The sequence below is a fragment of the Equus asinus genome, chromosome 12, assembly GCF_041296235.1.
Source record: "Equus asinus isolate D_3611 breed Donkey chromosome 12, EquAss-T2T_v2, whole genome shotgun sequence".
Lineage (NCBI taxonomy): Eukaryota > Metazoa > Chordata > Mammalia > Perissodactyla > Equidae > Equus > Equus asinus.
Window position 1 is genome coordinate 50,480,159 of NC_091801.1, and position 71,828 is coordinate 50,551,986.

The window sequence follows — 71,828 nt, forward strand, 5'->3', positions numbered from 1 at the left end:
AGCTCAGCAAACCTGGCAGATGTAGCACCACCTTGAAGGCTCATAAACCTGGCCTTTGACAGATAATGAAGCCCATGATTCCTGGGTGTGCTTCAGAGAATGTATCGGCACCAAGAAGAGATCTGGAGCTGGGATGCCAGAAAGAGTGTTTGAAATCCAGCATTCACTGTTCCTGAGGCAACTGGCCCATCACTTAGAATGTCTTCAGAAGGTCATCTTTCTCTTTGCGCCACAGAGAGCTCCCCACCGGCATGGGCCTAACCCTGTGTGGTTGAATAACTTCTGCTCTTAGTGGAATGGGGACCGCCAAGCATTAGAAAAACAAGAATTTCCAATCTAGAAGGTTCTGGGGGAAGATAACCCTTCTCTTCAAATAAAACTTCAGTGATAACAGTACTTTCAGACATCAAGGAAAATGATCTGAGATGAGTTTTACTCTGGTTTGTGATTTTTTTTTTTGTTGGTATAAAACAATCATTTTTTTTTACACTCATGAATCTGGAGGTCAGAAGTTCAGACAGGGAATGGTGGGGATGCTTTGTCTTTGCTCCACTTGGGAAGATCCAAATGGCTGGAATTTTCTGGAGGCTTCTTTCCTCACTACCTGGCACCTGGGCTGGGATGACTCCAGGGCTGGGCTTAGCTGACACAGGCATTGGGCCTGTGATTGTAGATGAAAAGTCTTACAGTAGTGTAGAAAATGTCACACTGCATTATAAACACAAAGAACTGCTCTTATTGACAACAATACAACAAGATGTTCACAATATTAAGCATTAGAAATGTTTCCACTAACGGAACATTTGAAATTAATACTGCGTTAGAAAATTACAGGAATATGGTCACCATGCTTGTGAAAACAACTACAGTCAGACACACTTAAGCTTTGCTCATTGTTTTTGTTTCCCATACGTTTGTGGTTATTAAGACCACTTAAACTGAAAATGGATCAAGGCTGAGTGTTGGCTCTTATAAACATAATGAGTATATATCCCAGATTTTCTGGGACAGCCCAGATTTCAAATGACTGTATCCTGGTCTGAGGATGGGAGAATGTGGTCCACAGATGTTGCCCGTGGTCAGGGTCTCCTGGTCAAGGTGTTCAGGGACTGGTACAGCTCATTCAGATACCACCTGAGACAGCAACAGAACGAAAGTACACAAGAACAAAAATAATGTTTGAGACAAACTGGCAAACCTTGAAGAAGTGTGCAAAGGTGGCAGGACAGCGTGAGGCCAGGATTTGTCTGGGCAAAACAACTTAATAGATTTGGAACCATCTTGGAAGAGGAAGTTGGTTTTCTTGAGTCAGCAGCTTAGTCACCTTCTGGTATCAGTGGCAAATATTTTTAGCCCTCAGGGCCTGGCCAGGGGCTTCTGAGGTGGTTCTACTTCCTAGGAAGGGGGTAGATTCTAGAAGAGTGGGCCTATGGGGTTTATTTGTGGAAAAGTCTTCATTCCTTCTTCACATGAACCCACAAGAAGACCTACTCTGTGCCCAGCAGGCTCCAAGAAGTGGGGCAGGATGTAGAAATGGCCAAAACCAAAATCTTTGCCTTTGAAGAATTTTCAATCCAGTGTGGGAGATAGACATATAAAGTAGTAAGTTAGAACTCCATCTTATAAAGGATTCCTATTGAGAGAGAACCAAGTATGGAGGGGCACACAGAGGAGAGAGCCACCATCCAGGGGAGCTGGAGGTGACTCAGGCAGGACCTTGTGTGGTGGGTCTCACACGAATCTTTTCTAGGTCCTCTGCTCCCTCAGTGGATGAATAAGACTGTCTCCTTCTGGGTTTGTGTAAGCTCTTCTGAGAAGCCTCCTTCTACTTCTTTCCCTATTTTCTGCCCTTTAGGACCTGTCAGAGGCTAGGTGAGAAACAGAGAGTACATTCAGCTGGGATTTTTGAAAGACTTTTTAACGAAGTGGCTATTTACAGAGGTGTGGGTAGCTTCCCATAAGTAATAAGGGATGTTGGTGCCCACAGCAACTACCAGCAAGGGAAGCTGCTCTCACACTTGACCTGCAGAGGCAGAGGAAGAAATGCTATGACTGGTGCCCAGGTGAAAGCTGGAGCCCTGGACGAGGGGCTGCTTGAGGGGAACTGTGGCTGTAGAAGGATGGGACAGCTGCCAGAAGGACTGCCCAGCAGGTGGGGAGTGGGAGTGATAAATACTTCCACCTCTCTTTCCTCCCAACCTCCAATTCCCTGACAGTGCATCCCACTGGCCAACCCAAGTGGAGACCAGAAGACAAGGGAGCTCCAGTAATGTGGTTCAATGAGGTTAGCTACCTAGGGCCTACAGCAGAACAGAAAAGAACTTAATATGGAACCTCAGAGTTAATGGAAAATAATCACTCACTCCTTTCCTTCCCTCCTTCCATCATTCCTACCTTCCTTCCTTCCTTCTTTCCTTCCTCTCTCCCTCCTTCCCTGATTTCCTGCTTGCCTACAGGGCGTCACACCAGCCATTGAGGAATCAGGAATCAACAAGCCAGACCTGGTCCTCAACTTTATGGAGCTTACAGTCTAGGATGGAAACAAATATGGAGCATGCGAATAAAGGGAGACATTCTTGGGATGAGTGAGCTCAGGGAGCCAACCCTGGGGTTTGGTTTTTCTTCTCCAAAGTCAGGCCACACAGCTCCTTACTCCTAGAACTACAGTGTCTAAAGATACCCCATGAAAACTCTTACTCAGAGCCGACCCTAGAAACCCCAGGTGATGGACTCAGAGTTCAAAGGGAAAATGTTTCACAGCCCCAAGTCACTATCCCCCCATGCCCTGTTATTCTCCAGAATTTCTATCCCTTTTGCTTAAACCTGTGCACTCTTCCTTAATATATGACAGAAGAGAAAGTCAGAAGAATAACTTTTAACCTTGGGATGGAGGAAAACAATCTGAGAAAGACAGGGTACCCAGAAGTCATACAGAAAATACAGATATATTCAATCATATATTTAAATATTGTGAGGCAAAAATCACAAGGTCAATGGAGAAATAATAGACTAGGAAAAAAGTAGTTGAAACATGACAAAGTTTATATCCTTAACAGACAATTCGAAAAGCAAAGGACAATTTAGAAATGGGCAGGAAGAATGTTTATAGCAGCTTTTTCATAATCTCTGAAAATTGGAAGCATTCAGGATGTCTCTCAATAAGGCATTGAATGGATAAACAAATTGTGGTACATCCATACAATGGGATATTATTCTGTAACTTAAATAAAAACTATCAATTCACAAAAAGACATGGATGAACCTTAATTACATATTGCCAAATGAAAGAAGGCAATCTAAAAAGGCTGCATACTATACGATTCCAATGATAAGAGATTCTGGAAAAGGAAAAACTATAGAGACAGTAGAAAGATCAGTGATTGGCGGAGGTTTGGTAGGAGTGGGTTGGAGGATTGAATAGATGAAGCATGGGACTGTTTTTAGGGTAGTGAAGCTATTCTGTATGACACTGTGGAGATACAGGACACTATGCTTGTCAAAACTCATAAAACTTTACAGCACAAAGAGTGAGCCAACGTATACACATTAAAAAAAGATCATTTAGGAGGTCGAGGGATCCCAGGATAGAATGCAGACTGTGACAAAACAATCTGTATTACAAATGTATTAAAACATCTCTTTAAAGGGAATGAGGGGGAAAGGTGCTGACCTAAGTAACTCCGGAAATAATTGAAGGCATAAGACTAAAGGCAAGAATAACTGCACATAAAACTGTTCTCTGGCTGATGAAGTTGTTTCCCATGAGGGTACAGGTTAACAGTTCTGATACTGCCAGACATGTGCCCTGGAAATAAACAGTTAAGTAAATGTTGGCTGTTGGTGGGAGCCAAGCTTCTCCCCACTGGAATGGGCATTTACAAATAAGCCAGGGGAAGAGGCTGGAATGATCCCTGTGGTAATGGACTACAGTTGCAGACGTGGGAATGAACTCATGTTCAGATACATTACCATTCTCTAATAAAAGAATCCAGAACTCTTGGAGAAATAGCTGATTCTAGAATAGGGTTGGAAACATACAAGAGGAACTTGGAGCATCTTGTAGTGCCAGAAAGTAAGGAAGTGCTCAAAAAAACAAGAACTACACTGATGGGGGTATGTCAAAGGGACATGGGAACCCATCGAAAGAAATCCCAAAGGCCAAAGCTGGAATAGTTTGAGAAACAAAATAAATAAAGTAGTATTGGATTATAAGCCAAAGTATAAAGTAAATATTCATGCATCTAATGGGTATAAATGAACGATTGAATGAACAATTAAATGAGGGAGAAGAGACAAACCTTTTATGTGGAAGAATTCCAAATAATTTACGAAGACACTGTGCCCTCAAGGAGGTGGAGGAAAGCTCCCCACACCTTAGTGTGGGCTGCCCACAGGGACTTCCTTCCAAAGAGGACAGGAGGGAAAAGGGAGGAAGGGAGTAACTTCACAGTGGAGAACTCCGACACACGTGACCTCGGCCGGTGATGGAGGTCAACATCAACAGTGTCAAGTCAGGTTGATGGTCTGTACTCTAGCGATCAAGAGAATAAGATCAGACAAGTGCCACTACAGGGACATTCTACAAAATGCCTCACCAGAAATCTTCAAAACAGTCAAGGTCATCACAAACAAGGAAAGTCTGAGAAGCTGTCAAAGCCAAGAGGGCCCTAAGGAGACGTAACAACTAGATGCAACGTGGAATTCTGGATGGGATCCTGGAACAGCAAAAGTACATTAGGGAAAAACTAAAGAAATCTGAATAAAACGTGGATTCTAGTTAATAATAATAATAATGTATCAATATTAGTTCATTAACTGTAACAGATGTACTATATTAATGTAAGATGTTACTAATAGGGGAAACTGGGTGTGGGCTATATGAGAATTCTCTCTACTATCTTCACAATTTTTCTGTAAATTTAAAATTGTTCTTAAAAATAGAGTTTATTTTAAAATAATAAAATGAAATAAAAGAAAATGAAAAAAATGATAGGCAAGAATACAAGAAGGCAATTTGTAGAAGAAGAAATGCAAGTGGTCAATAAACATGAAAAAAACCCCTCAACTCCTGTGGTCTTCATGGAAATGTGAACTAAAATATTAACTGCAGGCTCTTTTTCACACATCAAATTAGCATGAACCATAAAGAGCAACACGATTACACTTTGGCTGGGAAGTGGTTTTGCAGTGAAGAGGGCATGCTCATTTAGTGCTAGTAAAAGTGTAAACAACTAAAACTTTTGGACAATAATCTGGCGTCACTACTAAAAATGCACCTCTCTTTGGAGGCCGTAATCCATGTCAAGGAACCTTTCAGAAATAAGAGCACTGGTGCATACAAACAAAAGAACACATTTTGAAGCTGGGTTTGAAGAGCTGGAAATTGGAAAACTGTCTGAATCTCTCTCAGTAAAGGAAGAGTTGAATCAATTACATTTGCCCATCCTGTGGAATGTTTGGCTAGTTAATAAACATGAGGTGAGGTCCCTGTGGATTGATCTGCAGGGAATCTATGATAGAAGAAGAGGAAAAAGTTGCAGATTAACATGTATGATCCCGGTTCTGTGAAACAACAATCAAACAACACAATGACACTGATTAGTATGTGCTAGGATGGGCATGGACTGCAAGGTCTGAGTCAAATTTGTAATACTCTTTATGGACGGGAGTTATCAGGGGAGGGTGGGCTGAGCCATCACCTGTTCCTTATACATCCCCGTATTGTTTGTAACACAAAACAAGTGTGTGTTACTTTTTAAGAAACTAAATAAAGTTTAAATGAAAAAATTCAATGGTCACGTGATAAGCAGGATAACTTCTCCACCCACTCAAGATGCCCACGTCCTAATCCTGGAACCTGTGGATATGTCACTCTGCATGGCAGCAGGCACTCAGTCACAGCTGCAAGTGTAGCTAAGGGATTTTTAAATGGGGAGATTATCCAGGTGAGCCCAATATAATCACAATGGTCCTTAGAAGAGAGAGGTAGGACAGTTCCCTCCAGAGGAGGACATTTGATGCCAGATGCAGAGGTTGGAGTGATGCAAGCCAAGGGGCCACAAGCCAAGGAATGCAGTGTCCTCTAGGAGCTGGAAAAGGCAAGGAAATGGATTCTCCCCTAGAGTCTGCAAAGGAACCAAGTCCTGCTGACACCTTAATTTCAGGGCTTCTGAGCCCCAGCATTGTAAGGAAATAAATCTGTGTTGTTTTAAGTCACTGAGGTTGTGGTACTTTGTTACAGTGACAATAGGAAACGAATCAGGAGTCACGTTTAAGAGGTGGTCCATCATTTCTCCTTTAGTATTTCTGAGTTCCTGAAGGGAGATTTTTATGGGGTAAAAGAAATAGCCTGAATATTTCAGATTTCAGCTGGAGAGAGTCAGTACCATGGAAGAGAACTGTGAAGAAAATCCTGAAAGTTCATAAAATTTTTGAGGGCTGGCAGTGGTCCTCAGCCCCGGCTGTGCATCAGAATCAGCCAAGGATGCTAGTACACGCCTCCCCAAGGGAGTCTCACACAGGCCCACGGGACAAGCACGAGAGTGCTCACTGAGAACTGCTGGGGCTGGAGGACAGCTGAAGGCAACGTGGGTGTCCATCACTAGGAGAATGGAAAGTCAGGTGTGAAGGATGCTGCGCAGAAATGAGAAGCCGGGAACTAGATATTCATACATCAATAGGACAGAACCTTAAAACATAGCATTGAGGGAGAAAAGGAAACAAAAAATGAAATTTATGAATGTACATGAAAAACACATACACCCAAACAACCCTAATGTTTATAAGGATACATGTACATTTGAGAACATACATAAAACGCACTCAGTACCCTCAGCAGAAGGGGACGAGAGGGGAGATCAGGGATGAAGAGGTCAAGTATGATAAAGAAAATTTAAAAAGAGGTTCTATGAAGGCACTAGCGATGGTAAAGTGGTATACGTGGGGGAGTCTAATCAATTCTGTGCCGGGGCTTCAAAAAGGAAGAAGAAACGATTCAGGTTAAGGAGATCCAGCTGAGGCCTAGGCCTGGGTCATTTTTAAAAGCTCCACAGATTATTCTGGTTTCCTTCAGGGTTGAGCACCTGGGGCCCACGCTGAACACAGGAGGGTCTGTAAATAACCCTCCAGAGAAGAGGTGGCTCTGGAGAGAGGACGAGGCGGTGGTGGAGACAACGGGCCCCTAGAACGTCAGCTACTGTAGTAGGATGATGGCTTTATGGGTAATTCTCTTCCTGTATCTTCTAAATTACTTTGAATGCCATTGTACTGCTTATATATTTTTGCCTTTTTGTTTTTAAGTAGTTCTGAGTTTCCAGGGAGAGCTAAGAGCCACGAGGAACTCAAAAGCCACTTGAGATTTTAAAGCTCAGACTGAATAGTAGCAGGTGCCAAATTCAGCAAAAATAAATGCTAAACTGCAATTGAAACAAGAGTTAACACTGTAAGATAGGAAGAAGTTTCAACAGTTACGCTTAAAACATTTGTCCTCATGTGTTGCATTTCACCATCTAAATACAGGAAGTGCATTTAATCTTTTCTATCTAAATAAATGCTATGCTTATGAAAAGAAAGTGAGCATGAAGAATGGGGAGAACATGTCGGCTGGGTCTTCTGGGAAGCAGGTGCAAGACAAGATGAAAAGTGCAAGAAATTTATTAGAGGAAACATTTGCGAGAGAAAACTAGGAGAGAGCCAGAAGAGGCTGAGAGAGCCTGGCTTCAGAGCACAATGCAGATCTGACGCTGAGTGAAACAGGAAGGGAAGGAAAGGTGGGTGGAACGACCTAAGATTGCCCTGCAGTGGAAAGAAGGATGGGCCTGGCTGTCAGGGAGTTTCCAAGCTTAAGTTACCAGTCAGAGGAGGCCACGCCCTCCATCAATAGGCCCGCCTCCATATCCTTGCCACACTCCCTCATTGGCTGGAAACAGCCTTGGGAGGCGTGGTCTCGGTATGAAGAGGGATGAGTTTCAGGGTTGGGCTGCTGTGGGTGATTAGGCTCCCTGCAGTTGGAGATGAGAGATGCGTTCTCCTGGCCAGCACAGAGATCCTCAGTTTTGTTTAGTAAATGTTTGTGAAGTAAGCCTAATGTCTATGCGTGGACTACGGTAATGACATATCATTCATTGAGTGGTGGCACCTCTTATTTGTGAGGACAGTAACTAACTGGCAAGAATTTAAAAGTTTTTCTAGGACTTGCCTGAAACTTTCACTCAACTTGTTTTTGTGATGACAAGATTAAGGAACGTGGAAGGTGGAGGACAAAGACACGTGATAATGACAGAAAACTTGCTTGGTGCCAGGCCCTGTGCTGACTGCTTTACTTGCCTTCTCTTTCTCACCCTACCAATAGCCCCAAGAGACTGATGCTGGAACCAAAATGTTCTTTTGTGTTTGCTTCTCCCTGAACTTCAGACCCCTCAGACTCTGCCTCCAGGGAGGTTTATGCTGCTAGATTAGAAAGCAGAAGCCGTTCATATCTAACCCGCAGTTCTGGCTTTTGTTTTTGGAACCATGAGTTGCTCAGGGAGAAAGATGTCAGGGGAGGAAGACTGCATGCTGGGCAGCATGTGGGGGAGATTCCTGAGGAGGCTCCTCAGCGGTGAGCAGACCTGGCTGTATAAGAACTGCCCAGAGAACATAGCAGGACTGCAGAGGGCCCCGCGTGCCCCCTTTAAGGATATCAGCACTGTTCGTCCTGAATCGATGATGATAGGCCTTGGTTGGGGGCACCACGTTGGCCTCCTGGATACTATGCCATATTAGGGAGAAGGACAGAGCACCAACTGACCTACCACCAGCTTGGCAGAGTGGAGACTTGGAGACTAAATTTGACTTAAAGAAAGTAAAAAGTGTGATGTTTCTGGCACGCCCATATCTATGGAGTACGAATCACAGCCATTCATACTTGTTTTGTGTACGTATAGCGGGAAGTCCAACTTTAGTCATTTTTCAGGGCACCCTCCTCTTAGGGTTGTACAAGGATCCTGGGGCACACATGAGGAAGACATCTTTGGGCCTGCAGCCACATTATGTCACTCTGCCCCCTTCTCCGCCCATCTCTGGTTGTGGAGTTGCATCTGAGTGGGACACACTTGTCCAGTGTCCTTCCCAGGCCAGTGAGGCTGTTCAGGTGGTGGGCTGCCCACCTGGCAGCCTCTGCTCCCTTTATGCTTCCTCACAAGACACGTATCTCATACTGCTTCTCATTTCTCAAATGTACTACATCCAGATTAGTTAGGATAATGCCACCTGTTGCAACAATCAAACCCCAAAGTTTTAGTGGCTTAAAAAATAAAAGTTTATTTCTTGCTCACATGAAAAGCAGGTATTCTTGGCTGGCAGATGGCCTTCAGGAACCCAGGCACCTTTCATCCCTCCTAGAGCCTTGAAGTTCTCTGTACCCATCCAACAGCTTGTGTGTAAGACAGAGAAAATGGGGAAAGGTCTACCTGCTTCTTAACCTCCTTAGCCAGGAAGTGCCACAAATTGCTTCTACTCACAGTCAATTGGCACTAGTCACACGGTCTCACCTAGACGTAGAGGAGTCTGGGAAATGTAGTTCCTGACTGGGCAGCTCTATGAGGGAAGGGGAATGTGAAGGAGCATGAGTCTTTGCTATACAAGTGGCCGTCCTTGTCACACACTCCATAGTCCCAGTTCTAGCTAATGACTACACTTCATACTTCCCTGGAAAATGGAACCATCCAGACCTTTCCTTATCTTCCTAGTACCGAGTCCACCAGAAGACGTACCCACACTCTCTGCCTTCTCTCTTGTCACTGGTGTAACAGGATGTTACATGGTCCTTTCCTTATTGTCTCCATTTTGAAAAACACTCCATTTGAAAAACAATGCCAGAGGTGCTCAGTACTCCTAAATCCTAAAGTGGAGTGCTAGACCACAGTGGGAGGCAGCCCCTAAGATAGCTCCCAGTGGTCTTCATCTCCTGGTATTCATGCATCTGTGTAATTTTCTCCCCTTGAGTGTGGGCTGGGCATCATGTTTCACTCCTAATAAATAGAACACTGCAGAAGTGATGGATGCCACAATGAGATTAGGTCATAAAAAGATGTGGCTTCTGTTGGGCTCCCTCTCTCACCCTGAAGGAATCCAGCTGCCATGTTTGAACTGCCCTATGGAGAGGCCCACATGGCAAAGAACTGATGTCTCTGGCCAATAGTCAGTGAGGACCCGAGCCCCACCAACAGCCATGAGAGCAAGCTTGGAAGCTGATCCTCCTCAGTCAAGCTCGGGAAGACTGCAGCCCTGGAAGACATCTTGATTGCAGCCTTGGGAGAGAGCCTGAGCTCGAGGCACCCAGCTAAGCTGTGCCTGAATTGCTTTGCAGGCCCACAGTGTATTGTTTGCTAGGTCTGTTATAACAAAGTACCACAGAATGGGTGTCTTAAATGATAGACATTTGTTTTCTCATGGTTCTAGAGGCTGGAAGTCCAAGATCAACGTGTTGGAAGGTTTGGTTTCTCCTGAAACCTCTCTCCTTGGCTTTTAGATGGCCACCTTCTCACTGTGTCCTCACATGGCCTCTCCCCTATCTTATAATGACACCGGTCACATTGGATCAGTGCCCACCCTTATGACCTCATTTAACTTTAATTACCTCTTTAGAGGCACTATTTCCAAGTACTGTCGCATTCTAAAGTACTATTCAACACATGAATTGTGGAGGGACACAGTTCAACCCATAACACACAGAAACTTGAGATAATAGTGTTTGTTAAGTGCTAAGATTTGGGGTAATTTGGTACACAGCTGTAGAGAATGAATTCAAGCACCTAGACGAGACTTTCTAAGAGGCCTTGAAACCACTTCTGCCCATAACGTCCTCCAGGCATCTCTGAGAAGGCTGGGGTTTCCCTGGGCAGGAAGTGGCTGGTAGTGAGGATTGCTTTGGAGAGAAATGTCAGGGTGCTGAGCTGTGCCACCTCCACCCCACCTACCCACACCACTGGGGGAGAAGGAGGTCATCCACCTCACCTTAGTCAGTGAGGGAAATGTTAGGGTTCAGGACACGCTACCCCCAAATGTGGCACCTTGGCATACTGAATATTTTAAGCTGAAGGGGTCTGAGGAACAGCAGAAGCAGAAAGTTCACTCTGACCTTCCTTTCCTGCCCTTCTCCCCGAAACAGGTCATAAAACCCTCATGTGAGAGGTGCCCTCCCTATACCCAGGGGAGAGGAGCACCCTACTTTCTGAAGACAAAGGGATGCCAAGAAGAATCCTAATAAACAGACCTTGCTAAGTTTCCCCCAATTTACCACACTTACCTCATACTCCTTAGCTTATCACATTTTTACACGACTGCCCACTCTTCATCAAACCCAGCATAAAAATACACAGTTCTTCATTTCCTTTCCAATGTTCCTGTGTCACATAAAACTTAAGTAAATTTGTGTGCTTTTCTCCTGTTGATCTGTATCAGTTTAATTTTCAGCCCCAGCCAGGGAGTCTACGAGGGTTGAGGAAAACTTTTTCCTTCCCTACAGAAGCTTCAAGAGAATACTTGGAGAGTCTGAAGTGTGTCCCCTGGAGTTTGGAGGAACAGTGGCTGGGACTTGACTCTGCCTGGGGAACTTAAAAGGGAGAGGCTGTGCTTGAGGGTGACCCCAGCAGGCTGCAGAGCTGAGGGAGTGGGCCAGGGGCAAGCCTGTGAAGAGCAGCAGGACCTGCCACCCCACATAGGCCACTTTCACCTGAGGATTATTTTGAACTGAAGGCAACTGAGAAGAAGCAGATACAAGAAAAGCTCCCTGCCCTCCCCCTATTTGCCTAAAAGCAGGACGTACAGTTATAAACGTGTCTCCTCCCTTCTCTATCAGGAAGGATAGATAATTCTAGAACTTATCAGCACCAGAAGACTCTACACAACAAACCTTGCTAAAACTAGCTCTTCTCTATCATTAATTCCTTCATATATTTGCCTTCTTACAATGTGCCACCTCTAGAAGCTCAAAGTTCTTTCCTTTTGTCTTGTCACCTCTCTAAAAATGTATTCTTCTTTTGTTAAGATGCTATATAAGCCTGAGTTCTAACCACTCCTTTGAGTTCTCAAGGCTGAGTGCTCCCAAGCACATACACCTGCACATGTTAATAAACTTCTGTTTGTTTTCTTTTGTTAATGTGTCTTTTGACAGTCTAATTTGCAGGGTCCAGGGGGAGAATCTATGATGCGCAGAAGAAAAGATTTTTTTTCCTACCCTACACAAATTTCCCAGGGGCCAGATGTAGGTGGCTGGAAGCGGGCTGGATTTGGGGGGCCTATAAAGGGACTTTGGTGAAGGGGTTGACTGGAGGGGCAAGGTGACCTAGCAAAGAGGGTTACTGCTGGAATTCTGGGGATTGGGGGCTTGTAAGCCAGACCTCCTCAAACTCGACCATGTGTCGCATCACCTGGGGTCCCTGTTAACATGCAGATTAGGATTCAACTGGTGTGGGTGAGCCTAAGCTCTCCATTTCTGCCAGGGGATGCCTGAGATGCTGGCCCCTGGCCCACGATGACTAGCAAGATGGTAGGCAGAAAGCTGGAGGAGGCACCCTTAAGTGGGTAAAACACCCTCAGTGATGGTGGGCTCTCACCTAAGGTCCTCCCCTGAGGAAGAATCAGTGATTACGTATTTGGCTTAGTCACGGTCACAGTCACGGTCACGGTTACGGTCACGGTCATGGTCATGGTCCCTTGAGGGCTGCAGCACTCATGAAAGACTTTGCCTGCCTATTACTCATCTCCCTCCTCCCTCACAGCCCCAAAGCAGCAGCTGGGAAAGGGGAAAGAGAGGAGTAACCAGCATGTTTCTCTTTTTACCTTTTCCCCTGTGTACAAAGCAGGCCCAAGCTGAGGAGGGGGCAGCCTTTCAATTGGATGGAGATACAGAGTTTCCATATCAGATGGGACTGATTTGATAAGCTGAAAACATTTTTTTTTTACCCAAAATAAACTGAAGAGCTGTGGGATCTGCCTGAGACCTCACTCAGGGGCTGGAAGGAACCGCCCACAAAGGGGGTGAAAAAGGCAGTTGGGAGAAAGAACAAGTGGCTTCCTGCCTGCACCCTACTGAGCTCAGCTGGTTCCCTAAGCTGGGAGCCCCAAGAAGAAAGGGTCCCTGCTGTGTCAGCCCCCCAGGCACCTCGGCTCTGGGCCCTGCCTCCTGCTCCAGGGGCCACAGCCCAAACCTGCCCACTTCTCCTGAATCATCAGCTCCTCTTCCAGCCACGCACTAACATGAGGCTCTCTCCTCTTTAACAAACCAAATCCTTGCCCCAGCCCTTGCCTCAGTCAGCCACTGTTCCCAGGAAAAATTCTCCACAGAATGGCCACATTTTCTCCACCTCCTTGCCTCTCATTCACTTTTTTTTTTTACACATTTAATTTGGGAAATACGTATACAAAAAAGGGTAAAACAAAATTTTCTTGCTCCTCCGACGAGTAACGAACTTCTCCGAGGCTTCCTTTTCTTACTGTAAGTAAGGACACCGCCTTGCTGTGTTATGAGAACACTAAATAACTCTGCCAACCACCAGAGACACTAAATAGATCCTCAATAAATGTTGGTTCTGGCGGAGATAAGAAACCCCTGTGGGCATCGGCTGGTCTGTGTCCTGGATTTCCTTCGCCTCCCTCCCTGCCCCAACCAGTCCCACCGGCTCATATCCTTCATTCTCTGTGGCCTGAGCCAGAGCTGAGAATTGCAAAATGTAATCGGCAATGCAAAGGGCAGTAATGAGGGTCCAGAAGACCACGCAATCTACCCACCAGCCCCCAGTGCACTCCCTAAGGCACAGTGCATCCCTCAGGTCCCGGGGCTGAGGTGATTTCTGGATCTCTGTCCCTTATTCCACATTGGTCACACTGTCTTCTTATGCCTCGTGCGCTGAGGGCATAAGATGTGCCAACTGTGAAGCCAGGTGCTGTGTGCTTTCAGAGACTTACAACCCAGTTTGCTTCCTGTCCTCCAGGAGGTCATCTGAGGGGACAGCGAAGCAATCAATTTCCAAATCCGGACAGACTTCATTCGGGAACAGCTGTGTGGCCTTGGCCGAGACACTTCCAGGACACCCATTTCTTCATCTACAGAATGGGGAGAGTAAAAATCTCGTTGCGGGGCTGTTTTAAAAATTGCATAGTGCAATCTAGCTCTCAGGATTTACACGACAGGAATTTTTCTGTTTTGTTTCGCCTGTCGAGAAAAAATGGAACAGCCTCCTAAGGAAGGGAACTTCTTTCTAAAGATAAGCAAGCATGTTGGAGATGACAAATAATACATAGGAATGCGCAGTATAATCTGAAAGACAGAAAAGCAGTTTGAGGAATTTTTCAGTTCTGTTGATAAGTACACCCCAGCTTTGCTGGTGAAAGGTTATGTCAATGTCCAGGCTTTGGTGTGGCCACTAGGGGGCGTCGGTTTGTGGAAACTGATCCCATCTTGACTGCCAGTGATTCCACTCGCCCGGTGGGAGGCTGAAGAGACAGAACGCAGCTGGTTGCCCAGAGCTCAGCTCGGGCAGGTACTGAATTTTCATTTCACTTCTCAACTTAGTTCTTAAACCATGTGACTAATATAATAAAAGAGACTGCCAAATGCTAAGGGAGTGAGAGAAACATGCATGTTGGTCTTCCCCTTGTAAAATACCTCCTGGAGAACAAACAGTATTATGTTGCTGTGCTGTTAGATTCTCGGGGCTTGGAGAGCACATTATTACAGGAGTTAATTAATACAGATTCCACAATAAGAAGTGAGCATGGAACATCGTGCTGTGGGAGTTTTCTTACTTGATTTCTTGAGGGATTTCTTTTGATTCACATTTACCTGGAAATTCATGTAAAACATGAAAACATGGTTTGCATTAATTTCTCTCTTAAATGGTTTCTGTTTTATTTTCCCTTCTGTGGGGCTGGGGACCAACAGTGCCCTGGGAGCTGTCCTTCTCACCCACTTTACTCAGGATTAAAAAGAGGATATTCGCTACCCTCTAGTGGCTGGCTCCGGTCTCTCTGCCAGGTAGAGACCGCGGAGGAGCCAGGCCAACAGCAGCGCAGAGCTGGTGTCCACGGGAGGAGAGCCTGAGGAGGTCTCCGGGCGGGGCAGGAGAGGCAGAGAGGAAAATTACTCCCGCAGGGAGGCCAGCCTCTTCTGCTCCCCTCCCCACTCCCGGGCAGGGAAACAGGCCCAGGTACCGGCAGCTGCAGCAGCTCCCCCTCCCTCCGGGCAGTGCCCAGGAGGCCCTGGCCCCTGGAGAGGCCACGAGGGCTGGCACAGGGAGGGGGAGCCAGTGTGGAGGCCACTCCTGCCTCGTGGCTCTGCACTGCGAGTGGAAGGAAGGGGGGCGCTGTGGCCTCAGGGCACCCCCTCACCTTGCTGCGCCCCCGTGGGCATGCTATGAGAGGTGAAAGTCCTCTGTGGTCCCACATCCCAAGTTCACTATGTCACTGGCTGGGTGGCTGGCAAGCCCTCCATTTAGGAGTCTGCATCTGTGCCGGTCGTGGTGGGAGTAGGAAGGATTAGGGAGCCTCCAAGCAGAGGGAGTGGTTTCCTGTTGTGAGCTTCCCTGGGGACCCTGAATCCTGCACAGACCGCCTCCACCCGGCCCCCTCCTCAGGGGAAGGGCCACAGTTATCTGTGACTGTTCAGTATATTGGGATGCAGAGCAGGGCAATGCTGTCTCCCAGCTCTTTCACACTTTCCTGACTCTTTGAGGTTGTAATGAATCTAAACTTTAATAGCCGCATGTGGCTATTGGCTACAGTATCAAACAACGCAGTTCTAGAGAGACTGCGTGAGAGGGAGAACTTTGTAACCCGGGCGCTGTGCATGAAAAGGGCCATCTCAGGAGTGGATTCAGAATGAACTGTGCAAGGTTTGAAGTGAAGGTAGGAATGGGATGGGATCTGGTCAGATGCACACATCCATTCATCCATCCACCCAACGACCCTGTTCCACCCACCTGCTAATAGTGTTCAAATATGTGTAGTGCATCCTACAGTTGGCTCCCCCACTAGACAGGGACTGGAAGCTGAGACTCTGTCCTATTCACCCTGTTCATTTTGGTATCCTCGGTAGCAAATATAGTACCCGCCATGTAGGAGAATCTCAAAAGTTATTTGTATTGAAGGAGTGGAGCTGTGCTGGGCCTTCGGGGAGATGCCAGGATCAAGCAGACATGGACCCTGCCTCCACCAACCTATGGTCCAGTCATAAACGCTCGTGTGAAAGCACTGGCACTGTGCCTGACACAAGTAGGCCCACATAAATATTAGTTTCTTTCCTCCCTTCTCCTCTTTTATTCTCTCTAGAACCTGCCCTCCAAAGATTTCCATGAAGAAGATGAAGTGCTTGAGGGTTTAGAAGAGGCAAAAATTAATTGTGTCTGGGAGAGCCAGTGAAGGCTTCCTGGAGGAGGTAGCATTTGATCTGGCTCCTCCAGAGCTCTAAGCAGTACAAACAGAGACATGGAATCATGCTGGAAAACGGGAATGAGTGCGGAGGGATGCAGACAAGTTCAGTTTTATTCGTGGAAAGGTGCATGAAGGGAAGAGGCAGAAGAGAGGGTAGGGAGGCCCTGTGGTTACTAGGTTAGGGCAGGCTCCAAAGCCAGGTGTTAAGAACCTGGGTTTCATTACCAGAGAGACCAGACAGCCCTGGGCCTGACCCAGAGGGGCCCCTCCCTCCCTCCCTTCCTCCCCTTTCCCACAGCCCTAGTGTTGATGGTTCTTGGAGAACTGAGAAGCTCACCTGGCAAGCAGGCCTCTGGTATCTAACTACTCTGTGATGACTGTGGGCTGCCAACTCTGCTGAGCCTCACTTCTTTCATCCGTAAAATGGGGGTGATTCTACTTACTCTTTAAAAACACAAGTGAGAGCACACTGTAAATATACGCTGTTCTAATCTTTTTCCACTTTGGAAAATTTTCCATCTCAGCACATACAGGGTTGACCCTATATTCACTTATATGCCATTATCTTAATTACATTAACCACTCTTCTCTTTGTGGCTGTTCAGGTTAAATCCATAAAGTGGCATTGCTAAATCAAAGGTTACATGAAATCTAAATATTGACAGAATTACCAAATTGCTCTCCATAAACAGTGCATCAGTTTCCACTCTCATCAGCAATACGTATAAAAGTCTGTTTCCCTATGTCTTCAAAATACAGTGTTACCAAACTTTTTGGGTTTTTGCCAATATGAAAGCTTTTAAATTGTTATCTATTTGTAGTTTTAATTTACATTTATTTTATTATGAGTAAGGTTGGGCATCTTTTCAATGCTTAAAAGCCATTTGTATTTTCTTCTCTGGGAACTGTCTATTTTTTAGCCTGGGGTCACTTCAATTTGGTTGTTAGTCTTTTTCTTATTGATTTATAAGAGTTCTTTATTTATTAAGGAAATTAGCTCTTTGGGATATAGTTGCAAATGTTATTCATGGTTTGTCATTTCTCTTTCACTATGTCTATTTTTTTTTCCCATGCAGATATTTTTTCTTTTTCTTTTTTTTTTGAGGAAGATCAGCCCTGAGCTAACATCTGCTGCCAATCCTCCTCTTTTTGCTGATGAAGACTGGCCCTGAGCTAACATCCATGCCCATCTTCCTCTACTTTATATGTGGGACGCCTACCACAGCATGGCTTGCCAAGCAGTGCCATGTCTGTACCTGGACCCAAACTGGTGAACCCTGGGCCACGAAGCAGAACGTGTGAACTTTGCTGTGTCACCGGCCAGCCCGATATTTTTTCTTTATGTAATCAGATTGCCCATTCTTTTCCTTCATAGTTTCTGAGTTTTGAATCATGTTCATAAAGGCCTTTCCTACTCCAAGATAATAAAAGAAATCTTTGATCTATTTAGGGGTGAGGAAAGAGGCAGGGAATTCTGCTTTTCTTTTTTCCAGATGGCAGTCACCCCAACACCATTTCCCAGGATTCTTTTAAGCAGAAAGAGCCATTCAAGAACCACTCAAGGGCTCTGCTTAGAGGAAGAACATGTATTGATCTAAATGCTTGATGTGTTCTGAATGTCGTTTTATTTGATCCTCACAAGAACAATGTGAGGCATTGATATCCTTGTTTCTCAAATGAGAACCTTCAGAGAGACTGAGTAAATTGCCCAGAGTCACACAGCCAGGAGGTGGCAGAGCTGGGATTTGAATACAGGTCTGTCTGACTACAACGTCTGTGCTCATTCCACTTGCTAGAATTACGATTCAGAAAGGGAAACATCTATACAGGCTTTTACTGAAGTATTGAAGGACAGCTTCTCAGTCTTATCCTCTCCATTCCTTCCCTCCAAAGGCCTCCTACACTGTGTGGCCAGAGCTTCCCATGGCTGGCAGACGGAGGTGCCTGTCCCAGCAAAGCTGCCCACTCGTCAGGAGCACCGGTGAGGAACTGTTACACAAGCAAGGAATAAACTTCTGTTGTGTTCACTGAACTTTTGTGGTTGGTTTGTAACAGCAGCTGGCATGAACCTAAGTATTACAATTGTTCAGTGGGGATGGATTCCCGAGAGACCGCATGAAGGGAGTTCATCTCTGAGAGCATTTCCTTCGGTCTGTCCACCGGTCCTGGAGGCAGTGGGTCCTTCTCACCCATGCGCCCCTCCGTCCCTCCCTCCTCTTCCCCTCTGCCTCCCCTTTCCCACCCCAGTCTTAACCATCCTTGGAGAGCTGAGAAGCTCACTTGGCAAGCAGGCATGTGAATATATTCCATCGCACATTCAGGTCAGAGGTTGTTAACAATCTTTGTTTCCACTTTGGAGTGGGCTAGAGGAGCAGAGAGAGGGCAGAGGGGGGAGGGAAATTCACAGGCAACACACAGCAGCGCTCGGAGGGAAACCCGTCTGCCTGCTGCGCTCTCCTTGCCTGGGCTGCTGCGGGTGCTACGTGACTAATTTCCCACCAGCTGCTCCAAGCAGGACACGGGCCCAGCGGGGAGTCTGCCTGGCCTGGTCATGACATCAGCTTTCGTTCCTGTTCTTTCTGCATCTTATCAGTCGGGGAAAGGGCCCGGGCTTTAGGCATGTGTCCAAAGATATGAGCCAGCCTCAAAGCAGCTCTCTTTGGCCCAATTCATGTAAGTTATGCTCTGAGAGGTCAAAGAGAAAGGTTAGGCTGTCTGTAAATGATGGTGGTGGTGGTGGTGATGGGAGAAGGGTAATGGGAGCGATAGCAGAAAGGCGAAGATTCCAGAGGCGTTAGGGGGCAGTCTCAGCAGGAATTTAAAAATGCCTCCATGGGAAAAGTAAAGACCTACGGTTGAAATCAGTCAGACTGTTTCCTTTCTGTTAATAACAGCGTCTCCTGTCCTTCCAGATGTTAAGGGGCGTCAGAGTGGGTGACATGAGCTACTTGGTGCTAACTACTCCCTGGACTTCTTCTTGAGCAACCACTTGAATGTCTTTTGGCCTCGAATTCCTTAAATTTTAAAACTGATTCCTCTCGCTCCCTAAGCACTGCCAGTATGCTGCAAGGATAGAATTCCATTTGTGCCTTCCCGGTTCTGCTACCTTATTTTTTCTCTACAACTCAGCTGGGGTGTCATCTTTTCCAGGAGAACATCTCAGATTCCCCTCACTCTCCAAGCCAGGACTGGTTGAATCTCCCATCTCTGTGCTTTCAACTCTCTGAACATACTTTTGACATAGCCTCACCCTCCCTTCCCCTCTGGCCCTCTCAGCAGATGGTAAACGCCTTGAGACAGGGATGGTTCTCTACCCAACTCTGCATGTCCAGCTCATCCCAGTGCCTCCCAGAAAGCAAATGTGTCCAGCTGAACTCAACCTTCTTAGCCAAAGTGGAATATTTTTCTACAGATGGTGTTAGAAAAGTAAGCATCAAATTATATGAAATTGGATCTTTGGACTTTAACACTGTATGGACCTAACCCTTCAGAAGAGGAAACTGAGGCCCTGAAGATGAAATGGCTTGTCCAGAGCAGAGCCAGGTGTCAGCAGCCAGACCGAGATATGAGCACCTTTACTGGTGGAGCAAAGCTTGTCAGTGATGGCAGAAACCTTCCCTGGGCTGAGGTTTGTCCTATAAAATGGCCCCAAACATGCTCATCAGCCGGGGTGGTCTTTGGCCCCCAAAATGTAAAAACTCTCTGGCCTCTGAATTTTCTGTCTTTTTTCATTTCTACTACATATTCTTCTTTCTTAAAATTTACCTTTTATTAATTTTGATTATAAAAGTATAAAAATCTTATAGAGATTCTGGAATATGCTGAAAAGTAAAAGAAAGAGAAAATTGAAAACTATTTGAATTTCATCAGCCAGAGACAGCCTGTATTATTATGGTTTATCGCCAACAAATGAATGCATGTGACTGAGATCAACCTGTATGTTGAATTTTATGTTTTTTCCTTTTTGGATTATTGTTGGATTGTGAGCATTTCTCTAAGTTCTTAAAAATGGGGTGTTTTCTCTGCAGCCTTTGTGCCATGAAGCTTTTCAATCAACACACTTTGTTCTGCATTAATTTATAAATAAAAAGGAGCTTGGGGCCGGCCCGGTGACGCAGCGGTTAAGTTTGTACATTCCGATTCTCGGCGGCACAGGGTTCGGTGGTTTGGATCCCGGGTGTGGACATGGCACCAAGTGGCAAAAGCCATACTATGGTAGGCGTCCCACGTATAAAGTGGAGGAAGATGGGCATGGATGTTAGCTCAGGGCCAGTCTTCCTCAGGAAAAAGAGGAGGATTGGCAGTAGTTAGCTCAGAGCTAATCTTCCTCAAATAAATAAATAAATTAATTAATTAATTAAAAGGAGCTAATAATGAAAATAAAAAGGAAAAATGCTACATAATCTATTATTTGTAATTGCTACGATTTAGTCTATATGGATATACCATATTTTATCTAACATCAAGGCGGTTTGCAATTTTTCATTGTAATAAATGAAAAATGTGCTTATTTCATCATCTCACTGTGAGAAAACAATATCTTTGTATGACATCTCTGCCGGTATTTCTGATTACTGCTTTGGGAGTCACGTATTGTTTACGTCCTCAACTTTGAGGAAAAGATTTTTAAAAGATGAAATATTTCAAAATTTAGGATCAGCTCGAGAGATCTGTTTTTCAAGTTGTCTTAAAAGCATTGATTACATTTCAATCAGAAAAAGGAAAAGTTGTTTTTTTAACAAACAGCACAAAATACAATATCGTGAAATGGTGTTAGGTCTAGCCTGCAACCGAAGAGACCTGGCTTTTAATATCTGGAGGAGAAGTTGATTCCCCTTTGTACCCAGAGCTGTAAACTAGATGTTAACTGCCATCATGTAATGCTATAGAAGAGGTGTTGCTTTTTGAACTGTTTTTTCCGTTTGTATAAAAGTTAAATAGTTTGAGTTCAAAGACAAAGAAACAAGAAAGAATACTCTGGTTCTTAGAACATGGAAGCCAGCTCCTGGATTTAAGTTCATAACCATAGAAAATGTCACGGCAAAATAAAGCTATTTTCCTAGTAATCTGCTCACAGCAGAGATTTCCATCTGAAGCCTCAAAATATGAATTTTAAATATCTGTAGCATCGTAAACTATATTTTAAACAAGGTAAAAGCTAAAACAGAATTCAAGTTTGACATTAAAAATGAAAGCAAGTAATCAAATTGCCCCCTCAATGTTCTGTTTTTAGGTTGTGAATGTATTTGTGTTGTGGAAGTTATACAGATAGTAGATTATGGTGATTATACTTTTGTTTCACAAACTTACAAACATATTTCTATTATATTAATATAGTCCAGCTATCAAATCTTTGCTTATGATGGAATGAACACTAAGAATAGTTTTAAAAAGGAAACATTATACCTCAAAACAGCTTTCAGTGTGGCATGTATTTTCCAATTTGCCTTGCATCATTTTTCTTTTTTAATCACTGGAGAAAACTGCTTAAAAACAGGATTAATGATGGGCAAACAAGATTGCTATGGAAAAGAGTTTGAGGCTACAAGCAATTTTGAGCTCACATGGGGACTAAACCGCTGAGGATGTCTTCCAAACAAAGACTCAGGTTTCAGGGAGCATTCCCCAGGAGGGCAATCGGCAAGATCATAACGGAGGGGAGCCCTCCGTGCAAATCTCTCGCAGATTTCCAACAATTGCTCCCATTTATTGACTCATCACTGTGTACAAGGGGCTGTGCTGGGCGCTTTGCAAACATTATGTCATTTAACCCCCTCCCACGCCCTGCAAGGCCCTATGAAATAACTGCCCCATTTTACAGACGGAGAAGCCAACGTCCAGAGAGGTCTGCTGTCTCACCCAGAAGTCACGTGGCTGGAGAGTGGCTGGGATTCAGTCCGGGTCTGTGTGCTGACAAAGCCCCAGCTTTTAACTTCCCACCCCTAATGCTGCCCCATTAGGCAAGTTTTAACACTGAGAGAAAAGAGAAAATAGAGCAGGAATAATAAAATAAAATAAATAAATAAAATAAAATAGATAAAAATAGAGTCCCTCCAAATTGGATTCTAGACTAAAATGCAGGAAAGTGCAGTGCTTTGTCAAAAGAAGAGTCTGGGTTCTCAGTGGACTCTGTGGATGTGCGGCTTCAGGAGATGAGAACCGTGAACGCAGCAGAGTGGGATGCTCAGTCGGCAGACTCAGGCCCTTCTCTCCCTTCCCCTCACCTCCCCCTGGAGAGGAGGCACTGCCCTGACTGCTCCCCAGTCCTGCTGCCACCTTGTTCCAGGTCCAGCCTCGCCTCAGAATCTAGACAGGCTTGCCTGCCTGGGTCCTAGAGCCATACACTCGCCTGTAGCCCTGTGCCTGGGGCTCTCTGCTGGCGGAGGTCAGGATGGCACCCACCCTGAGAGGAGAGGGGGAAGAAGCCCCGTTTCCCCCCAAATGTCCCCTGAGTTCTCTGATCTGACTTCACTAATAATGAAACTCATGCTTCACTTTGCCACTTGTGGGTCCTCCTGTCTATTTGAAAAACCCAGAAGTGGGAGAGGAGGAGGGGGAGAAAGGGGGCAGTAGGGGATTAGGCCCTGGCCCCCCCACCCCCCCAATCTTCCTCCACTCCCCCCACACTCCCAAGTAAACCCTCCCCTCCACCATATGATCTGAGATCAAATGCCTTTACCCTCAAGGCCTGAAGCTGGGCTGGCCTCTTCATCCTCTTTGGGCCCTAAAATCCTATGAAATTGATTCAAAGAAAAAAATAGACTAGAAAAAGAAATAAGGACAGGTCACTTAGAAAAAAGAAAGATGCTTTCGGCTTTGGGCTATTTAAAACCTAACCTAAAATATTTATATTTAGAACCTAGAATATTAAAAACCAACATTCTTTGAAAATATCATTTTTAGAACAAAATTCAGCCCAAGTGAATTGCTATTGGTCTCCTGAGATTGTCACAGAGAAATCTTTGATAACCTGGCCTTATAGTTTGTCTTTACCTCCCAATTCTACTTCGGTAACCCAAAACATACCCACTCTCGGATCCTCTGCAGCATGGAACTGACCATTGCTAAGGCCTCCAATCCTGTGTCCCCTTCTGATCACAAGCTCCTCTCCTCCTCCCCGTCTATCCTTCCACCACATTCGACCATGAGTCCTTCACTCCTGCCTTTCCAGCCCTCCAGAGAACACGGGTCTCTTGCCTACCTGGGATCCGTTTCCCCTTTGTCCTCACCTGCTGTTCCTCCCACACATGGTCACTGTGGTCTAAGGGGATGACAATGGGAGACTTGTGACTCAGGCCTGCCCAATATCTGTTCAATAAATAGTCGGATGGTGCTTACTTTGAGCCAGGCACTGTTGTAAGTATTTCATAAATGTTAATTTATTTAGGCCTTAATAATTAATTAAGCTTTAATTAACAACCCTATCAGGTAAGTACTACTATTATTCTCATTTTATAAATGAGAAAACTGAGACACAGAGAGGTTAAGTGACTTGCCCAAGGCACACAACCAATCAGCTTTGCTTTCTTCTGACTAGTACGATTGGTTCAGGGGTGGACATGCAACCAAATAAGAACCAACAAGATGCAATTGTCAGGACTTCTCAGAAAGAGACTTTTGTTCTTCTCCCCTGCACTTGCAGTCAGGTGGATGTGAGGTGCAGTGCAGCCAGCTGGTGACCACAGGGAGAAAGCTTCTTTGAGAGGGGAGTCATCATAGAACTGAGGGAAAGAAAGAGAGAAATTGAGTTCCCATGACAAAATAGGAGCCTCTGACAAGCAGTGCCTGAAGCCGGATCTATTCCTGGCCTTTTCAGTTTGGTGAGCTAGTGAATTATCTTTCTGCTTAAAAAAGTTTGGAGTGGGTTATCTTTCACTTTGCAACCAAAAGATTCCTAACTGGTACGGTTCAGTTCATCAACCTCATAATTCAGTCTAAATATATCTTTTACTATTATCAAGTCAATTGACGAGAAAAGTGAGCATACTTTAATGACTATGAACACTTAAATACTTCAAAGTTTCATTTTGGTAGCATATTATACCAGAAAAATCATGATTCATACAGATAAGCACCACTGTGCACACTCGTATAACTTTATGAGCACAAGCATGCACGCCCTGTTTTTTTAATCAAAAGGCCAACGCTTCTGTAAATGTCCAAGTCAGTCTCACATTTACAAAAAGTCTGCACAGAAATGGCACCAATGGTATTCCTACCTCCATCCTGGTGTAAGGTCCCGTGCCTAATTTAGGGCCCTATCAATCTGTTGAAATACTGGCGAAATCAGAGTCTCTCGATGATCCTTGTTTTTGTGGACTTTCTGCACATTTAATGCTGTTTGCCCTCTTGTTTCTTTATTCTCTTCCTTGGATTCTATGGGAGTTCACTTCTTTTGTTTTTGTCTCCACTTTTCCCACTTGTATCCCCTAAGTGTTGGCCTCGTCCCAGGTTTGATTCTCACCAGAAGTATTAGTATAGTGGTACTTAGGATCCAGGCTTAGCTGCTGTAACAAAAGACACCCTCCCCTCAAATTCACCAACAGCAGCAGCTCAGACAAGCTCCTTCACTGGCTAGCCTGGAGCTACAAAGGCAGCCCAGGGGAGGCAGGCGTCTGCGGTCCACCCGTCAGCCAGGAGCCCGGGCTCTTTCTGTCCTGCTCTTCCACCATTCCTAGGAGGGGTCTCCTCATTTTCATGTTCGAAGCTGGTTCACCAGCACATCAGTGTCCCAGCCTGTTGAAGAGGGGAAAGAAATGGGAGAAAGGAAGCAGCTTCCTTTTTAAAGGACCTGACATAGGAGTTGCATCACTTCCACTCACGTCCCCTTGGGCAGAACTTCGTGGTATGTCCATACCAAGGTGCAAGGGAAGCTGGGAAGCATCATTTCAAGCTGGGCATCCGTGTGCCCAGCTCAAACTGGGAAGACTGGATCCTGGCAACAACCAGCAGCCTCTGCCCAGCTTCCCTGTCTTCTTCCTCTGTCTTCTCTCCCTGGGCACCTCACCTTCTCTCCTGGCAACAGCTCTGTCCTCGACACGGTGACTGGACTTCCGCACCCGCAGACCAACCTGCACTCTCTTCCCCCAGCTTCCCTCTGCCTTCCCTGTGCTCCAGAGGAACCATCCACACTCCTGGTCATTCAGGCCCCAAATTTTGTATCCTCTTCAACTCCTATTCTGTGCCCTGTGGCTCCCCATTCCCCCATCTCTACTGAGTAACCCCCAATGAGGGCTCCTGTCCCTTACTCTGTTTCTTCCTTCCCCCAGTGGGAGCTGCTGTGCCAGCCCCTTGCCTGTCTCTGCGCATCCAGGCTCTCTCCTGCGGCCCAGCCTTCCCCATGGCTAGCCAAGAAACATTTTAAAAGCATAACTCAGATCACGTTATTCCCTTCTTTGATCACAAAACCCTTCTTTGACTCTGTTTGCCTATGGCTGGAAGTCAGAACTCCTTGACGGGCAGTTTCAATTTACCCTTCCAGCATTTTCTCCCAGACTCTCAGAGTCATAAACTCTGGGTACAGGAATGTGTCACCATGCACTAGTGTGCCCTGATCCCTCCTATTTTTGGCTCAGGCTGTTCCTTCTGCGGTTCTTCCTGTTCACTCCCCATCTGCCTGGCAAATCCTACCCACCCTCCAAGGTCCAGCTGTCATGCCACCTCCTCCCCTCTCCCAGCCACAAGTCCCAGCACCCACCCTGCCCGCCACCACCCCAGACACCTTAATTCTCTGCTTTCAGCTCTTTGCTTATAAACTCTCTTTTGGTCCTTGCCCCAGTCTGCCTCTATGTGCCCAGATGCCTCCTCCTTGAGGGATGGACCTGAGATTTGTCCCTCGGGTGCCCCCCTGCCCTACACTGCAAGGTCTAGTGGTGTCTGCTCCTTCCTGTTGCAGGAATTAACTCTATGAGCCTTTCTTATTAAAGTGCGAAACTTCCTGAGGGGAAAGGGCACCTCTGTGGAGGGAGCTTGCCGCCGGGTTACTGGAGTCCACAGCGCCGGTGTTTGCATATTGGCCGGCCCACTGCGCTGGTGGCTCTCCCTGTGTCAGCATGACGAGAATCAGCTGCCGTGCCCTCTCACGCCAGCTCCTGCCAGCACAGCCTCCTGCCTTCCAGAGCTGTTGAGACTGTGGCAGAAATGCTGTCTGTAACCCGACTCAGGGTTAAAAATAACCAAGGTCTGACCCACTCAGAGCCTCTTCTGATCTTCCAGGTGGGGTAAGCTTTTCCTGGCAGCACACGTGCATGCTTTAAAACGACCCCGCTCCACCGCAAGCTGCCTGGGGCCTTTCCTCTCTGGGCAGAGAACCTCTCTTGGCCCAGCTTTGGGGAAGGCGCTGGCTTCCTCTTTCCTGGTGGGGCTGACAGAGGGCAGTGGGTCCCACCCCTTCATCGGCTTCCCAGGCCTTGGGTGGAACTGCGGAGGTCACAGCCAGATGCTTCTGCTAACAGACACCGGCCAGAGACACGGGCCCTGCTAGCTCGCCTGGCTGAGCGCCCCTTCACCCCCAGCCCCAGCCAGCTTGCCAGAGCCCCTCAGCCAGCAGCCAGCATGAGGCGAGCTGAGGGCAACTGCTTTGCCTTCCTGTCAGCCAGGAGGGACACTATCATCTCTGTTCCCCCAGCATCTTTCCACCCAAAGTCAAGGCCAGATGGAAAGTTCCAGCTGAAGTTTTTCTTTGGGAGATTGCCATTGGGGGTAGCCACAGTGCGGAGACTGGGCTTCTCTTCCTGGCCGGGGCCAGAGCCTCCTCTTCAGCTCCAGGCAAGCTTCAAGTCTCTGCCATTTGGAGCATGCCTCCAGGCAGCAGATGACACCTGCAGGTCTAAGACAGGAGCAGCCAAGTGCCCCAGGCCGTGGGACTCTGGGGTGGAAGAATGCAGGAGGAAAAAGGAGAAACCTGTTTGAATGTTGGTCACTAAAACCCAAGACTCCCTTGGGTGCCTTGATTCCAGAATTGTCCCCTCTGGTGGAATCCTGAAGAATTCTGTGCTTTCTTTAACACAATCCCACCCTTTCCCACACAGCCCTACTCGCACACACATACACATTACCATCACCACCGTGAAATACCAGCAGGAAGTGGCTCAACTGAGGGTGGGATCAGAACTCATCCAAGGAAAGAAGCTAAAACAAGTGGAGCTTGTATTCTGGGCTCCCTCTCGCCCGGGTTCCTTTAGGTTCTCCTTGACCTGAGGTCCCTTGCAGACCCATCTGGGCCAGCTTTTCTCTCAATCACTCAGCAAAGAATTGATCAGAATCTATTAGGTGCCAGGTACTGGTGTCACAAATGTAGGACCAAATCTCAGTCCCTAAAACCAGAGGAATGGGAACTATAACTTTATTTTTCTAAAGCTTAAAACTATTAAATTGACTTAAATTCTATTTTGAGTCCCCATTTAGTTAGGCAAGTTTGCAGCGATTCATGGAAAAGAGGCTCACTTTTTTTTACCTCTCAGAGCTTTGTGCCCTTTCTTGGGCTCAAGTGGAAGAAGTGTGGCTGCAAAGCTGCAGGACAGGTCTCCAGTCTTCAAGTATCCAGGTTCCGGAGATCCACAAAGGACCCGGAGGTGCAGGCGCAGAGGAAGCTCAGACTCTCAGTGACTGATGAGACAGCTGGCTCCCGGTGCAGGAAAATACAGGGCAGCAACTGAGCATTCTAAAAACCTCCTGAAATCACCTTTTCTTCTCCCTCCCAGGGCTCCTTGGTTTGGGCGCTCCTCACATCTTGATGCACTATAACAACAGGTCATGGTAACAAACAGCGGTTCTTCTGACCCCAGAACGGAGCTGCTCCTCTTCTCCATCTCTGGTCATGTGTCTTGAAGGGAAACTGCCGTTGTCTTGAGATCTTGTTATCTTGGCCACTATTGATTGGACCAGGGATGGATACTTGACCCAAGCTTGGCCAATGAGAGCACTTCCCTGGGACATTTGATCTCGGGACAGAGGCGGTGAGTGTCATTCTCTGGTACAAGTGATAGTGTGAGATCTGAGGCCCAGGACCAGAGAGCAACCATGTGTCATGTAGAGTAAGTCAGCCTGAGAGACTGAAGCCAACACACAGAGAGGATCAGAGTTGGCTGCAGAGCCCGAGAGGCCCAGCAGTGATCCAGACCCAGGTTCCAGGTGTTCCTGAAGCCCAGCAATACCTCTGCCCTTCCTGTGGTAAGGGAGCTAGTAATTCTACTTTTTGTTATTTGAGTTTGGGTAATGCTAATTGCAACATAAAGGGCATGATAACTATATCTTGTAATTGTTCTCTCCGCCTCCAGGCTTGCCAACCTCCAATCCTTTCTCCAAATGGCTTCCGTATGGATCCTTCTAAATTGCTGGTCCAGATACACCATTTTCCTGCCCAGAACTCTTCAATGACTCCCAATCATGGAAGAAAAAGTTTCAAATTCTTTATGGCAATCCTGTAGACTCTGTAGGCATCTGAACCAACATTTCCAACTTCACCTCCTGCCTTTTCCATTTCTTCAGCTTATGAAAGCCTGCTCCCTGGTGCCAGGACCATGCCACACTTGTTCACAGCTCTAGGGCTGGCTTAGACCACTCCTTCTGCCTGAAGTGCCATTTCCCATCGAATGGACTCCAACTTGTTCTTCAGGATCCGTCTCTGATGATGATGATGATGATGATGATGATGACTTTGCCAATATGCAAACCCAAATCAGCTGTTTCCTTAGCTTCAGTTTCAAAGCACTTTATTCATTTACCATTCAACACTTGTTTGTTGAGCAACTTCTACGTGCCAGGTACTGTGCCAAGAGCTGATAAATTCAAATGACACAGTTTTTGCTCTCAGGGAATTTAGATACTAGTTGGGGTGGGTGGGAGGCAGGTAGGGAATATAGATATATTAGACAGGGTGCTTTCAGCTCCAAGTAACAGAATAACTCACTCAAAGTGGTTTAAGCAATAAGTCCTATATTATAACACATAAGAAGTTGAGAGGTAGGCAGAACTGAGAGTTGATGAATTCAGTGGCTCAGTGGTGTTGGGTCTGGGGATATAAGGTGGGATAAGGGGTCTACCTTACAGGACATCTGTGGGATTAAATGAGTTCATGCTTTTAAAGCAACAGAAGAATGGCAGGCACATAGTAAGGTTTCAATGCATTAGTTGTTTATGAGCTCAAAGATGCATGAACAACCCATTAACAGATGAATGGATAAACAAATTGTGGTTTATTATACAATGGAATATTACTGAGCTATACAAAGGAATGAAGTACTAATACATGCTACAATGGGGAATAAATCTTGAAAATATCACGCTAAGTCAAAAAAGCCAGACACAGAAGGTCACATATTATATGATTCCATTTATAGGAAATATTCAGAATAGATAAATCCATAGGGACAGATTCGTGGTTGCCAGGGGCTCACAGAAGGGGAGAATGGGGAGTGACTGCTTAATGGGTCCAGGGCTTCCTTTTGGGTGATGAAAACGTTTTGGAACCAGATAGAGTAGGTAGTTATGCAACATCGTGAATGCACTAAATGCAAATGAATTGCTCACTTTAAAAAAATGGTTAGTTTTATATTATGTGAGTCTCACCTCAATAATGGACAAGGTTGTTCTTTGAGATGTGGTCTGAAATAACAAAACATTGGATATAATCTAATATCCATCAAGGTTAAATAAATCAGAATCTATCCATACCATGGTATATCAGTTAGCCGTTAACACAAGTGAGCTAGAGCTATATATAATAATTTGGAAAGAACTCTAATCATATTGTTATGTGTAAAAAACAAGTCATAGAACATTATATCGTGATTCTATCCATCAATTATAAACTGATATGTGTATGTGTGTTAGCTTATACAAGCATTAAAAGGGGCCTAGAAACCCACTTACCTGTTGAGAATGGTTACTTTAAGGGAGACATGAGAAGTGAAAGGGGGTCGTACTTATTACTTTATATACTGAAGTATTTTTGAAACTTTTATAATGAGAATCTAGCCAGGAGGTACAAATTGAAGCAAAAATGAGATATCACTTTATATGCATCAGATTGGCAAAACTGGGAAAAAGTTGGGGGCTGACCCCGTGGCCTAGTGGTTAAATTCAGTACACTCTGCTTCAGCAGCCCAGGTTTGCAGGTTAGCTCAGGGCTAATCTTCCGCAAGCAAAGGAAAAGGAAGATTAAAAAAAAAAACTGGAAAAAAGTTTAAGACCTATTGCTAATGAGGATACGGGGAAATGGGAAGAGCTATGGCCTCTTTGAAAAGTAGTCTAGTGGCATCTATTAAAATAAAAATACGTATACATTTTGACCTAGTAATCTCATTCTTTTTTCTTTTCTTTTTTGAGGAAGATTAACCTGAGCTAACATCTGCTGCAACTCCTCCTCTTTTTGCTGAGGAAGATTGGCCCTGAGCTAACATTTGTGCCAATCTTCCTCTATTTTATATGTGAGACGTCTGCCACAGCATGGCTTGATAAGCAGCGTGTAAGTCCACGCCTGAGATCTGAACCGGTGAACTCCAGGTCACCAAAGCAGAGTGCATGAACCTAACCACTTGTCACCAGGCCGGCCCCATCATTCCTTTTTATAACAGTTCTATTGAGATATAATTCACATGCCATACAATTCACCCATTTAAGGTATATAATCCAATGGCTGTTAGTATGTTCAGAGTTGCGTAACCATCACCACAATCAATTTTAGAACTTTCCTCTCTATCCGTTAGTAATCACTCCCAGTTCCCTACAACTCCTCCCACCAGCCCTAGGCTACCACCAACAACCTATTGTCTGTCTCTTTGGATTTGCCTGTTCTGGACATTTCATACGTCCAGAATCATACAGACTATGGTCCTTTGTGATTCCCCTCTTTTACTTAGCACAATGTTTTCAAGGTTCATCCATGTCTGCACTAATCTTGTTCTTGGGATTCCATTCCATACCCATAAAAGTGCCCATGCCTCAGGGCATATTACAAAAATGTTTATTGCAGAAATTTTTATAACAGTAAAAAAAAAAATAAAAAAGAAAAGGAGAGAAAGAGAAAGAAAAACTGTAGATGCTGTGGACACTCACTAATGGTGGCAGAGCATGCACACCACAGAATATCACACAACAGCTACAGAGGAATGCGTTAGCACTATGCCAGTTGAATTAGAGGGAATTTCTCAAGAAAAAGGAAGATACAGAAGAATGCATATAATTTTATAATTTAACTTCTTTTTCCTGAGGAAGATTTGTCCTGAGCTAACATCCATGCCAATCTTCCTCTATTTTTAGTATGTGGGCTGCCAGCACAGCATGGCTGCTAACAGAGTGGTGTAGGTCCAGGCCAGGGAACTGAACCTGGGCTGCCGAAGCAGAACATGCTGAACTTACCCACTAGGCCCCCAGGGGTGGCTCCTAATTTAACTTTTGATATACAAACTAATTTTAAAATATATTCCTCTATATTTAGACCTTATGCCTGAATCTGAGAAGAACTGAACTGGGTTCAAAGATGAAATCCTGGAATACTGTTCAGCCCTACTCACAAGCTCCATTCAGCCTAAAAAGTATATGAGAACAGCACAGACAAAGGATACATCTGAGAGAGGGCAGTTCTTGGGGCTGCCTTCTCTTCCTCCTATAGAGGGCCCCAGCCAGGTGAGGAGGCCGCCCTAAACAGAGGCCTCCTGGACTTTTGCCTTCCACCCCTGTAAGGGCCCCAGCAGGTGGCGCTCCTCAGTCAGCAGTTCTGCGGCTCTGCAAACTGTCCCAGGGCCCACTGTCTGGAGCCTGAGAGCTGAAACTTGCTTGTCCACAGTGAGTGAGCTCCTCTTTTTTGGTGCCTGAGTCTCAAATTGTGTGACTCCCCGTTATCTGTGCCTGCATTTGCAGGATTCAGGACTTTACCATTTATACCCACTTAGGAGTTTCCATGGGCAGTCCTGGCTATGGCCTCACTTATAGATTAAAATACGGATGCACGTTTGGTTGTAATCATGGGCTACAAGTGAGCGGGTAGGGAGTAGAGATCACATCATAAAGGGAAGACCAGAGAGGGAAGGGGGAACCAATAATAAACAGAAAAGAAAAACAAAGAGGAACCACATACAATTGCATTTACGCATCTGGAGAAAATTTTACATATTTTAAGGCATATATAAAGCAATTAAATTCAAAAATGAAAAAGACAAAGGGAATATATATGCTACTTAAGTAATTTTTTTGTTGTTGAACAAGATTCACCCTGAGCTAATGTCTGTTGCCAATTTCCCCTTTTTGTATGTAAGCCGCTGCCACAGCAAGGCCACTGACAGCCAAGCGTTGTAGATCTGCAGCCAGGAACTGAACCCTGGCCACCGAAGTGGAGCATGCTGAACTCAAGCACTAGGCCACTGGGCTTGCCCCGTTTAGGTAATTTTAAAAGACACAAAACAAAAAACGCCAGCTGCCTGATTCCAAAAAGAACTTGATTCTCCCCTGCCTTCCTCTGTATCTTATCCCAGGGAAGGGTTCTGTGCAGAGGCCTGCGAGCTCTGGAGCTGCAGTTCGGCTTCATGTTTTCCCTTAACACAGCTTCCTAGAGCACATTAGCTGCCTTTCCTACAAAATTCTACCAGGAATCTCTGAAATTAAGCATTTCTGGTCAAAATAAGTCAACATTGAATGGCACATTGCCCTGATTTTTCCTGTTTCTTACATCCTTCCTAATTCACCAAAAGTGATGATTTAAATTACATTTGATTTCCCTGTCTTATTGCTGAATTTGCCAGGTTCCTCTAAACTGATGGTTAGGTGAAAGCAGCTAATTAACTAGGGGGAAATCTTGCATCGGAGGCCTGACTGCTGTATGTGTGTCTGAGGAAGAGCTGTTAGTTCTCATTTCAAAACTTCTTGATTAATTGACATAAGCCTTAGAGGTGAGAAATTCTGGCCTTGAATCAGTGGCTCAAAAACCATCAATGGGTGACTGATGTCATCAAGAGCACTGAATCTTTCTAACATTCTTCTCTGGCATTCTCACGTTGACTTTCCACATGTTTCCATCCTAGACTTGTTACCTCACTGTAGTGGGTGAAATAGTGGCCTCCCAAAAGATATGTTCATCCAGAACCTGTGAATGCAACCTTATTTAGACGAAGAATCTTTGCAGATATAATTAAGTGAAGAATCTAGAGATGAGATTGAAGCCAGGTACCTGAGGGTCACTGCAGATATTCAGTAAGAACATGATTGCCTTTTGACCTTGATCCCAACACAGATCTAGATGAATCTTGTCAATTTGCTGTTTTCTTGTTTTTTTTTTTTTTTTAAGATTTTATTTTTCCTTTTTCTCCCCAAAGCCCCCCAGTACATAGTTGTGTATTTCTAGTTGTAGGTCCTTCTGGTTGTGGCATGTGGGATGCCTCCTCAGCATGGCTTGATGAGTGATGCCATGTCCGCACCCAGGATTCGAACTGATGAAACCCTGGGTTGCCGAAGCAGAGCGAGTGAACTTAACCACTCGGCCATGGGGCCTGCCCCCTCTGTTTTCTTGTTTAACTTGAAGGGTGACTCAGGTCTCAAGGATTTGGGAGTTTGTTTGACAGAAGTAAGAGAATGACTTCCAGGGAAGTTGCAACTACCAGATGGCCAGCCCCAGCTGCTGTTGACGCCCAGAAGTCAGATTGCATAGGGGCTTATCAGGAGTGACCCCTTTGTTTCTCCAAAGCTCCTCCTGCCAAGCCCCTTAGCTCCATAAAACCCTCTGCTTTCTGCTCTTGTTAAGGTGGATTTGAGAGAGCCTATCCTCCCACCTTCTCATTTTGGCCAATTCGAATAAACCTTTCTCCATCTCCAAGGACCAATGTCTCAGTGTTTGTCATATCACACATCAGGCACACGAACTTGAGATTAAGAGGCTCAGTATAAAGATCATCCTGGATTAGGATGGGCCCTATATCCAATGACAAGTTTCCTTATAAGAGAAGAAAAGGGGAGGAGAAACACAGAGTAGAAGGTGATGTGAAGACAGAGGCAGCGATTAGAGTGATGTGTCTCTGAGCCAAGGAATGCAAAGATTGCCAGCAACCACCAGAAGCTAAGAAAGAAGTATTGAGTGGATTCTCCCTCAGAGGCTCTAGAAGGAACCAACCCTGCTGACACCTTGATTTCCGACTTCTGGTCTCCAGAATAGTGAGAAAATAAATTTCTGTTGTTTTAAGTCACCAAGTTTGTAGTAATTTGTTACAGCAGCCTTAGAAAACTAATACACTCATGGTCTAAATATGGCTGCTGTATCATAGACATCACATCCTCACACTATTATATTTAAAGCAGAAAAAAAGAGATAGGGGACAAGAATGAATATTTTTTATTAGTAGAACTTCACTCCTCTTACTTCTTATTAGCCAGGTCATATGGTCACCTCTGGCTGCAAGAGGATTTGGGAAAATGAATATTTAGAAAAATGGAGTAATGGGAGTTTGAAAACATAGGGAAGGGCAAGAGAGAGGGGGAGGACATTTTTAGTTGTCAAAAATGGCTACTGTCATTTAATGAGTAGGGACCAGTGATCCTAGAGGTCCTGTAATATGCAGTCTATTGAGACATTGTGGAGATCAATCATGAGTTATTCCTGTGGGCTCGAACCTGGCTGCCCTGTTAACAAAGAACAGGGAGGGAAGAGGGCAGGAGGGGTGGCAGATGGGTGGGCAACGAACAGGGACTGCAACAACATGGGAATGACTCACTGTGATTCAATAGCAGAACATTCTAGAAGGCCATGGCCTAGACACTGGGATTGTAGTAAGTGTTCTTGGTTTTTGTTGGTATATGATCAGATTCGTTCACTCATTCATCCATTTATTTATTCAATAAACACAACTCAAACTGACTTAAGTAAAAAAAGGTTTGATTTTTAGTATACACAACCAGAAGTCCAAATGAAAATTTTTGGGTCTCCAGAAATTCTAGTGCTGTCATCAGGACTTGGTCTCTTTCCGTTTCTGTCCTTTGGCTCTGCTTTCTCTGAGTTAATTTCATTTAAACAGGCTCCTCCCACTCGGAGGTAAAACGGCCGCCAGCCATTCCAGGTTCACATTCCAGTCTCTTGGGAACCCCCAGGGAAAGGGAACACTTCTCAAGTGTTCCATAAACATCCCTACTCGAAGTCTAATTGGGCCACTGGCGCACTCATTGCTGCACCATCTCCGTGACTGGGGGGTAGATTATACAGCTACATGGATTACATGGTGGCCCTGGATCTGAGAGGAGGTGGTGTTGGGAGTAGGGTCACGGATTCCCCCACTCAAACCACATGCACTCAGAGTTGGGAACAAGTAGTCCCCCAATGAAAATCAAATGTTTAAAAAAAAATTCCAATGAATACAGAGCAAGCAACGTGACAAATGGCTGCTACATTCCCAGTTTGTAAAATAAATGCCATGTCATACAAGCATGAGCTAGATGTATATGGTTCAATGCAAATTCATCATTACTCTCGGTAGCGGGAGGGCAATTTAGAGTGTTAGGAGGGCCTGGCAGGAAGGGGTCAGTAGTATTATCTAGATATATAGTAATAATTGAGTCCCAAGAAGGGAAAGCTGGGGGTGCTTTAGGAGACCATACTGAAAATTACGTTCAATTAGGAGCTGTAATACTCAACAGTCTGTAAGGTGTGATGTTGGACATGAATCAGGCTGTCTCGTTTGATATTTAGTGGGCTTTCCAAACATCAGAAACATCAAAATGAAGTCCAAAATCCCCTTCTATTTAATTACTATGATTGGTCACACAAATTACATGGCTCATTTGTGAAGAATGGTATGAGGTGTGAGTGCTTGGGAATGTTTTCAAGGTGACGCTTCTGGTTTCCACTTAAATAAGGAGATGAAGAGAAAGAAGAAGAAAAAGAAGTCCTATAAAGTCGGTAGTACCCACGTAGACCCGTGGGCATGTCACCAAGCGACAGCTTTAACTAATGCTGTTGTGCACGGTTTCAGAGGAAAAGACAATTGGTGAAATGATTTGATCCCATAAATGGAAATGGTCTTCTCTGTACAGCTCTATATGATGTGAGCATCTCACACCAAGATAGTAAACCTTGGCTTTTGTATATAGCCAACTTTTCACCACAGTATGACAAAGGTCCCCGCATCCCCTTACGCCAGTTCCAGGCCCCGGCAAAGAAGAGCTCGAGTTCCCCATGACATGACTTGGATTCATTCCCAGGTTAGTTTGCCAGTAAACTTCTCTCTTGCCCTTGAAGATGACTCTTCTAAAAAAGGTTGAAGAACATGGAGAATGCCAATCTGGGCTACCAGAAATGGCATGGTGGTGGGAGCCTTATATTAGATCTGCATTCTTTGGAGGGCAAGGTTCACACTTCAAGTTTTCTGCTTCTGGCTGCCTCCCCAGACATGCAATTCAGTACTGAGCATGTGCTTTCAGTTACTGCTTGTTTGGAGTGAAAAATCACGTACATCTCAGACGTACTTTCTCCCTCTAAGATTCCCTCAAAATCAGGGACATATAGTCTGCCCAGAAATGCTCAAGGCCTCCAGGTGGCAAAACAACACTCGAGTGTGCTAGGCATCCAGGTGTTTGGAGAGCTGTGATAAAGTACTTCTCAGTGTTCTGCATTCTGATACTGCCATGTTTTTCTCTGCTTTTTACTGCATATTGATTATTGAAAAGATACAGATCTGGCATGAAAACGTCTTAGAAGAAGATCAAGAATCAAAGTTATGTATAAATAAATATGTTCTTCTGCTTGAATGTTAATAACAATTACAGTAACTTTGTATTCCAGATACTCTGCTGAGCACGTTATAGGTAATATATCATTTAATCCTCACAGTATCTCAGTGAGGTACCTATCGTTCCCATTTTACATATATGGGGAATGAGGCTAAAGAAGTCAAATAACTTGCTCGAGGTCGCACAGTAAGTGACAACACTGGGATTTGAACTCAGCAAGACTGATTTTCACACTATCCAATACTAACCCTCATCATATATCTGATCATACATGGCATATCAGTTTTGATTCCTTTGAAATAAGATTGAGATGCCGTCCATAATGCTTATTTTCAATAATTGAAATCTCTAATTTCCACATACTTCGGGTTTCAGGAGCTGGGAAGATTGGGAACAGTGAGGGATCAAGCTGAAAGAGCTCATCAGCCCAGCCCAGGCCAGCCCAGCCCAGCCGGTGCAGGCAGGCGCTGGGACACTCAGGAGAAGCTCTGACAGCCCGAGCTGGGCCCTGGGTTTCCGGCACTCAGGAGCATTCCAGGCAAAACAACCGGGCATGGGAAGGTGACAGGAGCATTCACTATCTCCGGGCCCAGCCAGCTGGGGACTGTTAGGCACCCTTTTTTTTTTTTTTTTTTTTTTTTTTTTATCTAGACCTAGGTCAGAAGTTCTCCTAAAAATAGCCAGGCTGGGTTAGCTCTGGAAGTCATCGCTGCATCAAAGGTTTATTAAAGTTCACAAAACTCGCCGTAGCAAAGCCCTTCCTGACGGGTCAGCAACGAGTCAAGAAATGGTGCCTGTTGCTTTAAAACCTATCCGAATAAGCGCCCTCCCCGCCCACCACGTGGGGTTCAAGGCTCGGTCCTTCCTGTGACCGCGGTGGGTGGAAGAGCGAGGGAAGACTGTCCCCGCTCCCTGCGCCGTCCGGAAGGAGGGGGCGGCTGGGCACAGGGCCGGACAGCCGGCCGGGGGCGCCCAGGTCTCCCGGGAGGCGCGGCCGCCTGCCCCCTACCGGGCCCGCGGTGCGCCGCCGGGAGCCCGCCCGTTCTTCCTGCGGGAGAGCCACGATCGTTCAGCGTCAAAGAGGAAAGTACACTGCTAGGGAGAAAGATGTAAATCTTCCCGCCAAGAGTTAAGCTCGCGCCCTCTTTTTCTGCTTTCTGTGAATGGAGGGTGCAACTTGTCATCGTCTCCAGGCTGACGGGGAAGTACCTGAAGCGGGTTCTCACTTCTGCACCTTCTCCTCCCCCCCGGAACAATGCCCCGTTCTCCGGGCCGCATCCGGCTGAGTGTGGACACACAAACCTCACACATTATTACTCTGAGACAAGCTGGCTGGGGCTGACCCGAGGGAAGGGTGCTCTCCGCGCTGCCCAAGTTACCGGGTTTGCTTTTCTGGAGAGGAGGACGGTAAAATATACATAAAATTTACCGTCTTCACCACTTTTGAGTGTATAATTCGGTGGCATTAATACATTCACGTTGTTGTGCAACCATCACCACTATCCGTCTCCGGAACTTTTCATTTTCTCAAACTGAAACTGTCCGCATTAATCAGTAGCTAGCTCCCCAACCTTCCTGCCGGAGTCCCTGGAAACCACCGTTCCACTTCCCCTATCTATAAATCTGACTACTCTAGGGACCTCAGGTAAGTGGAATCATACGGTATTTGTCCTTTTGTGACTGGCTTATTTCACTTAACAGTGTTTTCAAGGTTTATCCATGATGTAGCCTGTGTCAAAATTCCCTCTCTTTTTAAGGCTGATTAACATTCCATTGTATGGATATGCCAGGTTTTATTTATCCCATTCATCCTTGTGAATCCATTTCACAGAGACATTTGGGTTGTTTCCACCTTTTGGCCATAATGCAGCTCTGAACCCGGGTGTACAAATATCTGTTTGAGTCCCTGCTTTCAATTCTTTGGGGTACATATCCAGAAGTGGATCAGGTTTGCTTTTTAAATTATATATTATTGACCCAGGCAGCTTGCAGCCTATGCTGATCCTTAGACCTTGCACCTCCACTCTGGAAGAGGAGATAAAGCCAGTGTATAAATAGCAGCCTTACACAGCAGAGTGTGGCATAGACATCTGTGATATTGTGATTTATAAAAAGAAACATATATTTGGTCTTCCGTTCTGGCACTAGCTCGTAAAACCTTTGTAATTTTCTAAGTGATACCAGCTCTGGGGGCATCTTTTGTTCCCAGTTCCTGAAATAGCACCAGAGCCATAAAAGTAAAATGGATGTCTTTTGTTATTCATAACAGGCCCCTTTCAACCACACTTTATGTTAATGAGGTGGCTTTTGGAATGCCCCTAGGTAACCTAAGGAGGACGGCTTGTTGCCAGGGGAACCAACCTTGATTTGAGGATTAAAACTTTCAGCCCCTCCTCCTCACCTCTGGGGAGGGGAGAGGGGCTGGAGGTTGAATCCATCACCAATGGCCAATGATATAATGAATCACGCCTCTGTAATGAAGGCTCCAAGACAACAACCACCACCACCACCACCACAAAAGGATGAGGTTCAGAGAGCTCCCAGGTTGGTGAACATGTGGAGGTGCTGGGAGAGTGGCTGCTCAGAGAGCGTGGACTCTACGCCCTTCCCACACACCTTGCCCCCTGCATCTCTTCTGTCTGGCTGTTCCTGAGTTACATCCTTTTATAACAAACCAGTAATCTTGTAAGTGGACTTTTCCTGAGTTCTGAGAGCTGCTCTACAAATTTATCAGACCCAACGAAGAGGTCATGGGAAACTTGGACTTACAGACGGTTGGTCAGAAGCACAGGAGACAACCTGGACTTGCATTTGGCAATTATCGCCTGAAGAGGGGGCAGGGGACAGTCTTGTGGGGCTGAGCTGTTAATGTGTGGGATCTGATGCCATCTCCAAGTAGACAGTGTCAGAATTGAGTTAAGGGGCTGCCCCCGTGGCCCAGTGCTTAAGTTCGTCTGCTCCACTGCAGGTGGCCCAGTGTTTCGTTGGTTCGAATCCTGGGCGCAGACATGGCACTGTTCATCAAACCACGCTGAGGCAGCGTCCCACATGCCACAACTAGAAGGACCCACAACGAGAAATATACAACTATGTTCTGGGGGGGCTTTGGGGAGAAAAAGGAAAAAAATAAAATCTTTAAAAGTAAATAAATAAATACGTATAAAAAAAAGAATTGAGTTAAATTGTAGGACAGCCAGCTGGTGACACAAAATTGATGTGTGGAAAACCCACACATCTGCTGTCAGAAGAGAAGCAAAGTTGTAGTGAAGTATTGAGAGTAGAGGAAACACACGGAAGGAGTGTTTTTTCTTTAGAATCTGAGTGGAATCAAAGTACAGTGAAGCAAGCAGAGGAGGTGAAGATTCCATCCCTGACTGTGAGACTAGAGGGCGGGCACTGCTCATTTCCCTCGGGTACCCAGCCTCTCGCCCAGCCCTGTGCCCAGTGGGCAATTAGCAGACGTTTGTGGATGGTATGCTTGAATGAGTGAGCAAATGAAACGACATTTTGTTGGGGAGATTTAAAAAGATTTTGCCAAGCACTTAAACGACCCCTGAAGAATCTGTGGGAGGAGGTGGGGAGTGATGGAATGCTGGACGTGGAAGGAAGGCATTCCAAGGGGAGGAGAGTGAATAAGCGAAGGCGTGGAGGCAGAAAAGCCCCGTGCATATTCAGCAGAGGAGGAATCTGGCTTGTTAGAGCTGTGAGTTAGACAGTCCCTCCGAGCAGTGCTTTGGAAGACAGAGGCTGGAGGCAGGAAAACAGGGATGTGGTAGAGACTGCTGGTAGTTCCTCGGTATCTGCCCTCTTCTATAGCTTAGCTGGACAGATGGCTCCTGTTACAGGCTGAATTACGTCTTCCCCAAATTCCTGAGTTAGAGGCCCAACCCCCAGTGCTTCAGAATGGGACTGTATGGGGAGAAAGGGCTTTAAAGAAGTGATTAAGTTAAATGGACCGTTAGGGTGGGCCCTAATTCACTCTGACTGGTGTCCTTAGAGGAAGAGGAAACTTAGTCACAGAGACACCAGGGACGAACACAGAGGAAAGGCCGTGTGAGGACACAGGCAGATGGTAGCCATCTGCAAGCCAAGGACAGAGGCCTCAGGAGAAAGCAAACCTGCTTGGACTTTTAGCTTCCAGAACTGTGAGAAATAAATTTCCAGTGTTTAAGCCCCCCAGTCTATGGTACTTTGTTACGGCAGCCCTAGCAAACCAATACGGTCCCCACTAATTTTCAAAATCCCTGCAGTCAACAGGCTGTGGAGGGCAGACCGCGCGCCACCTTTGGATCATGTCCTTACGAGGCAAGGAGCTCATGCTCCTCTTCTGCCTCTTTCATCCCGTGGGCTGTGGATGTGTTGCTGAGCCATCTTTGCACAGGGAAGGCAACACCCTGGGGGAGGCTGACCAGCAAGATGGAGGGAGCCCGGGCCTCTGATGGCTGTTGAGTCACCACCCCAAAGCTGGAGTGTCCACCTGAACTGTTCTGTGAGAAAGAAACAAACTAGTCTCCTCTTCCAGCAGCCCAGCCTGTGACCCCATTGACACAGCCGGCAGGCTACTCCAGGTGCCAGCCAGTGACTAGGACCTAAATAGTGAGGCCACTGGGGATGGACAGAAGGGAAGAGGCTAGGAAACACTGCACTGGGTGGGGTCTAAGCTACACAAAGGCTTCCCTGGCACAACCAGGAGCACGGCAATCCTTTAACAGAGGGGAGGAGCCGGGTCTCTCAACCTGCTTCTCGTCTCACTTCCTGTTCTCCCTGGTTTTCCCCCTGTGCTCCCTCTAACCTTCCCCCTCCTCCAACTCCTGCTCAGTCCTTCAAATAGTCTTTGGCAGCTCCTCATTTTCTCATGCAGTCTTCTGATAAGAGGCCTCACCGAGTACAGGGGACCAGCAGTGCCTAGGGCCCTGCCATCCCAAGGGTGTGCTGTGGGTCAGGCTGGGCCACCAAGAATCACAGGGCGCATTGTCAGTTAGAAGGCCTGTGAAGAAACGTAAGTTCAGGGCCGGTCCTGTGGCGCAGAGGTTAAGCGCGCATGTTCCGTGCCGGTGGTCCAGGGTTCACCGGTTCGGATCCCCAGTGTGGACATGGCACCGCTTGGCAAGCCATGCTGTGGTGGGCATCCACATATAAAGTAGAGGAAGATGGGCATGGATGTTAGCTCAGGGCCAGTCTTCCTCAGCAAAAAAGAGGAGGATTGGCAGCAGATGTTAGCTTAGGGCTAATCTTCCTTTAAAAAAAAAAAAAAAGAAGCTCAAGTTCATTTAGTTAAGAAATAAATACTGGATACTTACTCTGCTTGCCCCACGCTAGGCCATTTGGGGAGCAGGGGGGTGTTTGATGATGGAGTTGGCATACTAAGACAAATAAGACTATTGACATTACTTAAATGACTATGATATGCTAGGTGCTTTATAAAAATGTGCTTTCTCATTTAAATCTCATAACAATCCTGCGTTTTCCAGCTGAAATGGATAATTTCAATTTTTGAATAATTTATCAATCATTCATTATTTGCTCTTAACAACTATCCTATATTTTTCTATATAGATGAAGAGACCAGATTTCAGAGTGATGAAGCATTTACTCAAGCAAAATGATGAGTAGACCCAAATTAAAGAGCTAGCTTTGCCACCTGATAGGTGTGTGCCCTTGACAAGTTACTCACTCTCTCTGACTCCATTTCCTCATCCACATGAAATGTTAACAATAAAAGAGCTGAACTTTGTAGGAGTATTGAGAAAATTAAAAGAGAAATGACATGTAATGCTTAGTTCAGAGCCTGACATTATACTACTGACAAATAAAAATGGCAAGCAATAGGATATATTGGAGAATATGAGGAAGACATTTGGTATAAACCTAATTTGGCCTGACCTTGTCTTTCCAAAAGGGCCTGACTGTGGCCGTTGTGCATGCATTGTATATCTGCTTTAGATTTTCCCTATGGCAAGAGCAAAAGGCCCTTGAGGTAAAGGTGCAACTTTCCTGCCCCTCCCAACTTGGCGTCTCCTTAAGGATTAAGCGTCTTTCCTTAGGCTAGAAGCTGATTGCTGCGCTCACCTGTGACCGCCCAGCTGGAGACAATAGACTTGCCTCCTGCTACGCCCACCAAGATAGCAGACCCACTACCTGCTGTGTCCATCAAGTGCTGTGCTGACAGGGCAATCTTGTGACTATTGTGGGAGGGACATTTCAATCATATGTGAAACACCCTGTTTGGGGGTATATAACCACTCTGTGCACCCCACTTCTTCGGTGCCCTTTCTTCCTTTGGGAAGAAAGGCCCCGGGCCATGGTCCTCAGATTTCAGCTCAGAATAAACTCACCCAAATTTTCATTTACAGATTGGTTATGGATTATTTTCCTCGACACTATTTATTCAATAAATTTGAAAAAATCCCCAAAAGCTTGGCTCAATGACAGAACTATGTTTTTAAATATGAGAAAAAATCATACTCATTAAAGCGGCCACATTTTATTCCAGAAAGCAAATGGGTGGGCTCCCTGACATTGAGAAATGATGATGGTGATATGGTGATGATGATAGTAGGCATTTATTTGGTACATCTCTGTGTCAGGCATTGCACTAAACTCTTCACACGGATTATCTCATTTAATCTTCATTAAATGAGATACAGGGTGGTCCTCATATCCCCATTTTAATGAGTCAGGAAACTGAGTTTTTCAGAATTTAGAAAGATTGCCCGAGGCCACATAGGAAGTGGCAGAGCCTGAGAAGAACCCAGGGGTAGAGCCATTCTGGTTTGTGTTTCATCCTCTCCAAACCATTGCAATCAATGCCAGTGCTATTTTTACAAGGACACAACAAACCATCTGAAACTTTCTAGAACACGGAAATTCACTTTTTTGTGGTTATTTCCCTTTTAAATAATTGTTTTAGTTTTGTACGGATTTTAAAACTTGCAAGGGGTGGAGAGGTAGGAAGGGAGGGAGAGAATGGAGTCCTGATTTCGTTATGTGCATTTCACAGGCTTCCTAATCCAGATTCTGCATTAAAACGGTTTTGAGGGTGGGTAGGGTTAATTACAAGAGCTTTCTGAGTCTGAAAAGAGATATGATTTGAAAAGAGATATGAAAAGAGATAAGATTTGAGGATGGGTGAGAAGTACAAAGTTACTCAGACTCACAGTTTGCCAGAAAAACAGGATGGAAAATAAACAAGGGACAAGATGTCCAGAAAATAACCCAAAAGGCACCAGCCAGGTCAGCTGCAGACAATTACAAAGCACCGGGGAATCCAGCCTGAGACAGCCACCCGCCAGGCCAAACATCTCGCCTCACAGCACGCTGAAAATTGGCATACCCCAGGAAGAAGGAGGGCGGCTGGCAAAGGAGCCTGTGGGGGAACCAACCCAGAGAAAGCGCTTCTCCAACTCCCAAAACCCTCCTCGTTCCCCAGGGGGCACCCTCTCCTTCCCCTTCCAAAGCTGACTCCCCAGGTGGTCACCATGAAACGGGAGACATTCTCAAAGATTTTATCTCTCCTCGTTCTTCCCCAAAACGTTTAGCCCAGAGCAGTGTTTCTCTAAGCCTGATGGGAATACCCCGCCCCTCATAATCACCCCCTCCCAGCCCTGCTGAACCAGATTCTCAGGGCAGGGCCTCAGGAATCAGCCTTTTAAACAAGCTCTCCAAATCTAAACTCAAGGGTAAAGAACCACTAGATTGCAAGCAACTTGAAAACAGCAATGGCGTGCTGTCCACTGTGGTCTTCCTGGAGCCTGGCACGTGGTCTATGACTGTACGTGGTCAGGAGTTACATAGTAGATGGATGAAGGAATACCAGGGGCTACTTCGGGTCGGGGCTAGCTCACAGAGGAAGGGTCTCCTGGAGGGCTAAGGCCTACCTAGGCCCGGGCAAGCCTCCTGGACCCTTGCTTGGGGCCTGGCATCTCTTATCTGCCCCTCTCACCTCCCCTTGCCTTGCGCTGTGGCTCAGCCACATCTGAGCAGCCCTGGTCTGGCCCAAAGCCCAGCAAGGCCACCCTGCAGTCAGACGCTTCTCTCTCCAACACACTGCCAGACCAACCACACTGGGCTCTCAGGATTGGAATTTGACAGAACAGGAACCAACCTCAGACTTGCAGACAGCATGCCACCCCGCACCAGGAGGATGGTGCTGGGGTCAGCCCCAAGAGGGGTCTCAGGAACTCTTGGCGGTTTAACCCAATTAAACAACACAGAGCTGCCATCCAGCCACCGGGGAAGGAGTAGGGCTCGCCCTTCTGGGGCTGGCTCTAGTTTGCTAAAGCAGTGAGCAGTGCCCTGTCCTGGCCCTCATGGAACTCTGAGTTCCCTGCAAAGCCTACGAAGGTCTCTGATGTGATCACATTGCCTCCTGTGTGCAGAGGGCAAGTAACTTTTCAACGTGTTTTCATTTCTGTTATCTCTATTGTCCCATTTCATCCTCCTGGAGGTACAGGGGCGTTATTACTCCATCTGACTTATAGATCCGCGGAGCGAGTGCTCAAGGTCGCAGACCTGCTGAACGGTAGAGCCCACGCCAGGACCGAAGTCCGAGCCTTTGCGTAGGTCAGACCTGGGAGAGGCAGCTGGCCACGTGGTTCTTAAACATAATTGCGCTTAACACTCACCCAGGAGCGTCTTTACCAAGCAGGTCTCCAGACCCTCCCCAGAGCATTAAGAGGGTTCAGTGCCCCTGGAAATCTGCATTTTAATAAGCACCTCCAATTGGTGTGAACAGAGCAACAGGCATTTTAACATTCTCCTGGAGACCTCACTGGTTCCTGTGGTTTGACAAAAATGAATGATTATATTGGTGAGAATTTGGAAGCCCTTTGAAAAGAAAATTGTGCCTGAAACCCTCAAGCCTTGGCCTGAGCTGCAGTGGGGGCCCCCTTAGAGTAAGTAACCCCTGGGAAGGAGATAAATACACCCTAAAACGCTTAGCCCGCTGTTGGGTCCTTTGGCAGCCAGTGCTCAACAAGTGAGTGTTGGTTTCTTTCTTCCTTCTCTTCAATGCCAGTAAACTTTGGCTGTAAATTCTTAGGCTAATTTTGAATTTTGCCCCATTTTTGCTTTTAGCTGTTTTTTGAAAACACCTTTGGTTGTCACAATTTTATTTCCCTGTCTTTCAAAATCCTGAAAGCTTGACCTTTTCTTTCACATGCCAAAGGCTCCGTACCTCAAAAATGTCTTGGGGCTCACATAGGAGCAATCGATTTCCATCTAGGTTCCACCATTGCCACAGCCAACCTCGGGCCCAACCAGCCCTGCCGCCCACCCCACCAAGGCCATTGGTGGAATTTATATGTACAGTTGTCCCTCAGCATCCGCGGGGAATTGGTTCCAGGACCCCCACAGGGGTAAAAAAATCCATGTATGCTCAAATCCCTTATATAAAATGGTGTAGTATTTGCATATAATTTACACACATCCTCCCGTATACTTTAAATCATCTCTAGATTCCTTATCATACTTAACACAATGTAAATGCTATGTAAATAGTTGTTACTTTGTACTGTTTAAACAATAAGGACAAGGAAAAAAAGTCTGTACGTGTTCGGTACAGACGCAACCATCGTAGGCCTTCTGATCCGCTGTTGGTTGAATCTGCAGATGCAGAAGCCGCAGACATGGACAGTCCGCTGTATCTACTGTGTTCCCTGTACTGAAAGCTGCTAGAGATGGGGAAGGTGCAGGATGATGCCTCCAAGCCAGCACAGTCTGCAGGCCTATTTCTACATGAGAGCCTCCTCTAAGTGAAATTGACAGGACGATAGTTATGGAAAATGAAGAAAAATCTACGTCAGCTCTGACCACGTCTCCTAATCTCTGGTAGATTTAGAGGGATGTTGGTGTGTCTGAGGTTTTGATACAGGCTGCTGTCAACTTTTTCCTTCAAGTGAAGCGCTTGTGTGTTCCCGAAGAGCTTGTTCCTGAGATGTTTCACTTAACATTTGTGTTTCGCTCGTTTCTAGTCTCTGGAAAATCTTTGCATACCTTGGTTTCTAATTATAAAAATGCATTTTTATTTAGAAAATTTGGAAATCCCAGAAAAGGATAAAATAGGAAAAAATCACCCATGGTCTCACCACCCAGAGTCCTTCTATTAACATTCTGCTGTATATAATTCCAGTTTTACATCCACAGAATTTTCAAAAATATATTTGGGGGTCCAGCCCAGTGGCCAAGTGGTCAAGTTCGTGCGCTCTGCTTTGGCAGCCCCAAGTTCCACCAGTTTAGATCCTGGGCGCAGACCTAGCACTGCTCATCAAGCCATGCTGAGGTGGTGTCCCACATAGCAGAGCCAGAAGGACCTACAACCAGAATATACAGCTATGTACTGGGGGTACTTTGGGGACAAGAAGACGAAGAAAGAAAAAAAGGCAATTGGCAACAGATGTTAGCTCAGGTGCCAATCTTTAAAAATATATATATGTGTATATATTTGGGATCATGCTATTTCATAAGTCAATTGTTTTGTGGGTTTTTTTCTTTTTTGGTGAGGAAGCTTGGCCCTGAGCTAATATCTGTTGCCAATCTTCCTCTTTTTGCTTGAGGAAGATTGTTGCTGAGCTAAATCTGTGCCAATCTTCCTCTGTTTTGTATGTGGGTCACTGCCACAGCATGGCTTGATGAGCAGTGTGTAAGTCTGCACATGGGATTCGAACCTGCAAACCCTGGACTGCTGAGGCAGAACGTGTGAACTTAACCACTAGGCCACTGGGCCAGCCCTTATAACTTAATTTTTTTTCCCACTTAATTTATCATGATAATTTCCTTAGGTTGTTATAGCTTCAGTTCAAACATGATTTTTTTAAAGACTCCATAGACTTGCATCATTTGGATGTGCCAAATCCTCCTAGGGGACCCTGTGCTGGATACACATCATTCTTATGGACCACTCAGTGCACTTCACTTCTGAACTCTCTTCCTGTGTTCAGAGACTCCCCCACCCAGAGAGGCAGAACCTGCCTCCTGTGAGGGAAGTTGGAAATAATAAGCACTTTCCCAGGCTCGCTAGGCTAGAATGTAGGCACATGTCCAAGGCTTTGCCAAGGAGATGGCTTTGCCCCAGCCTGGAATCAGAAGCTGGAACGTCAAGATGCAGAGATCCCAAGGCCTCTAGTGGGGTGAGGGTGGCAGCTCCATCAGGGTCCAGAAGGTTCCAGAATTCCATCATTCAGCAGCTGTGGTGCTGAGCACGTCAGCTGTAGTGTTTGTGCCCAGGGGCGTCAGCAGGGGTGTCTCCATTAGACATCTTATGGCTTGATTCTGAGTATTGTTTTTGGCTTCCTCCAAGCCTGATTCCCTGGTTTTCCTGGAGATTCTGTGAGCTATCCACCAGCCTTTAATAAATGCCATTTTTTTCCTTTTGCTTAAAATAGCCAGACTTAGTTTTTGTTGCTTGTAACAAAGAACCCTGACTGATAAGACATATCCAGGTTGTTTTAACATTTGCCATTTTAAATAATGTTGTGGCCAACATACTTGGACACAACTGTTTCTACCCATCTATCAGTTTCTGTAGGTTAAATTCCTAGAAGTAGAATTCCTGAATTAAAAGTATGAACATTTCCTAAGCTCTTGACAAACATTGCTAAATTATGCTACAGAAAACTAGAAATTTTTAATGTTCTATTTTTGCAGTTCCCTGTGTTTTTTAGAGGGATTTCTTTGCATGTGTATTGTTTTCCCAGTTTTCATTTATTCATTCAACAAACACAAACACCTACTATGTGTCAGGCACTGCACAAGGCCCTCAGAAATAAGGACATATTCGACTAACTATAGTATGAAGTTAAAAAGACTAGAGCAGAGGTGATGGGGACTCACCAAGTCTCAGTCACTGGCACCTCTCTTCCCGGACTCAGTGCTAAACCCAATGAGAAATGTGACAAAGGATTAAGGCATTGGGGGTCAAAGATATCACGCTTATTAAGCTGACGTTGGAAAACCTGGCTTATATCTGCAGGCAGCCTTGCCCACTCAGCTGGAGGAGCAGACCATAGCTTGTGCTCCTTGTTGGAAACTAACGTCCAAGAGAAAGCAAAGAGGAAGAGCCTGGGTTCCACCTTCCCAAATCAACCCGACAGGTCTCGCCTCCTTCCAGGGAGTAAGGTCTATTGGGAGGTCAGCAGGAGCTTACAGTCGGTGGAAATACTGTCCTATGGAAGGAGGCATCCGCAATGAGGAATACGTATTTCCCCCGAAAAGAGGTGTAAACGAGAGGAGGGAGAGATTGCCTCAGAGGGTGGGGAAGGGTTCACAGGGGACCCAGCGTTATAGGACCTAGGTCTTGGAGGATTTCTCCTGAAGAACAAGTGGTGAAACCAGCTGTGTTGGCACGCACAGGCTTGTGGAACAGACCTTGAAACTTATGTATCTAGGAGAAAATGTCTGAGGGCAGATTGGCCAGTGTTTGCTGCAGACAAGGAGGACCACGTAAGAGATGTTGTCAGTATATATATCCGCTTCTGCCTAAAGGAGAGTCATTCCTCCCCCTGGAAGCCTGAGCTTCCTCGTCCTGGACAAGGACCCTCCCCCATGTGGCAGACACTGGCAGTTGTTCCCCTAACTGCTTTCCTCATCCTCGGGTGTAATCCTAGGTTACATTTTCCAGTGTCTCTTGTAATTAGGTGTGGCCATGTGACTAATTTCTGGCCAGTGGGAAGATGGGAAGTGGGCACAAGAGATGCACCATGTCCAGGTATGCCCCTGTTATGGGATGCATAGGGTCCCTTCCAAAATTCACGGCCACCCAGAATCTCAGAATGTGACTAAAAGAAAAGCTATTTGTCTATACCCACAGAATACTTCCGACACCAAATGTGAGGAGGGTTTTCCCACACCAAGCAGTTCTCCAATTTTCAGCAGACACCAACTGAATATCCTAAAATTAACTCAATTCTGACACTATTGGGAGTTACCATAGACCACATGGGTTAAAGGCTCAGTCCCACAAGACTGGCCTCCACTTCATGATGCAAATGCAAGTCCCAAGTTGTCACTTGTACTTCTGACCAACCAGCTATAAATGGGGATTTCCCACAATCCCTTCCTCAGGTTTGAGAATTTGCCAGAATGGCTCACAGAACTCAGGGAAACACATTTGCCGGTTTATTTTAAAAGAGATAGGGATACAGATGAACAGCCAGATGAAGAGGTATATAGAGTGAGATCTGGAAAGGTCCCTCGTGCAAGAACTTTCTTCTGCCCCTGTGGACTTGGGATGCACCACCCTCCCAACACATGGATGCGTTTGCCCATCTGAAGCTCTCTGAGCCCCATAGTTCAGGCATTTTTATGGAGGCTTCATCACATAGGCATGATCAATTATTAACTCAATCTCCAGCCCCTCTCCCCTCCCCGGAGGATGGGAGGTGGAGCTGAAAGTGTCAAGCTTCTAACTATGGCTTGATCTTTCTGGTGACCAGTCCCCATCCTGAAGCTATCCAGGAGCCCACCAAGAGTCAACTCATTAGAGTAAAATGTCACCCCCATCATTCAGGGAATTCCTAGGGATTTAGGAGCCCTGTGCCAGGAAGCAGGGTCAAAGATCAAATATTAGAACAAAAGATGCTCCTAGCACCCCTGTCACTTGGGAGATTATAAGGATTTTAGGACGTCTGTGTTAGGAACTGGGAACATAGACCAAATACATATTTCTTTTCTTTTCTTTTTTTTTGGTGAGGAAGATTGGCCTTGAGCTAACATCTGTGCCAATCTTCCTCTATTTTTATATAGGACACTGACACAACGTGGCTTGATGAGTGGTGCTAGGTCCATGTTCGGGATCCGAACATACAAACCCTGGGCCACTAAAGTGGAGTATGTGAACTTAACCACAAGGCCACCAGGCTGGCCCCCGAAATATATATTTCTTATTATGTCACAGTGACGCTATTTGGAAGAAGAGTCTTTGCAGATGTAGTGAAGGTAAGGATCTTGAGATGAGATCATCCTGGATTCGAGTGGGCCCTAAATCCAATGACGAGCATCCTTATAAGAGACAGCAAAGGAGAAGACAGAGAGACACAGCGGGGAGAAGGTCACATGAACAGAGGGGCAGAGATTGGAGTGACGTGTACGAGTCAAGGACTGCCAAGGACTGCCAGCAGCCACCAGAAGCTAAGAAGAGGCAAAGAAGGGTTCTCCCTCAGAGCCTCCAGGAGAAATCAACTCTGCTGACATCTTGACTTTGGACTCCTGGTCTCCAGAACTGTGAGAATACATTTTTGTTGTTCTAACAACAAAATTGTGGTGATTTGTTACGGCAGCCCCAGGCACTAAGCTGGGCCCTAAACCCTGCCTGTGCCCAGTCTTCCCTGCTCTTCCGCCCGTGCTGGCTGGCAGGGAGCCAATCCCTGGGGTGCTTTTGTTGAGGCCGAGGGAGCCACAAGATGGAAGGAGCCTGGATTCCTGGATCACTGCTCAGAGAGAGCGGGAACACCTGGGGGCAGAAGCCACGTTAACTGTAGTAAGCCTCTGTTTTCTGGACTTACCTGTTACAACAGCCAAAGTTATCTTAACTAGTACCGTAAAGTGGAAGACTGACATTCTGGTTTGCACAGCAGTCTTATGGAATTTACAATTCTAGTCTATCACCGAGAGACTGACCCTCTATGAATACACTGAAAAAGTCCTGTTGTCAGAACAGGAAAGCTAAGAATCAGACCCTCCCCCTCCCAAAAACAAAACAAAACAAAACTAGGGACAGGGGCCCAGCCTACCCTCAGGCACCACCCTGTGGGCCTCCCCTTTAGCTGCTGTCTCTCCCGCCCCACAGAAACCTTGCTGCTTGTACCCTCAGAGGCCTGTAGTGAGAAGGAGCCAGTGGCGGCTGGGCTGGGGAGCACGTAAGAGCCCAGGACCAGTTCACCATCTCTGCCCCTCCTGGGCGGAAAAACACACACACACACACACACACACACACACACACACACACACACGGTGTCACTGAGAGGCGTCCTCTCCTCTGCTCTGAGAGGAAACAGCGTGCTTGCGGTGGGAGAAAGCAGCGGCAGGCAGCCCGGAGGACAGGGAGGAAGGGCAGGCCGTTTCTGAGAAAGGCAGGGGAGGAAGACGGACCGAGGAGGCTGGGCACAGAGGTAGAGTATTCAAGCTGCCTCCACTCTTGTCACCAAGCTCGGCATAAGTGGCTCTTTCTCTGGGAGCTTGGCTGTGTAAACCTGATCTGTGGAGGCGCAACGAGGCCTCTGTCCAGCCCGCCTCTGAGCTCCTTGACAGCAGGAATGTGATCTGTCGACACTGCCCTGGCGTCTGTCGTTCCTGGGAGCAGTAGTAGTGGACAATGCTGGAATCGGAGGCTAAGGTCAGATGGTGAGATCCCCTGAATGCCATGAGAAGTTTGGACCCCGCTCTGCGGATACTGGGGTGACTCTCAGCAGTGGCTTTTAAGAGCTGTATTTTAGAAGATCAGGGAACAGCCCTGCGCAGAGTAAGACCACAATAAACATTTGAATGAAAGCAAAATTCACTATTAATGCTCACTATGTAACATATTTCAGTCTCTCACACACACACATCCCCCCCCAGACCCTAAAAGCAAGATATTATGTGGATGATGAGCTTCCAACGGGCTCCCCAGACAGCAGGCTGAGTGTAGCTTTCCACTGCACGGGAATCGGCCAATGATGACAGAGGTCACTGAGGGCAAGGATTGGAAGTACCACGTCCGGTGTCACACAGATAACGTCCCATCATCCTCAGTTTGCGCTCCATGAGTGTAGGACGTGTCTTTTGGGAAGGATGCCAGCGGGGGCGCAGCCAGCAGGCCGCTCTGCCTATCAGCTGACGTGGAGGAGAGTTCAGGGCAGTGAGGTTTCCCTGGAATCCAGGTTTTTCTTTTTTTCTTGTCTTTTCCTTTCTTTTCTTCCTTTTCTTGTCTGGCTTGAGAATGTTCTTGGAAGCGTGTGGTCCAGAGCAGTCCTGGAGGGTCATGTGTGCCAGCCACAAATCCCTCGGCTCAAGTAGGCAAGTTGAGGGCGAGTCCTGGGGAACTCAGTGGGTCTGAGTCAGTCCCAATAGGTCCAGCTCAAAGCTCTGCCCAGGGAGTGAGACAAAAATCATGTCAGACACTGTCCCTACCCAGAGAACGTGGGAGTTCCCAGGGAAGAGGACAACAGGTCATGGGTCAAGATGACAACAGGTCACAACAGCATTTAGCTAGGGGCTGAGGAGCTTAGGACAATGGACATTCAGGAAAGAGAAACTGGCAGGGAGGGCAGAGACTCCTGAGCCGGCTTTATGGGAAAGGGGGTGCTCAGCGCAAGCACCCAGAGAAGGTGTGGCATCCAATATGCCCGTGTCCTACCAGAGAAGGGGGCAGAATGGGCTAATGGGGACAAAGATCCACTGGGCAGAAACCCAGAGCTCCTCCAATGCCGTCCTTCCTCTGGTCCGTGAGGCTGGGGCTCTGGACCCCCAACCTCCTCCCTGAGCCTCCATTCACCTTTACTCCGACCTTCTGCTGCCTTCTCTGTAGTCCTTGTTCCTACATCTGGTCTGCCTTAATTGTAACGCCAGATTCCCCCTTGGCCCTCTGAGACCCTCTGGGAGGGACACCCTCCCGCTGTTGCCTGGACTGGACCTTTGGACTGAATGTCTGCTAGCAATGCCCCACACCTTGACCTCCCACTCCTGATGTAGCCCAGCCTCACGGGGACGAGTCTTCAGGGCTTTTTCTCCAGGCAGGGCACAAGGAGAAGGGGATTTTGATGAGTTTCATTCTTGGAAAAAGACGTGGAGGACAGGGGCTCAAATGGCCACCAAGGACCACCCCAGGTCAGGAGCGATGGGGGAATCAGGAGCCATGGATCAGGGACCAAGAGTGTGAAAACCTGTAAACAGAGCTCACCTACAACTGCTACAAATTGCTCTAGATTCCAGGAATTCGAGCAAGGTCACATTTTATCAGTCAAATTAAATCCATTCAAGCTTCCACTGCCAAGGTGGGGGAAAGCCAGAAGTCAATCATTTTATGGGCTCACTTGCTCCACTCTGCACAAGAAACCTCGGCACTTACTTAGTTCAGACAAAAACGGATGACCCTTCCGTATGACGCCTGAGCTGAGTGCTGGCCGATGACTGTGGCAGCTGCTCCTGGAAGGGCTCAGCTCCTCCAAGGGAACTTCCCCCTGGGCTCCAGGGCTCTGCCCCAGGCAGCTTGGCCCATTAGCCCCCGGCCACAGAGCTCCAGCAATCAGGCCTTCCTTGCCCCGCATTCACGCAACCTTCACCATCTGGGACAAAACAACAAGTAACCGCTTAATGGGCCTTGAAGTTCCAAACTGGCGACCAGCCAACATAAAGGGTTTATTTTTATGTGAATTAGATGCCAAAAGTTAAAAATCAGGACACTTGATATAAAAATCTAGATTTCCATGGGTAGTGATAATGGTTGTATAACATTGTGAACATACCTAATGGCACTGAATTGTATATTTAAAATGATTAAAATGGTAAAATTTTGTTATATATATTTTACTACAATTAAAAACATGTTAGAAAAGTCTAGATTTCCAGGTTCTTTGAAAAATCAGATGATTCTGCAAAATTACTTTCCCACATGGCAACGTTGGCACCTTGGCCATCTCTGCTCTTTTCCTACTTGTGAGTCTTCGTTCTTTTATAGGATCCACCCAACTCTTCCTGTAGACATTGGGTTCAAGACTCTGGACTCACCCTTCCCAAAGAATCTCAAGGTCGGAGGAAAGTGGCTTTTCAACTCCCACCCACCCTACTCACTCTGTATGTTACCTCCTGCCCAAGGAAGAGAGCTGGAACATCAGGAATCCGGGGGTCCAGCACCCTTCCTTGGGGACCCCTGGCTGCTCCATGGGCTCAGGTCCTTCCTGATTTGCTAGCACCCATCTGTTTGTCTCTAGTCAATTGCATGGAAAGCCTGTTCTGTGAGTCCATCTTAGGGGACAGCAAAGAAGGAGGGAGGCGGAGACCCCGAGTCCCAGTCAGCAGTAGACCAGAATGAGCAGGGATAGAGGGGTGGGGTGGGGTGCAGGAGGGCTGGCACCGGGAATCCTGAGGAGGACCCCAGGGTTTGGTAATTGGACCTGGTTATGGGTTGAATTGTGCCCCCTCTCCCCACCAAATTCATATGTTCTAACCCCCAGTACCCGTGAATGTGCCCTTATTTGCAAATAGGGTTGTTGCAAATTTAATTAGTTAAGATGAAGTCATCAGGGTAGACCCTAATCCAACATAATTGATGTCCTTATAGACGGGGAAAATTTGGACACAGAGACGTGCACCAGGGAGAATGCCATGCGAAGAGGAAGGCAGAGATGGGGTGACGCTTCCACAACCCAAAGAACACCAAAGATAGCCAGTAAACCACCAGCAGCGAGGGGAGAGGCGCGAGACAGAGTCTCCCTCACGGCCGCAGAACGAACCAACCCTGCCAACATCTCGACCTCAGACATCCGGCCTCCAGAACTGGGAGACAATTCACTTCTGTTGTTTTAGCCCCCCAGTCTGTGGTCCTTTGTTACCATAGCCCTAGCAAACGGACAGACTGGTTCCAAATGGTTCTAGGATGGGCCTTCCCCTTTCCTGCCCTGAAATGGACATTAATAATGAGCAAGATTTGAACTGTACAGTGGAGGGGAAAGAGATATTCTAGACAAGAGAAGCAATGCGAGCAGAAACAAGCACTGACACGATGCTCTCGCATGGGGAGGGAGGTGGGAGTTAGACAACATCACTAACTAACGTTTCTCCAGCACCTTTGTGTCAAACGTTTTGTCCACTCATCCTTAAAACAAATTGGTTTGAGGTAGTATTCATGTTATGTCCATTCTACACATGAGAAAAATGTGGCTCAGAAAAGTTAAACAACATGCCCAAGATTAGATAAGTGGGGATGCCAGGGTTTGAACCCAGGGTGACAAAAGTTCGTTTTCAACTTTCTAAGCAGAGAAGAATGGAACTAGTGCCTTGTGGCTCACCCTGATCTTCCAGTTGGCCTGGGATCCCTCAGGTGTTTAGCCTGGGGCTGGGCTGAGCCTCCCAGGACCAGCCTGGCCTGAAGCAGTTCCTCCCTGTTATCCCCATCCCAAACATGGCTCCTGAGCAGACTCAGTGTTAACGCCAGCCAAACCAGAACAGAGGAGCCGGGGCCAGGGCCAAGTCCCTGCTCTGTCTCTCCCGCGGTGACCGGTGGCTACTGCTGAGGCCACCCAGGGCGTCTGTACGCTGGCCAAGAGAGGCAGGGTGGTTGAGCACAGCCACACTTCCTCATATTGAAAAGGATTGACTACACAGCTGCCAAAGAAAGCCTGAAAACAAAACTAAACAATCCTTGAAACATCCAGATTCAGAAAAAAAAGGTTAAACACCTCTTCACCCGAGCCAGAGGGCTGGGAAGAAGAACCCGGCCCTCAGCTCCAGCACTAGCGCAAGCATGGGGCTGTCAGAGACTCAGCTGTCTTGCCTAATCCCTGAGTCTTTATGATGAAACAGCGCCTGTGTCACTCCAAAAGCTGTGCCTATAAAGTCCTCCATTAGAACCCCCTTTTTGGACTCTTGAGGCAGAGATCCCAAATAGGTCAATCTTATACCCAGACAGGCTCCTTGTGGCTGGGGCACTTGAAATGCAGACATCATCATTCTTATAAACTCCTAAATGTCATGCTTACTATGCGCCAGGCATCCTAGTGCTGTACTTATGCTAATTCATTTCATCCTATTCTTGTTCCTAACTTGCCCTAAATCACACAGCTGGGACGTGGTGGAACTAGGATTGGAAAGCCAACAGTCCAGAGCTGGTGTTTTTACCACCATAACTCACTGCCTTCCTAAACATTTAGGGAAGGAGACTGCATTTTGCCCACCTAGCATTTCTGATATCCTCACCATCAAAACCAGGCCACAGGCAGCTGTCATCAGCCCTGTGATCTTTCTCTCCTGCTCCTTAGACCTGCTGGGAGATACCTGCTCAGCCCTCTCTGCTTCCCTGGCCACCTCCCAGAGAATTCCACCCTCCGGCTTCCTCCCTACACACAAGATGCTTCAGGTGAAAGGAATGGATTATCTCCATTAAATACTTGTGAATCTCAAAACTAAGGCATTAATTCCAGAAGGTCTCATGATTATCTGGGACAGCCTCATTGCGACTATTGGAGCAGTGGGTGATAACCTGTGCTTTGTCTCCACCAGCTCAACCAGGGCAGCGGTGGTGTGTGCAGGGGGAGGGCCAAGGTCGCTTGCATCTCTGTCCAGGTAAGTCACGTAAGCAGTACCCGACACCTTGCAGCAGCTGCTTTGTTTGGATCCATGACCCGGCACTTGGCCCCTCTTAGAATGCAAATATTCTTATGCAAATATAAGGCACTTGTCCCTCCCACCACGGGGGAACAAGTGTAACAAGTCTTTTTGTTCTTTAAAGTCGCCCCCCTCAACACCTCCTGATATACAGAAGTGGTCCCTGGAGGGAGGTGAATAAATTCGTTTGGAGCAAAGCAGCCTCATGGGACAAAAGCGATTGTATCAGTCAGTAGACATTTATAAGTCAGGGTTATGCTGAAGTAACAAATATTCCCCCAAATCACAATGTCTTAAAAGTACGAAGGTTTAGTTCTCATGCTCCTTGCCATACTCATTCCAGAGCTGAGGCTGGACTACTGCTGGTCACCACAGTGGAGGGAAAGAGAGCTCTGGAGGGCCTAACGCTGGCGCAAAACACTCTGGCCTGGAAGTGACACACATCATTTCCATTCACAACCCGTTGACCAGACCTGCGTGTATGACCCCACCCAGCCACAAGGGAGAAGTGTGATGCTAGCATGTGTCTGAAAAGCAGAGCCCGAAATATTGGATGAACTCAGCCTGATGACCTCTGCAGGGATGGAGATTTTCAAACAATGTTTGAAAATCATTGTTATTAGAACCACACTGACAAAGAGTAGAATGGACATGATAAACAGTGTCAAATGGCCTCATGGCTAGGTTATCTCTCCAACCAGCAAGGTCGACTACAGTCTTGACTGAATTTTCCTGGTTGAATGAAATTTAAATTTGGGAAGAGAATATATAAGCCCTCAGAAAAATCAAATTGAACAAATCTAAACATGGATAACAGCTGACCGTCATGATGTCTACACATTCACCATATTATCGGGATCAGGGAGAGGATTCTGAATCTGATTTGTGTCCCAGACAGGACAAGCTTATCTTTTGAGATACTTAAGAGAAAAAAGAGATTGTCAAAAATAATGGTTGTAAGTATGTAATGAAGGAAAACTTTGTTGAGGATAAAGAGTATTCCATGACTAAGAAATACCTGAATGTATGATTGGAAAATGTCTCCCTAGTGGCTGGGAATTACACATTGCACTGGGCATGATGTCACTGTGTGACATGAGGTGGGGGGTGGGGCTGCTTAGCTCTCATAGAAAACTTACCAGATACTAGAAATGGGAACTTAAAACCGGTTTAGAAAATACTGCTATTAGTGTATTAAGATGGAGCGATATAAGGGCTAGCCCGGTAGCGCAGTGGTTAAGTGCGCACCTTCCGCTTCGGCGGCCCGGGGTTCGCCGGTTCAGATCCCGGGTGCGGACATGGCACCGCTTGAGAAGCCATGCTGTGGTAGGCATCCCACATATAAAGTAGAGGAAGATGGGCACGGATGTTAGCTCAGGGCCAGTTTTCCTCAGAAAAAAGAGGACAATTGGCAGCAGTTAGCTCAGGGCTAATCTTCCAAAAAAAAAAAAAAGATGGAGCAGTATAGACCAACATATATCGACCAATGCTATGGGCTGAGTTGTGTCCCCTCAAAATTCATATGTTGAAGTTCTAATTCCCAGTACCTCAGAATGTGACTGTACTTGGAAATAGGGTTTTTAAAGAGTTAATTAAGGTAAAATGAGGGGCCGGCCCAGTGGCGTAGCGGTTAAGTTCATGCATTCCACTTTGGTGGCCCAGGGTTTGCTGGTTCGGATCCTGGGTGTGGACCTATGCACTGCTCATCAAGCCATGCTGTGGTAGGCGTCCCACATATAAAGTAGAGGAAGCTGGGCACAGATGTTAGCTCAGGGCCAGCCTTCCTCAGCAAAAGGAGGAAGATTGGTGGCAGATGTTAGCTAATTTTCCTCAAAAAAAAAGGTAAAATGAGGTCATTGGAGTGGGCCCTAATCCCGTATGACTGGTGTCCTTAAAAAAAGAGGAGATTAGGACACAGACAGGTGTAGAGGGAAGACCACGCGGTGACACAGGGAGAAGGTAGCCATCTATAAGCCAAGGAGAGAAGTCTCAGAAGGAATCAACCCTGCCAACACCTTCATCTTGGACTTCCAGCCTCCAGAACTGTGAGCATTTTTGTGAACATTTGGAAATGACCTTCCCTCCTAAGAGGTACCACATATGACTATTTTATAACTGTCATCTAGGGGCTTTTTCTGTCTTAATTGATCCGAGCTGTGACAAAGTAATACTCACCACTGGTACTGGGGTAGCCCTCTTAGCATTTGTCTCCTTATTTCTCCAGTTTTCAAATCTAATTCTATCTTGGGAAGCAGGTCAGATAAGCATCATAATCCCCATTTTACAGATAATGAAACAAAGCCATGAAAGAGTTAAACTGCTTAGCTTACAATTATGGTCAGTTCAAAGCTGCTACCAGCACACAGGCTCTGTGACCCCAGGAGAAGTTTCTTTTCACAAGGCCACACTGTTTTACTTTGTCCATGGCAATAAACACTGAATGCTTGTATTTATCTTTTCAATGAGACTGTGTAAACTAAAAGGGAGCCTTTTAGAAACTGATATTCAAGGTTTAGACAATCTAATCAGAGAAATAGAAAACTGCTTTTACCAAAAGCTACCCCTCGGTCATTCCTTTGTCATTTCATGATAAATCTTAACTTCTCTCTTTCTTTTTAGCATGTCGTACAGATTTTGCCAAACCAAAGCTGTGGTTCCACTGACCAGTGGCTAAACTTAGAATTAAAAATTAAATTATTTGAAGAAAAGCAAAGAAAGATCGGGTATCACCTTCTTATATTTTGAGGTATTGCCGCCCTTTTAGCATCCTACTGCCAAGCTGGTCAATCAAGGTCATCCTGGGATTGTTGGCATCCATTGAGTAGAAAGCCATGAATTTCTAAGTCTCTGTCAAGATTAGGTTGCCAACTGGCAGGGGAAGCTTCAAACAACAGATCTCACTAATGTGGCCCCATTAATTTAATTCCTTCCACTGGAACAACAAGCGGAAGATGAGAGAGTTCTGCTTCTTTGGACTTGTCTGTCTGTCAGTCTGTGGAGGCCACATTCTCTGGGCAGACTCAGCATAGGTGTGGCCTCATAATTTCCTGGGAGGAGGATGTTTTCATCACTCATGCTGACCCTTGTTCCTCTGGGATTCCGACTCCTAGAGCTCCGTAGAGCATTTTTAGCCCCAGCTTTATAGAGCATCGGATATTGGGCACGTAATCATGAATTGACTAAGCTCAGACTTGGAGAATTCACACAAGCAGGGCTCATTACAAGGAGGACAAAGGGGACTCCATAAACAGACTCTGTAAACTCAGCTCACATATTGGATGCTTCTATGGTAAGGCTGCCTGAATTTGTACTTTATAATCAAATGACATGTGTCCACACTTCAGCTGTGCTCAGCAAATGGCCACGGCTTTATGCTTTGTGCTTTCCTTCCCATTAGACTGGCCTCACTGTAATGAGAGTTACTGTAAATGGGTCACCCAAATAATTAGATAGGTAGGTAGAAGTGTGGGAACCCTGGCTATCAAAATTCTCTAATCACTCCAGCTCTAAGTGGCTCCCCTTTTCCAGAATAGGTGGTCACCCTAGGTGGGCATTCTAATCCACTTACTGCCATACATATCTTCCCAGACATGGGTGCTGTAAGAGTGCCAACAAATGTAAAAGGTACTATACTTTCCAGGAGCTTGTGTGTACATAGCCTTATCTGAGCTTACTTGTAGCTCTATGAGCTGAATAAGGTAAGTGTGTTTAGCCTCATTCTTTATTTAAAGATGTTATTTTTCCTTTTTCTCCCAAAGCCCCCCGGTACAAAGTTGTGTATTTTTTTTAGTTGTGGGTCCTCCTAGTCGTGGCACGTGGGATGCTGCCTCAGCATGGCTTGATGAGCAAGCAGTGCCATGTCCATGCCCAGGATTCGAACTGGCGAAACCCTGGGCTGGTGAAGCAGAGTGTGCGAGCTTAACCACTTGGCCATGGGGCTGGCCCCAAGCCTCATTCTTAAAAGTGGGTACTGAGACACAGAATGATAAACAACTTTCCCAAGGAATAAACTAGTTGTCAGTGTAACCAGGACTAGAATCCTGGTGTGATAGCTAATTTTGAGTGTCAACTTGATGAGGCCACAATGTGCCCAGATATTTGATCAAACATCATTCTGGGTGTATCTGTGAGGGTTTTTCTGGATGAGATTAACATTTTTTTTTTAAAGATTTTATTTTTCCTTTTTCTTCCCAAATTGCCTCCCGTACATAGTTGTATATTTTTAGTTGTGGGTCCTTCTAGTTGTGGCATGTGGGATGCCACCTCAGCATGGCTTGATGAGCGGTGCCATGTCCACGCCCAGGATCTGAACCAGTGAAACCCTGGGCCACTGAAGTGGAGCGTGCGAACTTAACCACTCGGCCACGGGCTGGCCCTGAGGTTAACATTCGAATTGAATTGGTAGACTGAGTAAAGCAGATTGCCTTTGCTAATGCAGGTGGGCCTCATCCAATCAGTTGAAGGCCTGAATAGAAGAAAATGGGGGAACTCCTGCTACTGGATTGTCTTTGAGCCAGGACATCAGTTTTTCCTGCCTTCAGACTAAAACTGAAACATGAGCTCCTCCTGAGTCTCGAGCCTGTCAGCATTTGAACCAGAACTATATCATTGGCTCTCCTGGGTCTCCAGCTTGCCCACTGCTGATCTTGGGACTTGTCAGCCTCTATAGCTGCATGAACCAGTTCCTCATAATAAGTCTATATATCTATATATCTCTATCTCTATCTTTCTATCTCTCCAGTGGTTCTCTTTCTCTGGAGAACCCTAATACACCAGGTATTTTAATTTGATCAGTGCTCTTTCCCTGACACCTTCTCCAGGGCACAGGTACCTGTGTGGAAAATTAGAGGCAGTTCTATTGGAGAACCAACTCTAAGTCATTTCTCAAGGTGGTCTTAAGCAGGTCAGAAAAATGCCAGGACTGGGTTAAGGTACCAGAACAAAATCAGTGGGACATCTCTAGAAGAAAGGCTTCCCTTAAGATGTCCCTTGATGTCATCTTCCAAAAGATTTGTCCTAGTTCCAAGGCCTTGCTGACTGCCCAAGGCCTTTGATGAAAATCCTCATTTATGCCCCTGCCTTGTTCTCCGCCATTCCAGGCTGAGGAATTAGACTCACATGGAGGGCCTTGTGTATGTCCATCTTGATCAGATTTCTTTTCTACCCAGTTAAAAATGCGGTCAAGAGAACCTAAATACCATGAGACTCTCTAAGAGTTTGGCAGGTGTAGTAAATGGCCCTTCCAGCACTAGCAAAGATTGATGGGAATAAGGAAAAGGCTGTCTTTGGTTTTTATCGCCTTTATCCTGTGCCTTGCATGTCATGTAACAACTTCCTGATTGTTCTCCCTCCCTCGAATGCACAGACTTCCTCCTGGTTCAATTTTCAGTTTGACAAAATTTAGTGAGCCCCTGCTGTGTGTCAGGCACTGTGCTAGATGCTGGTGACACAGCAGCGAGCAAGACCTGCAGGGTCCTTGTCCTCATGGAGTTTTACAGTCAAGGGAAAAATGACAGACATTAAGCAATTTCAGTAAAGGGTAATGATTATTTTTTTTTTAAAGATTTTATTTTTTTCCTTTTTCTCCCCAAAGCCCCTCCAGTACATAGTTGTATATTCTTCGTTGTGGGTCCTTCTAGTTGTGGCATGTGGGACACTGCCTCAGCATGGTTTGATGAGCAGGGCCATGTCCGCGCCCAGGATCCGAACTGACGAAACACTGGGCCGCATGCAGTGCAGCGCGCGAACTTAACCACTCGGCCGCGGGGCCAGCCCTAAGGGTAATGATTATTATGATAGCAGAAATGTCAAGGTAAAAGGGCAGGGAAACTTTTCCAGCAGAAGAAATAGCACATATGAAGTCTCAGAGCTCGAACACAACACACAGAATAAGGTGAGAAGTGGTGTGGAAGGTTGGTAGAAGCCTAATGGTGCAGGGTCTTCTCGATGCTCAATACACTACAGTAGCCACCAGCCGTGTGTGGCTACTGAGGACTTGAAATGTGGCTAGTCCCAATTAAGCATATAATACATACTGGATTTAGAAGATTAGTACAAAAAAAGATGTAATATAGCTCATTAAAAATTTTATATTGATTATACTTTGAAATGATAACATTTTGGATATATTGGGTTAAATAAAAATAGCAAAATTAATTGTTTTCCTGTTTTTACTTTTCTGATGTGGCTACTAGAAAATTTCAAATTACATATGTGATGCACATTATATTTCTATTAGACAGCACTGCTCCAGACCATGTCAAGAAATCTAGACTTTATCCTGAGAGCATTGGTAAGTTTTTGAAGGGTTTTAAATGGGGAAGTGACATGGTCATATCTGCATTTTCAAAAGCTTCAGTGGCGAGGAGACTAGATGGTAGGCAGACAAAACTAGAGGCACAGAGACCAGTTGCGGGCAGTTGCAGCTGTTCAAGTGAGGGATGGTGGGTAAGACAGGGTGGTAGCAATGTAGGTAGAGAAAACTTTCAAGAAGTCAAATTATTAACACCAAACAGCTCTCATTCCAGCGAGAAATGATAGGTTGAACTATATGATGTTTCCATCTTTCTCAATCAAAAATGGTTGAATATTGAAAAAGCTAACAAGGGCCAAAGTTGGAACAACTGAGTAACAAAATAAGTATACTATTGTACTATAATTCAAAGAATGACATAAATATCCATAAGCCTATGCTGACATAAACAACTAAAGACATAAATAAATAGGGGAGAAGCAACAACTCTTTCTTTCAGAAGACTTCCAATTAATAAACAATGAAGGAAGTAGGAAATCACCATTAGCGTATCACAGTAATAATCGCTTCAGCAAGATCTACTTAAGGATACTGAGGGGCCACAAGTTCAAGCAGAAATAGGTTATTTGTATAGTCTTAAAGTATCTCTCTCCAAATAGTTAATAATTATAAAAAGAAAAATAGTGCAGCTGGCCCAGTGGCATAGTGGTTAGGTTCGTGCTCTCTGCTTCAGCAGCCCAGGCTTCGTGGGTTTGGATCCCAGGCACAGACATACACACTGCTCATCAAGCCATGCTGTGACAGCATCCCACATACAAAATAGAGGAAGATTGGCACAGATGTTAGCTCAGGGACAATCTTCCTCATCAAGAAAAAAAGAAAAGAGGGGCTGGCCCCGTGGCCGAGTGGTTAAGTTCGCGCGCTCCGCTGCAGGCGGCCCAGTGTTTCGTTAGTTCGAATCCTGGGCGCGGACATGGCACTGCTCATCAGACCACGCTGAGGCAGCGTCCCACATGCCACAACTAGAAGAACCCACAACGAAGAATACACAACTATGTACCGGGGGGGCTTTGGGGAGAAAAAGGAAAAAATAAAATCTTAAAAAAAAAAAGAAAAAAAGAAAAGAAAAGAAAAATAGTTTACAGTCGAAAATTCCAGCAGACATCACTTAGCTAAGTGATCAATACCACCAGTAATACAGACATCATGTCTTCCTTGATATGATGCACTGAGGACATTATCACTCTGTGGTATCTTCCCAATTATCACATAACCACAATCTAATCATGAAAAAACATCAGACAAACCCAAATTTAGGGGCATACTACAAAATAACTGACAAGTACTGTTCACAAGAGATAAGAGAAGACAGGAACGACCACAGATTGGAGGAAACTGTGGGGGTATGACAACTAAATGCAATTTGAGATCCTGGATTAGGTCCTGTAACAGAAAAAAAGACATTAGTAGAAAAACTAGTGAGACCTAATTAAGTTCTACACATTAGTTAACAGCACTGTACCCAGGCTAATTTCTTAGTTTTTTTTTTTTTTTCTTTTGAGGAAGATTAGCCCTGAGCTAACTGCTGCCAATCCTCCTCTTTTTGCTGAGGAAGACTGGCCCTGAGCTAACATTCGTGCCCATCTTCCTCTACTTTTTATATGTGGGATGCCTGCCACAGCATGGCTTCCCAAACAGTGCCATGTCCACACCCAGGATCCCAACTGGCAAACCCTGGGCTGCCAAAGCGGAATGTGAGAACTTAACTGCTGCGCCACCAGGCTGGCCCCTAATTTCTTAGTTTTGATAAACATTCTATGGCTACGTAAGATGTTATAAGGGGAAGCTGGATGAAGGGTAAATGGGAAGTCTGGTTTGTTTGTTTTTATATATTTTGTTACTTTTTTTTTTTGAGGAAGATTAGCCCTGAACTAATATCTGCTGCCAATCCTCCTTTTTGCTGAGGAAGATTGGCCCTGAGCTAACATCCGTGCCCATCTTCCTCTACTTTATATGTGGGATGCCTACCACAGCATGACTTGCCAAGCAGTGCCACGTCTGCATCTGGCATCCGAACTGATGAACCCTGGGCCGCCGAAGCAGAATGTGTGTACTCAACTGCTGTGCCACCAGGCCGGCCCGTTTGTTTTTTTAAAGATTGGCACCTGAGCTAACATCTGTTGCCAATCTTTTTTTCCCTTCTTCTTCTCTCCAAAGCCCCCAATACAGTTGTATATTCTAGTTGTGAGTCCCTCTGGTTGTGCTATGTGGGACGCCGCCTCAGCATGGCCTGATGAGTGGTGCTATGTCTGCACCCAGGATCTGAACCTGTGAAACCCTGGGCTGCCCAAGTAGAGCGCACGAACTTAACCACTTGGCCAAGGGGCCAGCCCTGGGAACTGTTTTTGCCACTTTCTCTAAATCTAAAGTTATCTAAAAGGAATTAACTGTTGAAAAATGACAGGTGAATACCAGCAATTTCATATAGTCCAACTTAACACATAGTCAGACCAGCAACAAAAACTGAAGTGCTAAAGCTACAATAATACCACATTATCATAACACACTGCAAATGTACTTCGTTTGGGGGCAACTTTCATATCAAGGTCACAGCCTGCATGAACATTCAACTCTAATATAATCGTCTATTCAAATAACTTACTAGATTTCTAAGGCTATCTGATTCCAACCAGGACTGGGAAGAACACAGCAATGGGTGGCACATTTCATTGGCCTTGTTATTACAAGGTACTGGGCATCGGGTCAGCCACCTTCCTCTATTCCCACTTCTGAAGACCTGTCATCATGAGGAACTTCAGGGGAGTGACGATGGCCCAGGTTCCCAGCACGGAAGCTGCAGAAAGGCAAGGCCCTCTCCCTAGCAGCTGTCATACTTAGGGGGTATTAAGTTTCCAAGAAAAGTAGTAGCAACAGGTGCACAGATGACTTGAGATGCCTGTCCTACAACTAATGCCAACGGAGTACACTGCCCCTTACCACGCTGTTCAGCTGTGAGCCAGACTCTAGGTCAAGGGTAAAGTTGGGCACCATGGAAGATGTACTCTCATGACCGACCACAAGGTGATTTCAGAGCAAACTAAAAAAGAAATCTCCAAAATTATCCTCAATACACCAAGTAGTATTTACAGCTCCTAGTTCTCCTGACAAGTGACTAGCATGTGTTTCTGTTCAAAGGTGGATTACCTTTCCTGCAGCTTAAGTACCACTACGTTTATTGCATTTAAGGTATCACTTAATAGTCTGAGCTAATTTAACTTCTAGAGGTGAGCAATTTACTCTCTATTTAATAGGTCAGGCTTCTTTTCATTCGCCACAGCAGTCTCACTGCTTGTAATTATTCACTGTGGTGTTTCCTTTAACTTAATGCTACTTAAGGTTTTGCCAAGAGCCAGAGCTATATTTCAACTCCAAATAACCAAAATATACAAGACTGTTTAAAAATTAAAATGTACTGGTTTCTTAGCACAGGCAGGCTTGCACATTATCTCCATGAATATATAGATACCTGGCCTCACTTTGTATACTCTAAATTGATTCATGTTAAACATACACTCCTGTAGTTCTAAATTTATATTTGTTTTTGAAGATTGGCCCTGAGCTAATACCTGTTGCCAATCTTCCTTTTTCTTTTTTCTCCCCGAAGTCCCAGCACATAGTTGTATATTCTAGTTGTAGTCATTCCAGTTCTTCTCTGTGGGGTCCCACGATAGCATGACTTGATAGGCAGTGTGCGGGCCCACACTCAGGGTCCAAACCAGCGAACCCCGGGCCAAGGAAGCAGAGCACGAGCACTTAACCACTCGGCCACGGGGGTGGCTCCCAGTTCTAAATTTAAATGAGGCTTGTAGGGAAATTCAGACACTGATTCCTGGGTAGTACCGTAAGTGATCACTGTCAAGGTTAGAGTAAAAGTGGTTTTCAACAAATGCAATCAATCAATTACATATAGCAAAGGAAATTCTTTATTGTAAACAAGATATAAAGTACAACAAAAGAAATATTGTGCAAATTGTAAATCACAAGGATTTTTCTTTATTAAAAGAAAACTCTTCTGTTTTCCAAGGGTCCAAGTTTTGATGTCAGAAATCTACACCCAATAGAGAAAAATGTTAAATGGGGAGATATAGTGACATTTTTCACTATATACTTTAAACAACTTACTTTTGTTTTACCACTGTGTATATCATCCACTATACAACAGAATATAACAGAAATACTGTTAACAAAAAGTGAATGTTCTAATCATTTTTCTACCCACCTACTTCCACATCCCCCCAAAAAACTCCTATAAATTAAGAGGACGACATTTGTCCATTTGTGAGTAATGGTCACTTAACTTTCTAATTCAATAAAGCACACATTATATCCTCATAACGTAAGGGTACTTTACTGATGACATAAGCCATCTTTTTCAAGGAGTCACCTAAAATTCTTGATATCCCTTCTTTACAATATATGTTTTCATCTTCAAATTTTTTTCTAGACAAAGTGCAGTGTATCTTAGAGTCTACAGAAAACACATTGGTATACAATTTTCAAATTTACACAAGAAACTGCAGGCAAACTAAAGTTCAAAGCATAATAAAATGCCTAGATGTAGTCATTTGTTAAACTTTCAAAACAACAATGCAAAAAAATTGCAGCTACACTTCCAAGCAATTAAATTAATGAGGATGCCAATTCTTTGGGCCCTCTTTAGCAATATACAGCTGCTCAATTCAAAACGTCAGCACTAGTGTAAAAATGCTAGTTCTAGATATATTTAACAACTACATCCACGAAGTTGACTGGAAAGACTAGGAAGAGTAAACAAGATAACTCTAGGAAAAGATGACAATATTTGTAATAATACAGATCGATTTTACATCTCCATCCCTGTACCGTAATGTTTATTTCCAGTCTCCACACTCTTGAAACCAGTGCTTTAGAAGAATCACATTGAAGAGCTGGTCTCAAGCATATATGGCGAAAGTAAAGTAACAAAATGTGCACACAAATTCAAAATCCGTGCTACCTGTGTTGACCTCATCTGAAACCTTCAAAAAATACTTAAAGGAACAAAAGCTTTCTCATCTCTTATGTGATAAGAAATGAATCCTGCCACCCTGTGACCTGCCTGTGGCCTCAGCGCTTGTCATCTAACCCAGGCTGGGCCCCTCTCCCCAGGCTGTGGGCCTCTGCTTGCAGCCCGCACCGGGGGGCCACACACTTGCAGTGGAAGCACTTTTACATGACCACTGGCTTCAGGCTGTCACCAAAGTTAATTCTGATTCTTCACCTTCCAATCGGTCACTGCGTGGGAGCAGGGGTTGGAGGTAGGGCAATGTCATTTAACTTGCTTACTTCCATCTGCCAGTTTGGTAGCTTCTTGGCTGACAGATGGCGCCGCGCATGCTTGGTCAAATGGTCACTCCTCATGAACCGCCGGTCACACATGGGACAGGCGAATTTCTTCTCACCTGTGTGGGTTCGTCGGTGTCTGGACAGTTCATCAGAACGGGCAAACCTCCTTTCACAACCTTTCCAGCTACAACTAAAAGGCTTTTCTCCTGGAACAAAGAAATTCAGATCGTCACTATGCGTTCATCAGATCACTGTAAACCATGTGTCTAACTACATCTAAAGATGCATATTTTAAAATATCTTGAGATACATTTTAAAATAATAAAACATACTAAGCTAAACTGCTAAATGAGTATTATACATTTGCATCGCTCTATTTTCAAATTTTACTGTCATGTTTATAAAAATCTTCCCCTTATAAAAAAAGCCAAAAACTAAAACGTTTTTTGAACCTCAACTATGGCAGGAAAGGCCTTAAGGATACTTTATTTAAGTACCCACTCAGACATTTTAAGACTCATCACGTGAGAAATTAAAACAAAAACACCTCTTTTAGAGGACCTTGCACTGGTAAAGCCATCCACCGAAGTGGCTGATAAGTAAGCTCTTCCTGAACATGCCTGGTCTACGTTTGTGATCATTGCCAAAAAACCCTCATCTAAACCTCTAAGACATAAATAAGAAATGGCTGGTACCTGTATGTGTTCTCATGTGGGCCTTCAGATGAGAACTTTTAAAGTATGTCTTGCCACATCCTGGGTGGCTACAGATGTGACTTCTTATCCTCGACGAGTCAATCTGAGGAGTGACTTTCGCTGCCGAAGGGGAAAACCCCGGCGCAGGGGCAATGGGAGAGAGTCTGGTGCCATTCGGGCTTACCACCGGAGGCTTTGGGTTCTGAACGACGGGCTGGGGTACGACAAACATGACAGCGCCTTTGGGTACCTGAGTGCCCATGAACACAACAGGCGGGCAGACGGCTGGTGGCTGACTGGGTGGGGTGCTGGGAACCACTGTTGTCACAACAGGGTTGTTTGCAGGGAGGGGAAGCATCTGACAGATGACTGGCACAGGTGGCACTCCCCCCGTTGATACTGCAGGTGGAGAGACCAACACTGACTTCTGTTGTGGGGACATGGGGGCTGGCTGGGATCTACAGATGACTGTCTCTGCGGAAGGCACAGAAAAGTCATAAAGTGCAGTGCCTGCTTTCTCATCAACATCTGCCACTGTGTTTCTCTCACATTTGGATCTGTTTGGTGACACAGCTGCACAAGGTATGTTTTTTCTTGCAGCCTCAACATTCAGGTGGGTTCTTCTTCGAAAAGAACTGTCCTGAGAATTGAGGATGCTGGCTGCTTTCACCGGGCAGGATCGGTGGTTACACAGCTGGGCATCAGCTGTGTGACGAATCACACTTGTTGCCTGAGCCTTGGGGCGTTTGGGGGCAGGTACTGGGCTCTTCTCCTCCTCTTTGAAAGGTGCAGCAATGTGAGGCTTGGCAGTATCTGAGAATGACTTGAAGTGTCCAGTAGATGGCGCCGGTGCCATCAGATTTGACACTTGAGAGGGTTCAAAGTCAGAAGGACTGTACGGTGGAGTCAAACACTGCAGAGAAGAGAAATAAATATACAGGCAACAGCGTGAGAAATTTCAAGTAGAGTTCATTACATAAATTATAACAAATTCTAACATTTATACTCATCTTAAAAATACTACGACTTACAAATGCTGGGATCGTATGAAAGTCGGGTGTACCCGGAAGCAGATTCTCTTCCTCTGACATATCAGAGACTGGAGTAACAGGTCTGTTTTCAATGTATTTCTTAAAATCAGACTTCCAACTGCAACTCATTGACATAAGTGCTTCTACAGCTTCAAAATCACTTTTCTCTGTAGTTTTCTTCCAGGAATACATACTCTCTTTTGATCTTTCAGAAATCACTTCCATTCTTTCCTCCTACAGAAACAAAAGATTAAATGTTTATTAAGCATTTTTTAATCCAAATAACACACCAAGAAATGTACCTTTTTCCCCGTTTTTTACAACTTGCACAACTTTCCAAGTTACAATTTGAAATTCTTCTCTCACCCCTACTCTGCTGGTAATGGTGATAAAATCATCTTCTTTCCAGAGTAGCCACCTGCAACTGGGGTCAGACAAAATTTAAGGGAAGGCTCGGCAGAAGTTAACATGAGGTCTTTCGAGATAGGAGTTCCTAATAGAAAGAAGGGAAAAAAAGGCCAAAACTTTCTTAAAAACGCAAAGTGTAGTGGACATAGCTATGGCCTGTTAAGAGGAGTCTGATCTTTGAAAAGTCACTTTGCACCTTGGGATAAAAATCAACAGGATAAAGAATCCTCAGTCTCTTTCAAATTAGTGTATTACATTATTTGAAATCTAAAATTTTTGATAACATGATTATCCATGGTAAAGAGAGATACAGTGAAATATGTGGGAAAATCCCAAAGCTTTTAGTTGTTTCAACTTCACGTTGGTATTCTTTTCACAGGATCTATTTAACAATGTTTTGCTATGCACAACTATGACCAGCTAATGGAATAATACTAAAAAATGAATAACCCGAAAATTTAATATTCTACTTGGAATTCGCAAAAACCCTGACTGTAAGGAGTCTGCAACAGTCAAAAGAGAATCTATTTTAATTTTTTAAAAAAACTGCTTGATGACAACAGTAACAGCACATGCTTTGCATTTATTTGTGTAACTGCTTCTACCAGGTGTTTAATGCTTCATATTAAAGTTCCTTAAACTGCGCTTTAAAAGAAATGGCACTAC

The 71,828-nt window shown here is 45.6% G+C and overlaps 1 protein-coding gene and 2 long non-coding RNA genes across 3 annotated transcripts in view; 1 reads left to right on the forward strand and 2 right to left on the reverse strand.

Moving 5' to 3' along the window:
- Nucleotides 1–23,769: 23,769 nt before the first annotated feature.
- On the reverse strand, nt 23,770–25,765 carry LOC123275703 (uncharacterized). Its single transcript, XR_006511736.2, has 3 exons — nt 25,659–25,765; nt 24,630–25,146; nt 23,770–24,131 (listed from the first exon to the last, which is right to left on the reverse strand). It is a non-coding gene; the product is annotated as an uncharacterized lncRNA (long non-coding RNA).
- Nucleotides 25,766–26,433: 668 nt separating this feature from the next.
- LOC139039918 (uncharacterized) lies at nt 26,434–31,399 on the forward strand. Its single transcript, XR_011493294.1, has 3 exons — nt 26,434–26,625; nt 28,113–28,581; nt 28,689–31,399. It is a non-coding gene; the product is annotated as an uncharacterized lncRNA (long non-coding RNA).
- Nucleotides 31,400–67,629: 36,230 nt separating this feature from the next.
- KLF10 (KLF transcription factor 10) overlaps nt 67,630–71,828 on the reverse strand; it is a 6,816-nt gene continuing 2,617 nt past the window's right edge. The window contains exons 2-4 of the mRNA XM_014828147.3: nt 70,755–70,988; nt 69,724–70,636; nt 67,630–69,234 (exon numbers count right to left, since the gene is read on the reverse strand). Of these exons, the coding sequence (XP_014683633.1) occupies nt 68,975–69,234; nt 69,724–70,636; nt 70,755–70,988 (1,407 nt within the window). The 3' untranslated portion in view covers nt 67,630–68,974. The remainder of the gene's footprint in view (nt 69,235–69,723; nt 70,637–70,754; nt 70,989–71,828) is intronic.